Below are 72089 nucleotides of genomic sequence, written 5' to 3'. Positions count from 1 at the left end.
GCCGGCTTGTAGAATTGTCATTGATGACAAGGAAGTTTTAACAGGCAAGTCAATGTCAGCCTGCCTGTTTTTAAATGACAAGAGAGGATAGGAATGTTTTCTCTGTGGCGAGTGATCGACTTAACAACAGTCACCTTTTGTGAAAGAAGATACAAGTGTCACAAGTGTTGAGCTTTGCGATGAAATGTAAAAACATTTCTTGTGTCCACAGCTGCTGTACTGTGTAGATGTATTTACTCTGCAGAATGTACCACCTACTGGGAATCACACAGTCACACCATATGCCGAAAAGAACTTGTTCAACTGTTGCAGCTATCAAGCAGCAAATAGGAAACATGTTGATTGGGAGACTGAGAGTGAGGCTGTGTTCACACTGCAGGCCTCCGTGCTGGGCTGCTGCCCCTCATATTATGACTGTTAACATACAGTATATTTTCAGATGACCTATATCTTAAACTGACACTGATGTTGAAGAGAAATGTTAAGTCATATGTCATAACACCCATATTAGCACACTTCTAACATTTGTTTTAGTAATGTTCGGCTTTAGGAGTGTTCTCAACAATTTCCAGCTCTGTGATGCTGTTTTATTTTGTTTTCTATTCAAGCCAATGAAAAGAGCTCTAATACACTGCATGGACATAATGGCTTAAATAAAGCTTTATTTTATTTTATTTTTTTTTACAACTAATAGGCCACTTGCTAATTAGCTAACAGCAGCTACAGTTAGCGGTTAGCAACAAGTAAAACTATCTGTCCATCAGGAAACTCTGTAAGTCACTGAGAGTTGAAGAAGAGCAGCCGGAGGACATCAGCTGTCCTCTTGTGATCGGATCACCCAGGACGCCTGTTGATACCAGATCTGTGCAAGGCCTAACAATTGTTTTCATTATCAATTATTGTGACTATTATTGTCGTGAATAATCAGTTGATTGTTTGGCCAATATTGTGTAATGTGCATTTATTCGCTTTAGTTAGTATAATCAGTGTATTGAAGTAAACCCAGAAGCAGTCAGTCGGCCCTGCCACCACAAGCTACATTACAAAAGTAACATGAATCTTTTCACTCGAAAAGTTTTGACTTTTACTACAATTATTGCCACCTTTCTGCTTTAAAATGTTTGTTGATATGAAATATATCAAAGCTGCAGATGATCTGTTTGATACCATTTCAAAATACGAGAATATTCAAGAATATTGTATAATAATATATTGTGTTCTGTCAACACCATGAAAAAGTTTGTGAAATGAGACTGAAATGTCTTGTGTTGCTTACAGTCACCATTTGCTACCTGTATGGACTACTACCTCTTTAAATGTGGTTAAAAATAGGGTAGCTCATTCATAGCTTCAACTCTGGTAAATCTGTAAAACTTGGGGAAAAAAGACAAGACTTTCTTATTAACACCCCAAAATCAACATCGTTGCACTAAATACTGCTTTAAGTATTAAAAGAATGGTGTGATTGGCAAAGGACAAAAAAGCAGGAAACTATACAGAGCAGTGTGTGATGCTTGAGTGCTTCAGTGTGAACCAACAGTCGGCTGGTAATGGCATACTTAATTGGTCATTTAGTAGGCAGTATGCAGTACATACTGATTGAGTATTAGGCAGTACATTAGTATGCAATTTCAAACACAGCCATTTCATACATTTTCCAGAAATGCAAACGGGTTGGCTAATGCCAGTAAAAAAAAAAACTAAATTTGCCGCCAGCTAGAGTTAATTCTACTTGAAAGTAAAATTAAACAGTGGACAGAAATACAATTCGCCCACGACAAAAGAAAGTAATGAAGACACAAATAGACGAGATGCCCGTCGAAACCTGCTCACACTTTTTTTCCCTAACAGCACAACTGTATTGTTAGCTGGCGGCTAACAGCTGCTTGTACTTTGAAGTAAACGCACAGCACCGCAGATAAAAGCAAACATGCATGTGTGACATATGTCCCTTCAATGTTACATTAAATACATAATTTGAGCTTTAAAGGGTTACTATGCCGATTAGAAATATGCAGCTATAAAGCCCATCATCGGGGGAACAAGTCAGACTGGGCTTTATCCCCCAGGTGAGTGTTCAAAATCTGTAAATATTCATGTGTAACTGATCTGAGAGAGACAGTAACTATGTTGACATCCAAAGTGAGTATCTATGTGTGCTGATCTATCCGTATTAGTAGTATCTTTGTGTCATTTGTAATAGTCTTAATAATCTTTGATCCTGGTCAAGGAATCACTTAATGGTTATTGAGCTTGACTACAGAAATTGCTCGCTTGTAAGCTTCCTTCAATTATGATTTTTTTTTTTATACTGACTAGTTTTTAGACCAGGCTTGTATCCCCCAGATCCCAAGTGCTTATAAGCAATAAACAAATCATACATTTGACATCGGTGCTGTCTCTTTGTTGGAGTCAACCAACTAACTGTCAGCTGTTAGTCCACCACCATCATCAAACACAACACGGAGACTGTTGTCTGTTACCACTGTCAGCGGTATAACGAGGCTGTTATAAACGAGCTAATTAACCCCTGTTACACATGCTCACGTCGTCTTGTAAAATACACCAAACAATGCACACATAATTTCACTGCAATAAACACTACCCCTTTTTAGAGTGAAATCCAAATGATTATGTTATTTCTCCCCCGGAGTGACGTTACTGATTTGAACAGCCAAGAGAGCGCCAGTCGCCTTCATCCCTCTTATGTTAATGTTAAAGTTGCACTCAATATATAAACATTGGGTAAAACGACTACATAGAAAATGTAAAGATGTGTCCGTAGTGACAAACCCACAGAGACATATTACCAACTCAATAGTTTGCTTACGTTAGCCATAGTAGCTTAACAACAAAGTGTGTGATTTTCAGCTGTTGTGGTGCCCCCAAGTGGCCAATAATCTGATCAATGCAGCTTTAATGTTTCAAGGTGACTGAAGAGACTGATTCAATGTCATGACAATGCTGAAAAAGTCTGATTTAAAGCTTCGCATCCAAGATGCTTGTAAGTTGCACGTCTGGGGATCACCTTTCACATTACGGAGCTGAAGAAATGTGACGATGCAGCTTTTTGCTGTTTATGTTTAATATTTTCTGGTGTCCTGCAACATTTGTTCGTTTGGTTTGTTCTTTCATATCATCACCTCATATACATCTGTTCAGTATCTTTCATGCTGTTATCTATTCCCTTTATCTATTTTTAATCTGCCATTGTCAAACTGTGTGTTCCAGCAGAAGAGAGCCTGCCCTCATTGTGTCACGCTGTCAAAAAAAAGGTTTTGAAACTAAATGAACTGAAAGTCATCCTGAAGTTGCGTTTTGCTTAGCTATCATTTTAAAAGTGGTTAGATATTCCGGGGCTGGTCCCCAGGTGGCAGGAGGAAATGTGTTTTCTCTGTTTGTTGCACTCATCAGTTTATATTCCCCTGAGAGTCTTTAGTGCATCACACTTCACCTGATTACTACACACATCTGAAAGCAACTGGTACTAATTATGGGTATTATTTATCGCTTGACGTGTTGTGATTTTGTTAAATAATATTCAACAGTAACGTTTAATCATTTGAATCCAACTGTAGTAAGTCCCACCTTAAAAGCCTAATTTCCCAGCTGCCATGAATGCAAAACCGTTATATTTCAAAAGTCTCATTAAAAAAGTATTACTGAAGATGGACATGTGGACATACAGCCACGGACAGATCCAGATATTTGGTTTTGACCTGCCTCTCATGACTTCAGCAGTGTAGCAGCGGCACACGTCAGAGGACACAAACACAGTGCCAGATTTGTATCATGTTTGGTTCTAGCCTGAGGGTCCAAATGGTAATCAATGAGCAAAACAAACTAGTGTTTACACTGCCCACTCGTCTGGGTGATTCTTTCAATAGTACACTTCAGGAACACCAATCTATTTATTTAGATTAATTAACTGCCCAAGAACTCCTCAAAGTTACATTTCTATTTCTTTCTTTATTGAGAACTGCCTGTTATGACTGGTATCATTGTCAGACCAATTTATGATGGATCACATTGTATGATAAACATTCAAAAGTACAGTGTCAGTCCTAAATCTTTATTATCTACTTTCCAGTGTACACTATTGCATTTATAAACCCCTTCACAGACTTTTTTTTCATGTCATGCATTGCCCCAGTCTCCTGGCTGAAAGTCCAGTGTTTGACCCATCCATCCACCTTCTCCCTATGCAGACTTAGTTGCTCTTTAAACTACATCACCTGACGCAGATGGGTTTACACTGAAAGCCGCTAAAGGGTGTAGCAGGCCCCTTCAGGAAACTTAAAATGATTTAGTATTAGTACATTAACAAAGCACTACCATTATTATGACAAGTCCATTACCAATTGTATCTTTATTATTAGCTAGATTGTTTGAAAAAAACAAACAAACAAACAACCCCCCCCAACTTCTGAAACTAGACTGAATATGTTTTCCAACATCCAGATTAAACATAAGAAAAAAAACAACTGTAACAGCTTGACTAGTGAGTGAAATATACTGTAGTGGTCCCTGGGTGTGAATATCAGCAAGAGCTGCCTCACAACAATAAGATGTTCACCTTGACAGACATCGATATAGATATTGTTAAAAAGGAGCTGCTCAGAAATTTCCCATCAAATAATTCATCAGCAGGAAATGAGGGAAAACGGGCTTTGTGTTGTTCTGGACTGTCTGCTGTGGGTCTCTACAGACGTCCTTTGACTAAGGTGAATATTTCAGCGTAATGCCTGCACACTACCTGCATAATTCACATCACAGCTGAGCACCGTTGAGTTTGTGAACTCCCCTTTATACACCTCCTCTGAGGTGAAGGGAGAATCTCACAGTTGAAGAAGAACTTCCTTCTCTCTCAACCCTCTACACTCTCTCGCTACACCTGTCTGGCTGTACTCCAGCAGCCAGAGCTGGACTTCAGTATTTCCTGGTGAGGTTTGCCAGGATGTCAGACTGGATGAATGTGCAAGGTGCGGTATTGGTTGTGACAGTCAGCAGGGATTCCTATCGTGATTGTATGGGAGCGCACAAGTAGAGGACAAAATCATTATGTCACTAATTACTGCTGAATGTGCTGCGATAGAGTCTAGGGCTGATGATGTCAGTCAGTTGGTGCCGTTCTGTCTGTCTACAATATATATACAAGAGCAAGAAAGCTACTACTTACAGTACAGAGGATTTTGATAAGGATCTTCACGGTCCTCAAAGGACGATTCCTAATGATTTTGGTGACCTCTGACCTTTATTTCTACTGTGTGGTCAAATGTTCACATTAACCAACTTTCCTCTTTCAACATCATCAAGCCAAAATGTCGGTTTTGCATGCAAGATACCTCACAATCTAACTGGCAGCTTGCCATAATATGTCCTGGGCTCTAGCATCCTCAGGACAAAATTCACTTTTTCATTTAAGTACTACTACCCAATAAGCACTCATTTGACGCAGGTCAAAACATGTATGACATCTAGTATCACATCAGACCTGACAGCAAAACGTTTCAATAATCAAATCTGGATGAAACAAAGCTTTACAGGCACATACAGCGTAGCAGTGGAAATTCATTCCATGACTGCGTATAATTTGGCCAAGAGGTGAAATACAAAGAGAGAAAAGCAGAGGGCCAAGTACAGAGCCCTGAGGTGCTCCATATTTCACATCAGAACATTTTGATGTAGTATTATTATAGGATACACACTCTGTTCTTTCAGATAAGTAAGACTTTTACTACGCGAGAGCCCAGATGTCAAATTTGTTTTCCATTCAGTCTGGGAGTCTAGAGTATCAAGTATCAAAAGCTGCTCTGAGATTCAATAATAGAAGTACTGAGGATCTATCCATCCAGAATCCATAGTGAGCAGAAGATCCTTTACTACTTTAGTAAGTGCAGTTTCAGTAGAGTGTAGGGCCCTGAAAGCAGTTTACTGTGGAACTGCAGGGAATTCAACATGCTATTTATTGTCTAAAGGCCGTGATATATACTCCAAAATGGACACAGACAGCAGACACACATGCATTCTTTTTATACTACATTTATTGTCTGCACAGGTGGACATGTTTACACACGGTTGTGTGTTAGTTTGTATGTATGACGTGTACAGACTGTTGTGGACATTTATGTCACGAGGCCCTTGCGACTATGTGGACATGGAAAGTATAATTTGATCTTAATCAGCGACAGACTTGTTTTGCTCCACATGAGCCATTGTTTTTCTTGGGAGAGTGCAAAGACACTGAACCTTGCGGCTGCACTACGTGGTGATAATACACTGGTCGGATGCACCTTTCAGCTGTTTTTTAAGATCAATCAATTTCAACCTTGTTTGACAGTGACTGTTCAATTAGGTCATATCTCTTTCATATTGTATGGTGTAATGAACGCCTCAAGAGGCCATTGGGAGGACCATTAGTCTTGTTTTTTTGACAGCCTCAGTGTTTAGATTGAATCTAGCATGTGGTATACACAACTGAAGGAAACAGTAAACTGTTTTACCTCCTCAGTGTATGCATTGTAGTCAGTGATAGTCAAACTTTTGCTTTCTTTAATACAAAGTACTGCAGTCTGGAGCTAAAATGTGACGAGGCAATCTCATCTGCAGGCCTTGTTGTCCCCATTAACTGTCTCTAAGAAATATCTTCCTGATCAGATCTAGGCAACAGCGGTGGCATTACATGGTCATTTGAAACGATGCAGGGGGTGAAATATTCAATTGGCTGCCACATACAATACTGATGACAATGATGCTGCTGATTTCTGTAAACACAAATGGCAAGAGATTGAGTTGTTCCAATGAAAGATGGCGGAGAAGACCCCAGGAAGTAATTGTCGGGGGACAAATTAATAAGGGATTGTGGTGTGACCTTGACAAGTTGCTCTCATTTGGATGCCAGAATACTGGAGAACCTGCTGTGGCCATTCTTCACAGTACATGGGGCACACGAGTTGCCAAGAAAGTGAAATTGACAAAAGCGATTATTTCAAAAAAGATCTCATGTAGCTGCATATACTCTCTTATATATATCATCTATTTTATCTTAATAAGGGCCCAAAGCCAAGAATCCTTGAGCTGCTGAGCTCAATTTAATCTACAGCTCTTCTGTAGCACCCAAAGACATTATATTGTATAATATTTGGGATGTTCCCTGCACAATACTCTGCAGTCACTTTGTGAACCATGGGTCTTGTCGCATTTTTCACTTTGTGGACTCACTGCAAGCTAGCACACACTCTGTGGCACTAATGTACATTTAAATTCACTAAGTGATGGAGTCAGTATTTGAGAAGGCATGTCAATGACTTTAATCACACAGATATGGTCAAAGCGTGAAGTGTCTCTTACTGAAGAGACCTACATATGGGCAAGATAGAGAGGAATGCACTCGGCAAAATTAGTTTTTCTGTAGGCTTAAAGTGAAACACTTCAAAGTAGTTTGATCACATCATTCATCCAATCAAGTGTCTCCTTTAGCTACTTTATGCATGTTACTCTGTGTTACAGGGGCACTCAAGGTTGTCTGTGGTCTGACACAACAACTACTCAGCCAGCCATGATGATCAGCCATCTGGAGGACACCAAACTACCTTATACACAAACAAAAAAAAAAACTCTGCTGAATCTTGACGTGGTTCTCTTCTCTTGAACTAATAACCACGAAAAAAAGAAAACCTTGCGAGGAGGCTATCAGGCAGGAGTGAGAGGTGGTTAGAGAGGCAGAATTGAAACTGAAAGGTTGGGGATTCAAATCCTGTTTAGAAAAATCTGGGTGGGAAAGTGAATATGCCTCCAAGCAAACCCCCTGATCTGGAGTCTGTGGTAGTATTCTGTGCAGCTAAGCAGCAAATGTAAGGTAAAAACAAGAATAGTATACATTAATATTAAGTGATAGTTAAAGGTTTAGATGAATTACTTTTTGGTCTTTTATCAAAGTTTTTTTGTTTAAACCAGCTGCTCGTTGTTGCTGGAGTGGAAGTTGATGAGAGCGCTGAGACTGAACCCAAACAGTAAATGTAGAAACTGCATAAAGCTGCAGAGCTGGTGATAATTCTCTGTGGGTCTGTCACTATGAGCGACACCACTAAATATACAAATATTGATTAGTGGAGCTTTGATAAATGAGTGATTTTTAATGTTTAGTGTTGTGCTGACAGTGTGGATATGACACACAAATACTGTAGTCTGGGGCTACACCTTTCTCACCAACCAAAGCAAATTACCCTAAACCACAATCCCTCAAAATACCCTTAATGAATCCTAAATGTATCCATGAAAATCTTAATCTTAAAAAGGGTGTATGGTATTGTAGCCTGCGACCCCTGTATTTTTCAATTAATTTTAGAAGCTATAACCAAATGCTTTATTAGCCCTTTATTAGCAAATACGTAAATGATTAATTTAAGGTGTTATTAAGGTTGGCATTTTAAGGGGTCTGAAATCTTTCCTGGTGCAAAATAGTAATATTTTAAGGGATCAGTATTCAGGTATTTAAAAGGTTTACCCAGACCAGATTTGGGGTACATTTATGGATAAAATAATGAACTGTTACATATTAAGGGATTTATAATGGCTTTTCTGTTTATGGGGTTTGTTAAAATGCAATTGAAATTTACAAAATAACATTATATTCAGCTCTTAATTTGGACCTTGAAAGGGACTTTAATTTTACAATTAAGGTGCAAATACAGATTAGCAAATTTCAAATTTGGGGTTAATTAATTGATAAATGAATGGATTCAAATTTATCAAGAGGTTTTAATGGGTAATCCACGAATATTAAGGATTTTTAATGGGTAAAAACACACTACAATGTACCAGATAGCATCAAAACATTTTAAATTGAAAAGTCAAGGCCTTTTTAAGATGTGAATTAAGGCATGGTTCCTCCATCCCTTGCTGGCGATGGAGGAACCACTGTAATGATGTGAAACAGAGGCTGTCAGGGGAAAGTGTTCTTAAGGGGTTTCACCCACACCAGATGAAGTTGTAAATCTACTGCAGTGGGTGACTGACACATCAGAATGAAGGCAGCACCAATTACACCAGGGAGAGCTGGGATGGTTCTCTCAGGGCATGTCTCGTTATTTCCACTGTGGCAAAAAAGTCAAACAAATAAATAATGAATAAAGAAATTATATTGTCAAAGTAAGTCCTTGCTGGGTAAGCTGAAATTCTTTGCGGTTCTTCAGTTACTGTGGGACTGGAGAGAGACCTGGTTTTCATCCAGCAAGACATACAGAAGAAAACATGACCCTACTCATTATATACCCAGTTACATCATTTGGATTGTCTTTTGTTGTGACACTTAAATCATGTGACACTGCATAAGGTACTGCCTGCAGTCCATAAGTCCATAATCAGATGGAACAGGAAGTTGGACACTTCTTTCAACAATTCCTCAGTAGCAAAAAATCATCTCTACTATACGAGGCGGTTATGAGTTGTCATCGAGTTATCTATGATCGTATAAAATAACTGATAACATGTCAAATGTTATAAATTGTAATAACTAATCTCAAGCTCATACTTCAAAAAGAGAAAGCAAATATTTGTAATTTGAAAGCATTTCCCAAACTAAAATGCTTTTACAACATTTTGAGATAAAACCCCTTAATTTTCATCCTCATGTAGTGATGATGATTTTAGTTGCTGCACACTAAATGCACTAAACTAAATGCAATTCAGCAGCTTCCCTATGGGGGGCGCAATGTGAACAAGCAAGATTAGGAGCGAGTAAACAACAGAGCTGGGAGACAACAGTGCATGCAGGTCTAGCTCTACCTCAGCCCCGTGCTTTCAGACTCACGTCTCTGTTGATTCATACATACCTGCTATTCACTGTACACCTGCGTCAGTCTGTAGACCAGGATCAGGCCACATCCCATTACATGATTTGTCAAAGGAGGTAAAATGCAGGGCAATGGCAGCTGCTAACAATGATATTGTATTTCTTTGTATGCCCTCGTGTTCTGTATACACTATAAAGCCAAAAGTAAGCGGAGAGGGGTGTTGCCTACTGTTGGTCTGGGGCTGTTTTTCCTGGTGTGGACCCTTAGTTTTAATGACGATAACTCTTAATGCTACAGCATAAAACTATTCCAGACAAGTGCGCTTTCCAACTGTTTGGCAAAGGCATTTTCCTGTTTCAGGAAAGCCAGGTCCATAAAGAAACGGTTTTCCCGGTTTGCTGTGGAAGAACTTGACTGACCTGCACAGAGCCCCGACCTCAACATCCCATCCAACACCTTTGGAATTAACGGGAACGCCGACTGAGAGCCAGACCTTATCATCAGTGGCTGTTCTCACTAATGCTCTTGTGGGAGCTTGCAAAATGTTTTTGTACTTTGGTGCCCAGGTTCAATTTCTAATTGCTTACAAATAATGAATCACATAAATGATCAACCTGTCAATGTGATTGATCATCTATATTAATCATTTAGCTCATCAGTCAACTTTCAGCCCATTGCACCTGCTACTTCTCAAGGTTGTACCTCTATTACGTAATTATTATATTTGCCATGACATATCATTCTACACTATTTAATTGTGGCCTAATATTAAAACCATGTGTGTGTGTGTCTACCTTCATGTGTGTGTTTGTACAGGTGTACAAGTGTTTTTTGTATTATGTCAGTATATCACCGTAGATAAGCAGCCCATACAGTATCTGCGTGTGCTGTACGGGCACTGGTGTCTGTGTGTGTAGGTGTCTATAGTCATCTGCATATATATCAATTATATGCACGAGCACTTTCAGGTTTGTATGTCCAGTATCATGGTTTTGTATGTTTGCAGATATGTGTGCATTTGCATGTTTCACTGTGTGTGTGTGTGTGTGTGTGTGTGTGTGTGTGTGTGTGTTGAACAGTGTGAGTCACAGAGGGGAGAGCTCAGCCACTCGAGGTCGATTATAATATACATCTTTGTCCGACCTGGGCTCATAACCCTGTCACTTTAGAACACCACATTATGAATAAACAATCTCATTCCTGGAAAGCCACACTGACTGTGCGGCTGCTGAAGAATGGCCTCCTCCCAGATTAATGACTGCAATGGTCTAATCAGATGAAAAAAGGGCTGCCTGGGGCAGGGAAATGACTGTCCATTTTCACAGGTAATTTGCTTAATGCTCCCTTATTAAGATCACCGTTGTGATGCTACGGCGCAGCGTCCGACCGACAGGCACATTGGGTTTGCTCATGAAATACAGCTTCATCCTCTTCACTCTGGGGCACAATTTCGAGTTATTATATTTCACCGCAGATCACTTGTAATTATCACAGATTTAAGTGTGGTCTCCACAATTAGCCTGCCCCTGCATCAAATAAACCCCACCAGGCTCATGCATGTGGAGTAAACATCTCCCTTCAAAAGCGCAGGGGCTTTGTTTCCAAAATGTTGAGATCGCTGCTCACGCTTTGCTCATTCGGAGCACCACGCCAATCAAGCCCAACATCAAGGGGCTGTGATTTAGCAACTCAACAGGCTGGCAGCGCTGTACCTCTATAGGCACCGGCTGTCGCTTTGTCGCTGGTGGGAACATGCGTCCTCAGTGGGGAAATTCTCCTTCCTGCTGTTGAAATGTGACTTGGGGGGACAAGCTGCTAGCCAGGAGCATCTGGGGTAACAGTATGTCGCTGGTGCAGAGCGGCAAAGGCCATCAGGCTCCCCACATAATAGCTATCAGGAGTCTATGGGTGGTGACAAATACTAAAGAGAGGGATGAAGCAATAGAAATATGGCAGTGTTTGAGCCTGGGAGGGGGTCAAATGGGCTTTTATGACTCCCTAGGACAATTTATATTAGACATATTACATTAGACGTGGAACTCATTTTGTTTCGTTTACACTGATCAAGAAAGTACGCCCCTCGTTTATAATATTTTAATCAGTATTTAGCTTGAAATCAACGTCAAAGACTTTCAAAATTCATCTTTATCTATTGAACTAGACCAATTTACTGGAACTCACATTTAGTGTTAACAGCTAGATTATTGTAACACTTCAAAAAGTGGAATTATATTTACAGTGCACGTGTGAAAATTGTATTTGTATTCCTATCAAATGACTGCTGCAACGTTACTGTGCGATACTCACATGAAGTTGCAGGACTGTTTTCCTGATCCATGATCAGCATTGCTTGTTTTATTGTTGACATCTACCCGGTGCTTGTTGCTAAAAACTTCTGATGCGACATTATCAGGTAACGGCAAAGTTTCTTGTTTACATGTTTTACTCACAGGTGTGTGAATTGACCTGAATATGTAGCACCTGTAGCGCAAAATAATAGAAGACAGAAAAAAAATTCCCCTATATGCACACCGCTGCTAGGTGCATATAGGGGGAAAACAGCATGTACAAGCTAAAAACGAGAAGCCTGCTAACAACATTGATCCTGCCATTTATTTTATGGGGGGCCGCAAGGAGCATGTAGTGACAGAACATTTCATGTTTTCGGGGGCTCATTGCCACCCTGATACATACATAAATACATGCTCTTCCCAGGTACTGCTTCAATCATCACTCAGATAAAGGTGGAATGACTAAAGCAAAAACAGTACCCTTGTGGTTGCCTTTAGATAAAGGAGTAAAGTGTGGTACAAACTGAATGAACCAAAATTCAACACTTAGACATATATCTAACCGTGCTTTTGCTCTGTAGAAACAATCAGGGCAACAATCATTCCTCTTTCTTTGGACTGATCAGGTTTACATGGAAAAAGTTTCAGGAGGACTACCTTTTGTTGCACTGCCAGATTGTCAAGGCACAAATGTCACAATAACAGCAGACAGCCGTATGAATTTTTGTGGAGAGGTTACTTTATTGAATTTACAACTTCAGGCTCCCCAGATTAAGCAGATAGCGAGGCTTGCAGGCGGGCTAAACCGGGATGAAACAGATGAGGTGTAGCAATGTATTTGTATTCACAGGGCCCTGCTCAGGTGTTCAGAGAGCTACAGTAAAGCCTGTCAGATCAGCTTTGGCACTGGAGAAAGGACAAATGTTTTGTCAGGATATAGAATTTCATTGGACCTTCTTGGGCACAGAAAGCCATTTAAACCCCAATTTCAGCGCTCACAAACAAGGGCAGAAGGCATCTGGCACAGTGAATGAGATTTCAACTCAGCAATATTACAATATATAGGATGTCTGCTGTGTCTCTCAGTCTAAATCTCAGTGTAATGAGACATGAAATCTTATCATCTGCATCTACCGTAAAGTTGCGGCCAGCACAAACAAATAAAACTGGTCCGTAATAAAAGCCTTAATTAAAAAAACACTTAGTGGACTTTTCTTAACATTCCTTTGACCATAAGACCTCTGGGTCAAGAAGCAAGCTTGCAAGGACTCATGGAAAACACTAATGGAAAGTTTAGAGACAACTGGCCTGTTTGTGACCTCAGACCGACCTAAGGGCCAGTATTCCAGGCTCAGGAATGATCCTTGGACTTCATCAAGGACTGACACAGGGAATAAAGGAACAAAGAACTGACTTTGTAATGCAAAATTTAATATACACTAATTGATATGGGAATATAGGAAAAATGGGAAGTTGTGATTCAACATTCTGATTTTGATGCAGGAGCAATAGAACTTGAACTGACAGGAACGGTGCACACAAATCTGCAAAGGATATAGACGGGGCATCTGGAGATAATGATGTGAAACATGTGTACACGTCTAACCAGTAAACTGATCATCGCTGTATACTACCTGCCTGAGTACAGTGGGTCGAAAGCCAGACTTTATTCTCAGGAGTTGATGTAGAAGTAGAGTGAGTACTGGACTTAACATTTGTCGAGTCAGCAGAAACATGACTCCATCTGCTGAATGTGTAAAAAGGTAACTGTTCGCTCACACACGGGCCATATCAACATTACAAAGCCATAATATGTCAAATGTGAGTGACGTTTTCTGTAGGGTGAGATCTACCCAAGTGGCCAAAATATAAAAAGAAAAAAACAATGTTAGCGTAACGTTAGCTTGTCAGCTAATTTAGTCAGCTACGTAACGGTTCCACCTGGCAGTTACTGGGTTTAAAGATGTGGTAACAACTCGGCCTGACCAATACAAAAAACTCCAATATATTCTAAATAGCTTAATCTTTTGTATTTGTATTGTAAATGTAGTGACGGCCCACATTTCCCATCATGCCTAGTGTTTGTTAAGTTTGCTGTTTGCTGATGCTCCAAAATGCAAATGTTAAATGTTATGTTGATGAATGTTATTTTTGCACTGGTTTATAGTTTTAAGCATTAGCGAGGTGACTCCAGATGTATTTTTCATTAAGGTTAATGAATTCATGTTCCCGGAGCGCACCGCACCAGACAAACGATGGAGTAACACCATTTCTAAGTTACGTAAGGAAATTTGTGTCGTGTAACCCCTTTTAATTTAATGTTGCAGAAATCTCCCCTTGCGTCTCTCTGCAGTTCAGATAAATAAAGGCCACTATTTACTTATTTCACAGTGATTCTCGAAAGAGAACAAATTTCTGCTAATACCCTGTAATACCCTGAGCTCAGGTTAAGAAGCAGACACGTCGCACCTGAAAGTTTCACCAGTGCTGGACACTCCTACTGTAGCGGGCTGTCACGATCCCACCCGTCTCGTTTTTTGAAGATATCCTGGGAGGCCGGCCTCATTTCACTTTGATAGAAATTAAGTTGGGAAGCAGAGCCGCTCAATTACGCAGCTCAAGCCCAGCAGGAGAGAAGTGACACCACATCCGACACTCATGCAAGCCTGAAGAGACGGGGAGACTGAGAGGAAGAGGGGGAGGAGGAGTGACGGAGGAGACAGGAACAGAGAGCAGGAAGGGGTGAGAGGGAAAGCGACAGAGACAAAGAGCATCCACAACATACAGTGTATAATGAGTGCTTTGCAGAATGGTTGGCCGACAAGCCCCAGAGTGGAGATAATTATGGCATGGCAGCAGCAATGAATCTCTGCAGAATGAACAGATCTGCTATTCCCCTCTCTATTTGTCTTTGGCCCTGTGAAGCCCTCCGGTCTGTAGCCTGACCTAAAGATTACCTCTCAACATTTGCCTGAGCTACAATGCAGCAATCTCTCCGAAAAAGGCTGGTTTTTACAATTCACGTCTGTACCTTTTGAACCTATCGATTCAATGAAAGCAAGTTGAAAAGGCGAGGATTTCTGGCAACAGTGGTGTTTTTGGGATGTGTCGCTGTCTGGTTTTCTGGGAGGAGGGGTGACTGTGATGGGAAAAGGATGGGTAAGGCAAAAACACAAAGTAGTGTATGCACATCCCAGTATTATATTAGGAGCATAAGCAACAAGGCAACAGCTACATGAAGAAATAATATTGATTTAGGGGAAAGCTAATTTATAATATCTTAGACATAGATGCCTCATAGTGGCCTAAACAAGACCATTTATTTTACCAAAATAATGAATGCTTTTTAAGATTTGTATTTATTACTTTCAAATAAACATTTTGTAACATTCAAAAGCAAAATGATCAGGTGTACTTTTGTATATTTTTCCTGTGACTAGGGTTGGAGTTATATAGAAAAACCCCAAAATGAGATGAGCAGCAGAAGATATGAAATGATGGTTAAATATGTATCTGACACGCTGAACAGCTGTAGCCTACTAACTTACTTGGCACACCTTATTTCCACAATTTACTTCCTCTAAGGTCCTGATTCAGAACTATTAAATTGATCAGCTTAAAATATTGACATGATATTAAGTTTAACTACATGGGAGATTCGAACACTTAAAATGAGGTGAAGCAGCTAAATGATTTAAATAGACATCAACCAAAAAGGTTTAATTTTGGCTATTTTGCAGGTAATTCATGCCATTAAAGTTGTGTTAAAGTGATATATTCTGCTGACAGGGAAGTTTGCCATTTCATCCAGTGAAAGAAATGATTTGTAATCTGCTTACCTTGGATTAATTCAAAGTATAGCCATTGTCAGGAAAATCAAGTTATTATTTGCTGCACACTTTTATTTAACGTTTATATAGTGTATATGTAAGATTGGGCTTGGGGAGGATAACAAGTCATTCTAAGTCAAAAGGCTAAAGTTGTCGTTGTGTTGATTCTGGCAAGTCGAGTCTAAAGCCATCAGGTTCGCAACTCGACTCAAGTCCAAGTCATGTGACTCAAGTCCTAAACTTGCAATGTTTGTTCATTTTTGTCCTTTTGTTTTTAAATTGTTTTCCATTATTATTGTTATTCTGTCTGTGTGCACATGTCGAAATCTCACTCAATAAATCTTTTGTTGGGAGCATCTCATCGGTGTTCAGTTGCCTTTTTCTTGATATTGTTCAAGGGTTACACAAATACCCAAATACAAATGCAAAAAATAAACACACATACAAAACATACGAAAGTGCATATTGCACACAGACCGCTCCATGCACACACCCTTCCACTCATCCATGAACACACACACACACACCCACACACACACACACACACACATGCACACAGTGTTGGAAATGGCTCAGGCTTCCTAGGGGACTCGCTTGCTACCATTACGCCGCCAGAAATGAATCATCTGCTATTGATTTCCACACACTCTCCTCCACAAGTGTATTCATCACAGCTCGATTTCAGAATCTCTCTCTTTTCCAACCATTTCCATAAAAGCCTTTTGATTGATCCTTGAATTGCACCAGACGGTGGTGTTTTACTCCTGTTTGGTTTCCAGGCAGCAGCAGGATTTGTCCCTTGATTATTTACAGGGTGAACAAGCCTATGGCGCTGATTAATTTCCACCTAATTGTAACCTGTATGCGCTGTATTGATTTTCTAGACATGACTTCGCCTAGAGCTGCAAATTAATAATATCGCAAAGACAAATGTGTCTAAAACTTTAACCTAACCCTTAAATTGATGATTACAGAAAACAATAATTTCTTTGCAGGTAAATATTGCTTTTCTGACAAAACTGTCTCTCAGCCTCCAATTTGACAATAACAAACACATTTCAGGAAGCAGTGAACACCACATCACCTTATTTCAGAGTGCATAAACTGTGGATATTGATTTCCCTCTGGCTCGCCTGCTTAGGAGGTGAAGAAGCAACATTGCAAAGAGAAATACTATTTAACATGATTTGAGCTTATAAATTATTATGCTTTTTCAAGCACAGACATAAAATATGAACAGTGACTGCTGTTATGTGTAATGTCTAATATACACTTGCCATAGCTGGTAGTGTAATAGTCATGTGGAAGTATGTATTAATTTCACTCTGCATTCAATTTAAAAGTCAGAGGGTGAATATTCACAGCTGTTGGGTGATAATTATAACCTCTGTGTGTTCCAGTGGCCTGATTCACAAAACCCAAGAAGTGAAACATGAAGGTGTGTGAGACTAAATTAACCCAATGTGTGACACTCCATTGTCCATATTACAGCCAATGCTCTTCATGAAATTTAAAGGACCATCCAGCAATTTATTGATGCACTTTCATAACACTGGGGGAGACGCAGGAGACAAATTTAAAAAAAGAATGGTCCTAATCGAAGCAATCGGTGCCTATGGGGCTAGCTCAAAAAAACATCCTACAATTCCCATAAGGCAACTCAATAATGTTTTTCATGAGACCCTTCCTGTCTGGTGAAGACCCATTTCTTTCAAACCTGTTTTATAATGCAGGTTTTTTTTTTCAGACAATACCAAGGGGGTGTCACTTTTCAAAATCCAAAATCAGCTGGTTTGAGGAAATAGTAGTCTTTCCAAATAAAATAAATTTAGAAATATACGAGAAAATTATAAAATTTAAATTTGTAAATTAATTCAAATATATACATAAGAATAAAAACACTGTAAATTGTTATCATAAGCAGAATCATCTGCAAGGGCTTGGTGTCCTGTCTTTTCACTCAGGAGAACCTGAAGACACTACTCAGGGCTGAAAAAACCTCACCATCATGCTTTTCTTGGAAAAAAAACAACAACTATGCTCTGGTTTACAATGTGTAATTATAATATTCTCACTAAAAAAGTATTGAACATGAATAACAGATAAGACAGGCAGTAAAGGAAATTAACTGTTACTAAACTGTCATTTAGTATCTCTCAACAAAATGAATGGTGATTTTAAGTTGGATTGGTGTGTTAATAATACAGGATTTTGACATAGATTTTCATATTTCTTCTGTTTGATTACCAGTATGAGGGAAATCATGGTAACCAGTTTCATCATAATGTGTTCATGCTAGGTGAATATACATGTATATAAATGCAGGAAAATCAAACCTACACCCTCACTGAATGTACCCAATAATATTTCCAGGATAATGAATGTGGTAGATGTAATGCTGCGTCATGTAATGCACACTCTAACCTACAATGTTGACTTGCCACATAACTGCATCTCGGGAAGCCAAGCGTTGGGAAATCTTTCCAGGGAACTGTTCCATTACATTTTTCCTTCAATCAAGTGGGAGTTTCCTACAGTCCAACATGCCTGGAACGTAACATTTATTACTGCTGAGGGCCAGTGAGTGTACACTGACCCCAGTGGTAATTATACTGATAGGCAGGTATAGTACTGAGTAATAACCCCAAAAAAAGTAGGGCTAGGGAGCTGTCCTTGATACTTATCTTTTTTTGCAGTACATGGATTTACTGTCTTGCTCTACTAACAGAGACCTTTGCTTTCACATTTTGGAGGTGGTTCAACTGACTAATTGGGCCCATTTTTTCCCCCGTACACATGCGCGTTGCTGTTAATTCCCAGTACGAAGGTAACCAGACCATTGCTGTGCCTGTGGAGGTGACTTGAGGCAGCATCAGGAGCTGATCAGGGGGCCGGCTACAGGACCACTGTGGGTCCCATTATGAGGATTAATGGGAAACATGCTGTTTCTCACCTGGAATTAGCATCGCCGCAACCGCATAGCAGGGAATTGGCAACAACACGCCTTCATGTAGCAGAACATGAACTATCAGAGGTGTATGACAACCCACAAGAGATCACCTTAACACTGGAAACTTTTATGACATTACACTGCCTGAATGGAAACCCTGGAAATGTGTGGCAATCTTGTTTTCCATGTCAATCATCCTCCATGTCTATATCAGCATGAGGCCATTGTTTGCCACGTTGTGAGCCAGACAGCAGTCAGACTTCAACAAAGCGAGGATGAGATCAAATATAAACAGCAGGTAAAGAGATCAAAGCATCTGATTTCTGCTGGGCATCTTATGTACAGGACTTGACTTCACAGAAAGCTGCTCTTACCATGAAACCAACCGCATGCCGGCAGGTAAATGGACACCAGCTATTCAAATGCACTTTTCCAAAGAAGTGATGGATGAATTCTTTTTTATCATCTTCTCATCTTCCCAATGTGGGCCCATGTTCTTTGAGGGGTTTAGAGGAGCTTGTCTGGGGTTTTTTCCTTATAGAGTAGACCAATTGTAAGGTACCCTGTGAGATCCTTTACTGCTGAGAAACACAGTCTAGATCAATGACTCCCAACAAAGGTCTTTGTACCTTAAGGGGTTCCTCTGTAGTCGCCTGGGGGTATGTGGAAAGTTTGTAGAGTAGATAGATATAAATGTAAATTACGATTTAATTGTATGTTGAGTCGCGATTGAGTGTGTGTGAAAACAAGCAAGCAAGCAAGCAAGCAGAGAGGTCTAAACATTTAGGTAAAAGTAATGAATACACGGTTGAAATACATAGCTACAGACAAATAGTTAGCTAACAGTAATATATAAACAGTTGAAAGATAGCTAAGAGTAATGGCTAAATGGTTGAAACATCCAGCCTAACCACTGACAGTTTAAAATCAATTCAAATGAACACTTTTGGAACATGACTGGTGGTGTCCATGAAGGGGGTACCTGTGTATGAAGGGGTATGTAACAGGTCTGTGTGGGTGGCTTTGAAAAAAAAAAGTCTAGAACAGCTGTGCTGACGGATGACCTTTCTTTGAACTCTCGCTGTTTGTCTCTCAGCTGATTAGAGAGACTTGCATATCTGAAAGACTATTTATTCCCCTTCTCGTTTCATCTTCATCTGAAGTTTCCTGACATGCCGAAGGGGATGTGAATCAATGTGAGATCTGGGGAAGAGTATTACTGTGATAAGTTTATTCCAAAGACATGAAAGGGAATGCCATAATAAGCCGTCTGCCCCAAAGTATTTTAGACTGCGAGAGCTTGTGAGAATTTTAATCTCACAGCTGTCTTCTCTTGTAGACTCGGCTCCCACCAACAGATGACATCTTTTGCGTGACAAATGAGAACTTCATGGCGTATCTAGGTTTCATTTGGAGTCAGACATGCATTTTGAAAGAGAGGAACAATGAATATTTAGCCACAACTCATCATGTCTCTCCGTGTAACAGATAAACGTCTAAGAATACAATTTCATCCAGAGCATGATGTCGACAGGCAGTAAGTGGGATGTTTTGCGTGCAGCTGTAGCTGGAGGAATTCATCGCGTTAGTGTGTGCGCTCTTGTCAAGTGTGACAACAGCTTCTCTCCAACAACTTGTCATAAGGCAAGTGTGAGGGCGACCCAGCAGGAGTTGTTTTCACTGGCATGTAACATGCTTTTCACATTTCTTCACACATGAAGCACGGAATACCAAAGTTGTATACAACCTATTCCATACATGTTAGAGAGCTGTGCCGTGTGTTTGCAGGGAATTGGGCCAATTGTTGTCAGTTCAGTTATCGCATTAAGGAGCCAGATACTGAAAGATTTAAATGTTATACTGGCAGTCAGTTCCTGCTCAGTATCCAGCATTCCAAGGACTTTTGAGTTGCATTGGACCATACGATTGGCAAATGGACTTGACTTTTTTCACGATTTTGTCTGACAAAGACACTGGTGCGATATTTACGAAAGAGACAAAAATGAAACTTTAGTAGTCCATCTAAAGTCATAGACACAACTACTAGAAGATGATCTGTTACTTTGACCTTAGTTTCAATGACAACAACCAAGGAAGCAAAACATTCAGCATGTTTACATGCACACAAGACGTCAGGTTACTCAGAGAAATCAGGGTACAGAGGTAATCAGACAGCACTTTCACATGCACTGTAGCAACCTGGTTAATGTTACTAAAGAGTTCCCCTCTACCCCCTGGTTTTTGTGTTGTTTTTTTGGAGCATTTGGACTGACAACACAGTGAGAGGTCAGGTTCCATATGAGAGCACAGTTTTACAATTAGTCAAAACTTATTTAGAGTTACAGAGTTTCAGTTTCGGTTGTAGTCAGTATGTTTAAGTATCTCTCTTTTCTTCCTGTGGCTCTGCTGTCACAGCAGGACTCTCCCTGTCTGAAGTCTTTGTCCTGCACATGTGTACATGTACAAAGCCAATAAGACAGCCATTTACACATATAAATGAAAAAGAAATGAACTTTCTCCAGGTTAAATCGAACAGGGGAAAGTAGGTTTCTGTAATTCCAAATCCTGATTGTGGAAAGCGTGACGTTTATAAAAGCAGATTACTGCACAAAAGCCTTCACTGACCCATTTAGATAGGTGCGGGTTAGTGACTTACTGACAGATATTTCCTGTTGTTTTACACTTGGGGAAAAAAGTGAGGGAAAAATGGATCCATTTTTTCGAGAAAGCTGTTTTTTGGCTACGGGTGAGTACCAATTAGGCCACCTTAATCAGGTCACAGTCCAATTGCAAAACACATTGGCATGTAGGCAATATGAATAAACATAACTCTTGGTTAATCTTCATGCAGAATCCCAGGGGAAACCTTCAACGGTGTTGCGACAATAAGAAGCATTGTTCCAGAAACCTGTGAAGCTATTTACAAAGTCTTGCCTGACCAGCACCTGAAGGTAGGTCAGGTCTGAGAGGACTAGACCTGCACCTCAGGCCTATCGTACCAAAGGGACGTTGCTTAGCAGTGAAACAACGTAGCCTGTAAACCTTTAAATAGTCAAACCACAAGGACATTGTTCCGTGTGTTATTATTGCGATTGTTGTTATTGATAGATATGTTGAATAAATAATATTTACAACAAATACATATGTTGATTCTTTGATAATTGTTAAATATTACATGTTAAGAGTGAGTAGGTTGCATTTAAATTACAACTGTAGAAGACAATAATTATATATTGCAAATACATACAGATGTATAAATATTTAAGGTGTGCTGTTTATACTATTATATTTAAAATGCATAACTATATTTATGGTTCTATAAGCAATACATTACTGTAAATATAGCAGATGGGCAGATTTTGAAATTTCATCATGTGGGGGGATAAAATCGGGGGAATTGAAACTCCAGTGGGGAAAAGGGGCAGGAAAATGAAAAGGGTTGGCCAGCATGGGACGCATATTTTATCATTTATCAGAATCAGATCATTTACATCATATATAATATATCATTTATATTGCTTCTGCCTGCTGCCTGAACCTGCTGTCAAATGGCTAACTGGCCAATCGTTTAGGCCTTTGGCTTTAATTGAAAAAGCTTCAAAAATCTGTCCAGGTCTGCACAGCTCTGATAAGATAGCTCTTCTCATCACTTGTTGAAGAGTAGTCGCCCCCTCTCCCCAGTCCTATTTTTTTTTCAAGCGTGCTTTCAGGGTTCCACTGGACATTTTAATGTTATGATATGTTGAAAGCATATCGATAATTACATCATATGCATGTCCTTTGTTAAAATACTCCCTTATGATTTCAATCTCCTCTTCCATTCTTTCAAACTCAGTTTAAAATTCGTGCAAGGACACTTTGGAGAGTAGTACACAATAGAAACATGAAATGACATTGAACTGTTCCAGGGACTTGGGTTCTGTCCAATTACAAACAAGAAGTGTCGTCCCGCCTTTTCCGTGATCTGAAATGTTGTTGTGTTTTCTGAAATATTGTTGTGTTTTCTGAAATGTCGTTGTGTTTTGACCCTCAGGGCCACGGTAACATGTCCTCAGTACTAGAATTACCACATAGGAAATACTTATCCTTTGACTTAACATTCATCCATACTATTGGCTTGGCTGAAAGTGGCCTCTGCAGTGGCTTCTGTATTGCTTTGACCCAGAGTCCATGACAGACACAATGCTTTTTTGACTGACAGACCGCTTCTGAGGACGCTGATAAAGATAAATAACTTCCATTCAGGAAAATTTCCAGCATCATTAAACATGGCAAATGTATTAGTTTAGAGAGGTTAGGAGGAGAATCCCACAAGAGATCAGCTAAATCAGATCCACTGCAGCAATCATAAAAAGACGAAGAGTGCCTTTCCAGCCCAGCGGCATCAAAGGGGATATAGGGAACTTAACATGGCTCTTTGTGCATGAATAAACAGGATGATGATTCACTCGCCTTACAGATAAAAGCAGCTCTCAAGTGCTGCCCTTTATTTTGACTTTCATTTTCGTCGTCACGAGTCGATTCACTTAATTCCCATAACTTTGCCGCTTTGAACATTGTCTGATTCCACGTTACCTTTACCCATTAAAATACTATAAACCCTCTAATACAATACATTGACAATGCAGGATTCAAAAGTGGCAATCATAGGTAGTTTTGTCTGCTCCTGTGATGGCTAATTGGTGCCTTTTGTGACTCAGGAGGCAGATAACGTGACCCCTGAGCTAAAATCATCGTTCATTCTTATAAGAGATTAACATTTGGCAGGGAAGGGAAAGAAAATTTGCTCCAGGCTATTTCCTTTTCTTTTAACAAACCCTATCTATACACATGTGTATTATCATGAAGTAATCCCTTTAGTACAGGGTGAGGAACCACAATGAGAACCAAAACCATGTGAGAACACCTGATCCTGGACCTTTTGGCACTGCATGCTTTTTATCTTTAAAGTGGACATTTGGTAGTGGTAATGTGAAACTTTGGGTCCGGAGACTGCCTGTGTGTATGTTGAGCGAGGGCTTTGGTTCAAATAAGAGCGCCTGCAGAGCTGGGCGTGCAGCAGCATACCTTTTGTTGTGAGTATATATTGACATTTCACACTCCAGTAAATGAGCAGGTCCTGGCCCCTGGCCCTCAATGTGGGTGCTGTGCCACAGAGCAAATTAAAGGCAGCTCAGGGGAAAAGACAGGAAATAGACATAGCCTCTCTGTTAGGCAGTTTGTTTTTCTCAGGGCCAATAGAGTCAGCAGGGCAACAACACAGTTTGTATGCTACATAAATATAGAGTAATTTCTTATCTATTTCTGATATGCTATGCACTTTATTATATCACTTACAACAGTATCTGCCTGTTCACCGTACACCGTCAAAAACAACCAAACACTCACACACACATGGGCGCACACCACAGCCATATCTTCCATCAGTGTGGTGGACTGACAGCTTTTCATTTGGACCGTCCTTGTGGTAAGCAGGGACTTTTGCAGAAAGCATTTGAACAAGTTTATTGATCGTCCATCTGCTCACAACTTATTTGATTGACAGAAGTGGTGTACCTTAAATCAACATACCTTCACCAGCACAGTATAAATGTATGTGTGTGTATGTGTGTGTGTACATGGAAGAAAGGGCAAATACGTTAGAGATGCTCTCAGTTTGCTTCACTACCTACAACTTTAATCATGATATGAATCAGAATGGGCCAAAAACGTTTGTAAAACCTCATTTACAAAATGATTGTCAATGGTGGATTTAACTCGAGATAAACACCAGCCTATTTAAAAAAAAAATACTGGATGGAGCAAAGAAGGACAGATTCTCTTAATAAAACATTCACACGCAAATGGACCAGGAAACAGAGGAAAAGTGGATACCTCAATGACACACCAAGAAATCATGGAGGCCAAGTGTTTCGATGGCACTGTTAGATCCTAGATATATGAACTAAGTTGGCCAAAGCATGGCTTCCAATTGTGGTAGATAGATACTGCGGGCCGATGAACTGATGAGAGGCAGGTGAGCAGACAGGTGTGTCGGGAGAGCAGAGCTGCGAGAAAACTGAAACATATACAAAGAGAGACTGATAGGGGAACACTGGGAACACAGGGAAGGGGCTGGGGCGGTGCAGCTATGGCTGTAACAGGCACCAAAACTGCTTTAACATCTGGTGCCACGTGAAAACTTGTTTTCGACTTTTCAGAGTGTTTTCATGGACCACAGATGTGCCATACTTCACACCCCAAATGGCCTTCTGGTGCAGCTGGTCTTTGAGAATGATCAAACTCGAAAAATGTCAAAATAAGTGGAATCTGTGATATCTGTCTGCCTGAAATATTGTACACACATTCACCATGATTTTGACATTTGTGGTTCAGAAGTGTCTTGTTCCATCCATTTGTTGGATGGATTACCATTTGGTGCAGAAATTGAAGGTCTTTTCATCTAGTGTCATCATCAGTTCAAACTTTTCATTTGTCCGTTACTTTGGTTTATGTAACAGTTTGGTTTTCTTGTGAAAACTCGTGACTGTAGACTCTTTGTCTTGTTTTTGTTTTGTTTTGTAGCTAACAGTTGTTAGCTGGGTATGTGTAGTCATCCATGATCTCTCTTGTTGCGCACTGGCTCAGGGGGTTGAAGAACAAGATGTTAAGGTGACTCTGCAAACCTCTGCAAATGGTAGACGCTGAAGTGCTATTTTCTGCATAGTGAACTCGAGGGAATAGAGCTGTTGCTAATGGCCAGATTGCTAAAAATATATTGTAGCCATGCAGCCTTTTTTGACTGCCAAACTGAATGCCATTGTCATTTTTAATTGTTTTAATTAGTATTTAAATCAGGGTTCCTTCTTTGTGAGAGTTAGTTTGCCAGCCATTGAGGTTGAATCCCTAAGATATTTCTTTTCTCCAGAGTCAGAAAGTTCTGCCTTCAAGAAATGTTGTGCTGAACACACACACACAAACAGACTGTTGTGGGTTTTGGCGACTAGGATGATGTATGATATCTATGAACCAACACATCACAACAAACTGTTACTGACAAGGGCGTAGTACAGCCAAGATTTTTGAGGGGGCACAAATTGATACAAACGTCCACAATATAAATCACTAGAGAATACAGACAAATAAAACCATATACAGTATGAGAGGGACTTTCCACCACAGGCACCTAAAAACATAGATAGGGGAGATTTATTTCTACAGTTTGATCTTCAAAACACTCCTGTCCATCAGATATCACTTATCTATAAGACACAGTCCCATCACTTACAATGTCCGTGACTGAGACTAAAACATTTGGACACCAAAGCTCCCAGACGGCTGTGTTTTTGTCTGAGCATTGGAGGTAGCCTGAGGTGCTAATGGAGCTGTGTCTCATCCCTGACCGACTGTGATGACTGCTGATACGCTGTGGTTTTTCAAGACGACAAAAAGTTTGCAGATTTTGACAGAACTCTGGCCATCTTGACAGGCAGCACCTCTGTCCTTGTGAGGATGCCCTTTTCCTGCATTTTGGTGGGACGGCTCTGGCTGATGCACTGTCTGGCCAGGTCTTTATTGTCTCACTTTATTAAATTAGCTGTCAATAAGCTGACAAGCCTGTTTCCTGTGGCGGCACAATGCCTGGGAATGAACTTGAGAGCTGTTGAAAGAAAGGTTCTCAAAATACTGCTCTGTCTCTGAAATGCTGTTTTTCACATATTGCATTGAGTTTTAATGTTTCACTATTAGAAGCATCTATTTGCTCTCCGCGACTACAAAGTTAAAGGGTAATTCTGGCTAGTTATCACAAAAGTCTTACTTTCATGGCTTTACATCATACTCACCAGTATGTAATGGCTAAGATCTTGGAAAACACTGTCATTGCTAAGGGTAGTCAGACAGAGGAAGAAACAAGATGGGGGGGTGAGGGGGAATCCTGTGGAGCAAAGGACAAAGAACTGGGACAGAGCCACAGAGTCCACAGAGGGAGGAGTTTGGGGTGGATGGATAGGTCAACAAAGTTTCAGACTTTGACCATGGATGTTTTATAACCCTGTAAAGCCCAAATATAGAAAAAAACGAGCAAACATTTTTTCACCCTTCAGATGTTGTAGGAGGCCTCTGATGCAGAAATGAAAGCGCTTTCAATTTTTTTGAGGTTTTGGTAAGTTTTTAGTGAAATGATGTAATATAGCAACGCTGGCCCTCGTGGAGAGCAGAACTTCTGTATTTGTACTCATATTGTCTCACTAAAGATACAGAACAGGGGTTCATTTTCAGGGTTGATTGCTTATTTAGTCCATAACACTACATAATGAATAATCAGTCAACAGTCATATTTTTTATGAATAGTTATTTATTAATAAAAAACAAAATAAAGTTGTATTTACAAAACTGTGAGTTAGCAATTGTAAAAAACTGTAATATTGATTAACTTGATTAACCAAGAAGCGATTTTGACCCGAGCCATGATCGTTCCCTAATCAAGTCGTTTTCTGGCCTGAACCCAATCAAACCTTAACCATTTTATTTATTTATTATTGCTGCTGTGATTTGTGATAGTTTAGGAAGGCAATGACAAAGTATGCCGTCCTGCTGAGAGGAGCAACATATTAGTAAATGCTTATGTATCATTCTGGAGGACAATTACAAAGAATGTATTTTGTCATTTCATTTGGAGGGCCTGCATAGACGTTTGGGAAACAACTGACTTAGATGAAATAAATAAAAACAATAGACCAACACCAGCTGCTCCAAATGTCACAGATACAAAGTGAAAGACAAGAAAATGTGATGAGGCTGTTGGGTAAAACGTGTGTCCAGCTGGTAACTTCACTCTGGTGTTTGACCACCAGCGCTACCTGTGACCCTGCTACCACCACCCCCCCCCCACCTGACTGTGACAATTTGCAATCCCATCTTGTAAAGTTTTGTTTTTGTGCCGCTTTGCAACTTGCAGCTGTGATTAACTACCGCAAAGTGATCGTTTGTGAACAATCAATCAATCAATCAATCAATTGTTGTCACCTGCTGAGCTGAATCAGATACACTGCAATTCATTTAATCTTGTGATCAGTGTAGTTACTAATGACTGTGCAAACAATTGCCTAATTAGATTCATATAGACTTTGCTGTGTGGTAGATAGAGCACTTCTGCTCCCTGTATAAAATGTCTTCTGACATTAGCAGGTGGCGATCTTTCTTCAGGTGAGGTGTCGCTATAATACAGTGGGAAGCTCTGACAGTAAAATTGTTTAATGTTCATTGTGACTGTGGATGACTGTTTAAGCCATAAAAGATACTGAGAGACTGCAATTAAAATGTGGAACACACCTCAGAAAAGCCGTGCTGTGGTGTAACGTACGATGCCAACGCTGTGAATGTCGTTTTGACTTTGTATTTAATTTCCAAAAACTACTGCAAATTCACTTGGTTGGGTTTTAAAGAACATAGATATTTAATGGCCTTGTGTTTAAAATACAGGTGGTTGAACATGAATGTATACTGGGCATGCAATGTATTACAAAAAAGAAATCAAAATGCTTCTTTTCGAAAACTATAGGTCAGAACTTGATTTGTGCAAAGCAGAATTTTCTGCATCTGGCCCAGTAATCACAGAGTCATTGGAATTAAACTAAAATCTTATCAAACTTCTGCAGATATATTGCAGTCATTTTGTGTTACAGAGATATATAAATATCCCTTATTGCTCTTTTAAGTGTTGAAGTCATGATTGGAACAATTTTGAACAGAGTGACAGAGCAAATTGTCCCTTATATTGTTGGCTTAATACAGTGAGCCTTCACCTAGAGGAACTTATCATTCAAGCACTGTAAATGTTCCAAAATCGTTCTTTTTGTCACTGTGTGGTTATTTCATTTGCATAAAGCTGTGCTGGTTTTCTATCATGTTTTTCTCTGCAGGAATGAACATTTATAGGGAGGTGGCACAAGCTGCTGCCAGTGGTGGAAGACGTATTCAGATTCTTTACTTAAGTAAAAGTCGTCATACCACACAGGAAATACTCCAATACAAGTAAAGGTCCTGCATTCAAAACCTTACTTAATGAAAAGTATGTGGTGTAAGTATTATATTGTAAGTGTCAAAAGTAAAAGAAGACAAATGTTTCTGGATTAATATTAATGGTGTATTCATGTGTATGTTGCATTTTACTGCTGTAGTTGCTTAAGGTTCCACTGATCTTAAACACATTATATCCTGTTGGGTAACTTAATCTACAGCAATGCATCATATTCTATAACATCATCGTATTTGTAGCGTCAACGATGCATTTTCCAGCAGGTTTTTTATTTAATGGTTTATTTTGCTTATGAAGTAGGATACTTTTCTCAACCGGGTGCAGTGAAGTGGACTCAGACACAAATGGGTTTGTAAGCAAAAACACAGTCTTTATTAGAAGCAGGCGAGCTCAGTACAAAGGATATCAATCAAACCAGGCAGACAAAGCCGACAGGGAGCAGGCAGAGGCGTAGTCAGGAGAAGGTAAGTCACAAAAACAAAAACCATGAACACAGAACACAACAAGCCTGCAGTCCTCCTTCTGTCTCTTTTAGGGTCACATACCTTAACATAACATCTAGATTGGCTGCTGATTCACTCCTAGTTAAGTGATGGCCTTACGCGACTTCACTGGTAATGCCCCCTCTCCACCTGGTTATTTTCCATCAACACATATCCAATGTCTGAGTCCCTTCAAACCGAGCTGGACACGCAATTATTCTTCAAAATTGGAGACTTTCTTCATCCTGAGAGCTCCCGCGGTCACCATATCCTCCCAGAGAAGAAAGCTAATAACACGTGCTGGTCCAAGGGGAAAGAGGCAGCCAGTTATGGCCCTCCCCTTAGCTCAGACTTGCTACCTCACTTACCTACTGTACAAGCCAACCATGGCTCACCAATGACATTTTATAGCAATATCTGTTTGGGGATTTGATCCCTCATGTGTAATTGTAAAACATCCAGCAACAAGCCTGCTGCAATATTACTTTTTTTGTCATCAGGGTTGATATGATAAAAATGGGATCATGCTAAGGAGAGTAATGGACTCCCCTCCCTAGATTAATTTCCTGTAACTTGTTAATTAATATGGCTTTACTAATAAACTTTTTCTCTTTGGCTGCCTTCCCGAACAGGGTTGACCACAATCAGTCAGAGGAATGCATTACCACAACACAGATTGGCAGTCATTCATTAGTCACTAATCACTGTGAGTAATACTGCTGTGGAGGCCCTCCATTATGAGAATATAAATCTCCTATATTAATACAGCAGAGCAAAATGGCTTATTGGCTAACTGAAAGGTCAGCTCGGAGTCAAAGTCACGTCCACTAACCCCTGAGTGAACAATTAGATCTGAACATTAGCATAATACAAAATATATTGGAGGATGGCAGAAGGCTACAACTCCGACATCTCAGATTCTGCTCTGACAAGACCTCTTCCTCACGTGAACAGTAGCCTTCAACACACGACCTTCCACAGGAACTAATGCGACATTCAGAGTTAAAACTTCATAGCTACTTGTCATTTAGGGAGGATGAGAGTAATGATTATTTACTGGTTTTGTGCCATGTAGCATCTTGTTAATAGTTAAAGGAAAACTATGATTTATTATCATTAGTTTTATTTTCGTAAATCTAGGTTTTTCTAGGAGCAGGAATTAAGAAATTGATTCCTTTAACGCCCTGCTAAAGGGGGACATGATGGAAATTCTTAGAGGATGATCGTGGTTTATTCAACTTGGGTCCTGTTTACACACTCTTACCAGTTATGACAACACTGTGCTCACCAAAGTATTTGCTGGGATCTTGGAATGTGGCAACATCACTAAAAATAGGTCAGAGCAGTCAGACGAGCTTTTTCTCCGAAATCAGATCCGACACCTGGGGTTTTGTTTAAAACCCGTCTGATCGTCTGCTCATGTTTCTTGACCCATCTGACCTATTTTTTTTAGAGATGTCCCTGTGTTCCAAGATAGAGATAATATGTTATGGTGTGTTCAAACCAAAAGCGAATAACCTGACGCTAATAACGGCGTGTGAATCTGCATTAAACGCGAGATTCGCTTCATTCGCGTATTTGCGTGAGTTTCTTCATTGAGTTCATCAATGTCTTACCAGACACGGCCCAGTTCCCAGTTAACCAGTTTTTAGTTGTTCTTTTTTTGCAGTCTTTACATCATATTTTACTGTTAGATCAGCTTGTTTTGGACTGTAGCTTGGATTGTACCTCATTTGTCCGTCGTGTTTGGACATTTGGACGTTTTTGTCTGCCAAATGAATAAATGTAAAATTGTAAAAGTCTTTTACAGTTGAAAATATTATTTAACCATTAGACTTGAAACCTGACTCCCAGTAACCATACCAGTAGGGCAACATTTATCCTTCCTGAAATCTCTCTGTGTACCAATTTATAACAGTGCCAATAACCCAAGGCCCAGTATAAGAATACGGATATTTAATAGTATGTAGCATAAATACAAGTATTAATTAGTGGTATGGGTATTGCGACCGCCTCAGTTTAATGCAGAGCATAAAAAGCTGTTTCTGTCTCATTTTTTATTCATCACCTGTGCACAGTTTTTATGCATTTTGTAATGCATGCATTTGAATGTATTTGTATTCATGTCGATGGATCTGATGGTATATGTATCACATGATTGGGTTTGTGTGTGGCTGCGCATCTATTTTCTCTGTGCCAGATAAAGGAGAGATGACCTTGACTTTGACCTTGAGGGAGGGCTGCGATGTCTCATCAACACTGTGTCACTTCATGGCTCTGTGGCCACAGTGCCACATTCTACACATTGTACTCAGCTACACCGCTGTGACGCTGTCACTGCCAATGATAAAAAAAAGATTCAAAAATAATTATGAAAAATACGGCGGATAAAATATTTAACACTCCCAATTATCATTTTGTAGAAGGGAACAATGAGAAACGGCTCTGGCTTATTCAATTTTGTATTTATACTTGAAGTTATAATCCTTTTGAAACCCCATTTTTGAAACTATTCATTATTTTTCAGCTAGTTTGTATTCTGTAATTGCCTCTTTATCTAATGGTTTCATTGTTAGTGGTAGAGCCTTTCTTTCATGCATCAGGTTTGAAGTGCATACTCACTGTCCACTGGTCCATATATCACTATCACTTTCAACAGAACACAGGGACACGCATTACTAAAGTGGAACTGAAATTTGAATTTACCCCTCACATTTTGTGCGAAAACCCCCCCCACAAAATACAGAATTATTACAGCTACTGTGCATCTTTGGACATATATACCACGTCTAAGCCTTGATCTTTCCAATCAAGCTTTTGCAATGGGCTTCCATTACAAAAAAGTACCATTGGCATGGAAATTTGGTTACTACCACGATAGTACAATTCCATAGTAGTACCATGGTATATCATACCGTACTAAATGGTACCAATTACTCAGGTCTTAGTTTCCTTTAGAGGACTCAACCACCTTGCTTTATGCTGACTGTAATATTCTATCATGACAGGGGAAACGGTTGTCTAGTCTGCCATCTGGTGGACAAAACCAATTATGCGTATTTTGGGTTTCAGTTGAAATAAATGTGTGCATAGCGCTACAGTACCAGTTGATTCCACCAGCACAAATAGAGCTGTGAACTGTTTACACACATCATTCTTATCGTAAGGCCTAGTTTGAGTTTCAGACGAAGGTTCAGTGTAATCACAGTTTTTTTTCTCCGGAGCTAGCATCAATCTGAAAGCCGCCTACAGCTGCTGCAACAATTTAATCTCATGAATCAATGACTGAGCCAATAAACAAAATAATTCTGCACACCTGACATTTGACATACTTTTAGTAAGTTTTAGTTCAGCCTTCCTCAGGCTTCCTCGTTTTTGTGCCCCTAGACCACGCACAATAGAGTCCTTCTTCAGCCGGGTGAGCATGTGAGTTAAAGACTTTGTTCGGCTGAGTCAGCTGACTTCCCGCTGGCTTCCCGCACACATCAATGGCATGAAAAGACACAGGGAAGATTGTGGTGGAGAAAGAAACGAAATCTCAGCTACATCAGACAGAGTAGTCGCACAACAAAGGACAACCATAGGATCAGAGTTGCACTCGCTTTTCTAGAAAATAAAATAAATGAATGACTGAAAACAGTTCAGAGAAACTAGAAAATACATCAAAAATTATTATGAACACTATCTGATTATTTTGTACTCGCAAACGGGGCAGTGTTGTAACTGAGACGGCACTCTTCCTTCACTTGGTAATACATTTACAGCGTGCGTCTGGCTGCATTCATTAACTGGCTGGAATATTAACATCAGATATATCACCACCACCTCCACCTTAACCTGCTGCACACTGAGCTGCTGGACCTTCTGCTCTGTTCTGCTCCCTCTCTCTCTCTCTGCCAGCTGACGAGACCTGTATCTTATTACATCTCTTTATCATTTTCCATAAAATTCATATGACTCTTAATGCCTTAATATAATTAAACCTAAAGACTGTAATATTATCATTTATGAGTAATAGTTCTTTCTCAGGCGGAGTTGCAGTATGAATGAAGGTTTGAAATCAAGGTCGCTACGTTATCGTTCCTTTCTTTTCTGGATGAGACAGAATGCTTCTGTAGGTCAGTCCCAGGTTCAGTCCTGGAGCTGGCTGCATAATGAGCAGTAACGCAGGTGCTGCACTTCGCACATTGTGACGGCAAATTCACTGACAACCGTGGTGCACATGTACTCCATTTTCCTGGTTAATATTGCCCTCAGTGCTGTGTTCATCCCACATTAAAGAGTATCTAGCTGGAGTTAGCTGCCTCTGGCCCCATTTACACTTGCTGTTTCTAAGTGTCTCGTATACAGATAAAAACCCAGATAAGATTTAAGACACTCTCATTTACACTCAGGCACATATATGTGTCTCTGTTGCTCAGATCAATTCAATTTCATTTATATAGCGCCATGTTATCTCACGACACTTTACATATAGAGCAGGTCTAGACCGTACTCTATTATTTACAGAGACCCAACACAAAACTGCATTGCAATTCGTCTTTTCAGCTTTCTCGGCTACATGCAAATCAGGGTTGGCCCTCCTCCAGTAGTGAAGGAGGTGGTAATGCACCTGAAGCTGTTTGGTAACTGCCAGAAACACCGGAAGAAGAATAACTTCTGCACTTTAGCAGTTTAGTTACTACAATAACTAGCTAGTGTTGGCTAAGAACTATCTGTTAGCTAACTCGAACACATGAATGAATTGTATTTATAAACCAAGAGCGAGACAAGTGTTCGTCTTCACAGCTCCAAGTCACACCGCTCCCTCCCCCATACAGATCAATGCTCTCTCGCCCACGCAGATCATTCAGTGGTTGAACTTGAACTGATCAGGGAAACAGTTTAAAAAGGGAAATAGTTGAATTATTGTTTTGTTTATTCCTTTTTAATCCGTTTCTCCAACATTAGATAGTATGCAGAGGAGAGAGAGGGAGACAGGAATGATGGGAGAGAGAAGTGATGACATGTGACAGCGGTTGATGGAGGCAAACCCACAATGCTACAGTGACACTGTGTGCAGTGTTGCCTGCTGGGCCACCAGGACACCCTGACTAAATTAATCTTTAGTCAAATTAACCTCCTCTTTTTGTTGCTTAATCACTTCCACTATGAAGCCTATTCACAAACATCTGTGTGATTAATCAACAAAAGTCACCCCCCGCCATTTCATTTAGTTCCCCCTTGATTTTGGCCATTTTGCAACAAAAACAACAGTTTCTTGTATTTTGTATGTGACCGTAAGCGGATTACTAGTTCCTAAACTGAAGGTGGCCTCCCTGCTTTCTGCACAGGACAGTGGGAGATGATAGATATGACAGACAGAGATAAGGGGATTATTATTATGGTTTCTAGTAGATGAAACAATCATTAAATGTTTGCATCTGTAAATGTGTTTAGGACGTGGACAGAAGCAGATGGACAGATCAGTCAAAGCATGGGCAGCTGGATACTGCACACCCTGCTGGTTGCTTTACTTTGTCCCCTAGGGTGACAATACAGTGGCAGGCGGTGTCACCGGCTGAGCTGTTCAATAACACTGTGGCAATCAGCCAGAGGCCCGAATTTCCTGCTCACTTTTGTCAAAATAAAACCTTTTGTCTATTTGATCTGCAGTGTTATTAGTATGCACTGATGCAGCAGGAAATACTCATCTGAAATCTTGCAAGCAGAAATACCTCTCACAGCCAAGGTTTGAGTTGGTGAAGGTGCTTCAGGCCCGCTGCAGAAATCTTACTTTAGATGTGATTACATTGTTATTCAGCCTGGGACAGGAATCTTCAAAGGGAATGTTCAAAGCTCGGGGTTATCACGAAGTAGCCCGGAAGACTAAGCGGCCATTGGTCATGGGAATGTGTCCTCTAGTCCTTTACACTGTTTCATGTTTAGTTTTCCCTGGCTGTTAGAACTCTTAGTGTACACTACTGTCTAGTGTTGCAGCTTATTCTATATTTCATCACAAATCACAAGCAATTCGCTCATTTTAAAACCCAAGTAAAATTAAAATTCAGATTTGCTACGAAATCAATATATATCCTTAGTCTTTGTTTTGACTTGTGTGTGAAGAAATCTAAATGTGATTGATTTCTCTGTCCCTACGTCTGCCTTCTCCAGTGGGGATTAATGTTTGGTGCCAGCTATTTTAGTTTGATTTGTGCAATATCTCAATGGGCGGGCACTAAAAAGAGTCAGCTACATCACCTCAATTACAACAGCCTAAAAGGCATTTTTGAGAATACTACTGTATGGATTTGAATCGGGGGGTGGGCCGAGGTTGATAGTTGTTACTTATGCTGCATTCACAACGTACATGGCTGTGTGAGAGTTACAGACGCTGTGAGTTGACAATATAGCTCTATATTTATGAAGTTTAATTACCTTGAACGTTCATATTTGTTGGGTTCACAGGTACTTTTGTACTGTTAAGTGCCAAGTTGGACATGTCAGAGCTTTCACACAAAAGTCACAGGTGTAATTATGACTTGGATCTTGACGCTAATTATATTACACTCAATTACTCAGTTTGAGTTGAAAAGGTTCAACATCTTATGACTCTAATTAATCATTAACATAGCTGACAGTATACTCTATCTGTATATAGGCCTTAAAATAGATACTGGCCCAAATGAAATATATTTTGTAACAAACAGAGGCTTAGATAGTTAAACTTCCCAGTGAATCAGCCTTTAATAAATAAAGCACTTACTTATTAAGCGCCCCATTAGGATCTGAAAGCTTGCCAATTAATAGGTCCTTCCTTAAGTACAAAGATTTAGGCCTTTGGTGAAACACTCAGCAGTCAGCATGGTGAAGCTGAAAAACACGACCCTCCACAGAGTCCAGCAATAGTTCTCTGTGGATTTGTCTCTGTAAGTCACATGACATACAGTTATCTGACCCGATGGTAACTAGAAATAATAAATACATAATAATAACTAAAATGTATAGATAAAATAAATCAGAACAGCTTTAAGTAAAAATGCAATTTCTACATATTTGTTTCTATTTTTTCATATATTATTGTCAATTTTCTATTTTCCAGTTATTCTTTTTGACTTGCAGAACTTGCTTTATCTCTCTTTATATTTTCTAGTTGCTGTGTTTATTGCTATGCACCAATATACAAGGCAAATTCCTTGTATGTGACAACCTACTTGGCAATAAACCTGATTGTGATTCTGAATTGGAGTCAGAAAGTCATTCAGTGCAAATATGTCACTTACATTAAAAGATTTTCACTATATGCAAAGTCGTCTTTGACTCCACTTGCCTTTTTGCATTGACCTTATAAGCAATTCATTGCAACGACTCTAAAATTTTCTTCCAATAATATGACATTTATCAGTACACTATTTACAATGATTGTCCGTACTTAATCAAAATATGTTGACTCTCTACTATCCCATAGAGAAAAATGACCATTGTATAATATAAAAATGACTGGTGGACAGATAGGTAGGGGAAAAGATAAGACGAGAGCCAGAGAAAATTATAATTTGAAAACCTCATGCTAACTGCAACATTGTAGTCGCACAGTCAGTGTTAGAGAGCTCAAGGAAACAAATCAAACACAAAGCCCCAGCTCTCAGGGCCACAGACACCACTGATTCACACTTATCTAATATTATTTTGTCCAGCTGCAGTTTACAAGACCTGAGCACATGAAACAGAGGCATTCCTCTTCTGTGAACACCTCTGCTCAAAGTCAGTGTCACTGAATTCAGTGAAACTTTATTTGTAGCTGAGCACCTCAGTCTTGACAATCTCCCTTGTATCTCATGCACTGCACCTTGCCACGGTTGCAATGTATCTGCTGTGGAATGACAAATAGCCGGGTTGCTCTCAGCTTCTCTTCTGGGGGGGGTGAGCCGGCTCTCCACAGGGCCAACAGGGCCTTTTTATGTTTTAAATTATGATGATACAAAATACGGGCATAGAAAACAAATTCCACAGAGTAATCAGATGTACACGCTGCTACCAGACGTACTCCCTGTTTTTTTGGTTAACAATTACAAAAAAAACAGCACCGCAGCAACTTGTAATGTCATAGCAGCAGAGTGAAGCAGAAAATAAAAGATGCATACCTCTGTCTAGTGGGCTGGCTGCAACAAAAGTTCCCCTGGACCAAATTTCCCCTGGTAGGATAATAAAGTTTGACTTGACTTGAACAAGCAAAGGCAGCACTCATCTGGGGATATAAGAAAGTAAATTATTGAATACATGTTTGCACAATGTGACTGAGCAAACAAGCATCAGATAATCATTGCTGCTCTGAGGACGCCAGAGTCAACATGACTCATGTCAATTATTGCTGGCATGAGGTTCCGCAGAACAGAACTGAAATGACAGTTTGGCCAATTGTCTGGGGTAAATTATGCCGCCTCATAATTGGTAGTGGTAAGAGCTTTAATGTTTTTTAACTGGGCTGTTTTTTTTAATCATTAAACCACAAATAAATCATGAGGATCATAATTGAATCTCTCATACTTTACGTCATTATTGGTGATGTGTAATAATCATCCTGCAGCCTAGAAGGGAAAATTGGAAAATGTGTGACTCGCAGTGAAGTGCTTATTTTCAGTCATCAGTGCGTTGAGAAATTTCAGGATGGGGTGGATTATCTCTGCATCACACTGGGTCATCATAGAGTGGGGCGTAATGGAGCTAACGTCCCAGGGCCACAATATGAGGAGGGCCTCCTTCATGTTGGAAGCAATTTTTTTCAATAGGGTCGGACAAAGATAGTTTGTTTTCAGACACAATAATTGTACTGATGTTGATGATTGGAACTTTCCAAAAAGCAAAAAGTGAACTTACCCCAACGTGTCAACTGGATGTGGCTCCATTGTTCTCTGGCTCCATAGCTGCTGGTGATGATCTGCAGCCATTCTAGCCAATGTGCCAATGTCCACACAATGTTTCTGTCTTTTTCAAAGTCTGTGAAGCAGAATAGGGAATGCTTTAGTTTTCTGTCTACTAATATGTTCTATACAGAAAATACAGATAGAAATGAATATTAGACATCATGCTATTGTGCAGTAATTCCAAGGTTGCTGAAGAACAGACTACCTTAACACAGCCTCGTCCAAACTGGGGCCTGGCTGCTGAAAGAGAACAGAAAGCAAGCTGGCTGAGGTAAAACATGGGTCTCTGGCTGATCCTCTGTGTGTCGCGCTGCCCTGCTGTGGGGGACTTGGTGTTGGGCTGCTGTGCTGTGGAGGTTGCTATAATACTAGTTTAGTCTTAGTCTTAACCTCAGTCCAGATAAATCTATAAGCCTCCTGCATCTTCTCCAAGACATTTCTTGTGGTAGAAGTGGAGTGCCGATGGGTAACAATGACTGCCACCCACTTATTTGAAGCCCTTCTATCTTTTTTGCCAATAACTAAAATGGGCCTGTAGCCTTGAGCCTCAACTGAAATGAACAAAAGTAGTTGGCACACAAGTTAAACCCACTGCATTATTAGACACATTAGTAGTGTAGAAAGCACTTTTATTTTATTATTCTTATTTTTCAGTTAATGGAGCACAATGTAAGAAAATGAGCTGCAACCTGTTTCATTTAGATTATTATCTTAGAAGTAACATTACTGTATCTTGTACTGGTCATTTTCATGTAAGACCAAAGGTGCAGTTACTGCTGCTGCTGTCATTTGACAGAGAACACAACTTATTGTTTCTCTTTAGCATAATTTATAGGTAGAGATGGATTCTTCCATGTACGAAACAAAAATCAAATTTAGAATAACTGAAGAATCCAGTAGGCGATTTGAGGGGGGATGAAGGGGGATGCCACCCCCCTTGTTAGCAGAATTACCAGAATGCATCCTTCTTGTTAACTTGCCACCCATCCTCTAGTAGCAGAGGGGTTGTTTAGTGGAATATGTTATATGAATTTGTGTCTAGTCTGCCTGACTGATTGATCCTTTATCAGACGTCAGAATCTGTATCTATGCATTGATAAATCCATGGTGCTGTCCATGGTGCTGAAGTAGCAGGCCAGTTTGTGATTACGTCTTTTCCTCTCTTTATGTCACATTAAACCATTTACATCTGAGTTGAATGAAGTTGTATAATGTTACAAGTGGTTGGTTGATCGATCAAACACAATCGAAGCACATTTTATATATTTATCAACATCAGCATTGTGACATCTGTAAGCCTATTATCTCCTGTAATTTTGCCTCACTGTAGCCTAGACCTTAGACAAACTCTATTTTTACATAGATAATCATCATCATAATCATAATGTATTGTATTTCATTCGCACATGTGTAACCTTCAGCCTAGAAAACACGATTTGTCTGAAAAGAGAAATAATGTTGGCTGATATTGTGTGAATAGAGTATTTTAACCTGTAATTGTGCCTCACTGTAGCCAAGGCCTAAGACAATGTTTAAAGCATAGCCTTTAATTTATATGCATCATATGCGTCAGCAGACAACGGGCTGCGGTCAGCTTAACTCATGCGTTAACTTTCAGTACAGCAGAGAACATTTGACTACGTCCCATGGTGTCTATGTCAGAGGTTGTGGGAGTTCTATAGAAGTCTATCAGACATTGAAAAATGGGGTACCCAGTGGGTTAAAAAGTGACGCCAAGGGGTCCTGAGTTGAGAGTGAGAATGTGTTGAATGAGCTTGACAGGAGAGGCAAATGATGAAGCAGATTAGACAAAGATAACTATTGGCCATCAGTCCCTGTCGGTAGGACTGGACAACACCCAGGACAAGAGTCAGCACCCTAGACAGCAGTGACATAAAGACCTGAAGAACCATGAAGGGAATACTATTCTACAGCGTTTTGTCTCTCAAAGCAAAGCCCAGAGTATCATATATGTACAGTATGTCGAGAAAAGAGGGCTGAAGTATCACAGAAAGACGTACAGTACACGTATAGTACACATTATCAGATTTTTCTTGAGTAATATTTGCTTAAATGTGCTATAAACAGTTGATTACACTAAGTTACTTGTACCTGAACGAGATTAAATGCATTAAGAAGGAAATAGGGCCCAGATTTTCATGCCACACTCCTACATCACACACACACACACACACACATATACTTTCTATAGTCTCAGCTGCTGCAATTGCGTCATCTAACATGATTAATAATATTCACACCATGAGAGCAGCATTAGTAGCAGGAAACGTCTGGAAAATCAGCCTATTTGTTTTTTTTCCATAAGTGGCCGCCAGCAGAGAAGCTAATGTTGACTTTATTCTGTCTGCTCAGTGATCACGATCATCATTGTACTTTAGATAAAAGCTCATTTAGTTCGAGATTTAAATTCTCTGTAATGCTCATGCTTACTCTTGGTGAATACAAAGACAACAAAAGCTCCCTTGAAATGGCGAGATTTGGCAGATGTTTGTAGAGAACATATTATAGCTGGAAAGGGATCAGTTTATCCTGAGACCATAAAACTTTGATGTTGCAGCCGTAAACCTCCAGTATTTGGTATCAGCCATTTCTGCTGAACCTTGACTTTTTCCCCCTGAGTATCTGCAAAGCTGCTTGGCGCATCTTGAAAGTGCATGAATAGATGCTAGAGCAATTAAAAACTGCAAGATGAAATCATCCCCGCTCAAATGTTCGGCTCTATTCCCTTGTCAAGGAAACACGGCCTCTCCACAGTAATCCAGCGTTAATAGGACGGGTTCAACCAGAGTGTCAAGAGCAGCCAAAAGCTGGGGATTTTCAGAGCTGTCTGACAACTAACCCACTTCCAAAAACCACTCCATAAGCATTGGGATAATGAAGCTTATACGCCAGCCAGAAAGTATGGCACTGTAGCAGAGTGAGCAAAACAAATAAATACACTTATTGCCATGTTATAATTAGTGCTCGGGGTTCATGGAAAGAGTTCTTTTTCATGTACACAAGTGTTTGGTGAGGGAATACACTGTAACACTCCGTGTACAACAAACTCTTTCTACCTCGGCCTTGGAGTTACACTGTGTGTGTGTGTGTGTGTGTGTGTGTGTGTGTGTGAGAAAGTGTGTGAGAGCCTGTTAACCCTGCAGTGGGAGAGTCCTTTCTGTTGTCTTTCTTCATGGGAACATTGAAGCACAGTTTCTGCTACATAAAGACTGATAACAACTGCAACATGGAGTTAAAACATGTCAAAATGATTACAATAATATGTTCCTCGAGATGCATATACTACTACAATGTAGTATGTCAGGCTGTAAAAACGTTTTGAAAATTAGCTTCAGTTAGAAATGTATACGTCCACTAAAGAAAGATTCACAAACGAAGCCAAATAATGACTAACAACTGGCAAGTGAAGAGCAAGGACATAAAAGAAATCATTGAAAGAGCGGATGATGACTGAGGTTGAGAAATAATTGCGGTTCCTCTTGACATGGGAAGAAATATCCAGAGACCGCTCCTGTAACATTATCAATATGCCAACTTCTGACCTCGATGAAGTTGGAAGCACTCCTTGAAGAAGGTGACAGAGCAGATTTAGTAGCCAAATACACTATACAGTATATCAGTTCCTGAGGGGCACGACCAGGTGTAATGGAATTAAATTATATGTTATTTCTTAACTTATAATAATGTAATTGTTATATCCAGTTATATGCAGTTGCATCAGTTCTGGTAATTGTTTTATTCGTGTTCTTAGTACATTTATTTAAAACATTCTTATTTAGTTGCATTAATTATAATAAATTATTTTCCCATTTCTGTCCTCTGTATGCACCCCCCCACTCCCCTCTCTTGGCACACTTTCCCAGTCTCAGAGAGATAGACATGGTGGAAGAGAGGCTGTCTGAGTATGCTGCACTCCCCTGCAACCCAGCCCAGCAGGTTGACAGACACTTTGAGGACTTTAGGGACAGTGCAGCTCACTTGGAGTTGTTTTCCCAGCCCTTCACTATCAGTGTAGACTCAGCCAGTGATGAACTTCAGATGGAACTGATTGAGTTTCAGTGTGAGCTCAATAAGAAATTCAACTCTCTCTCTGCCTGAAGGACTTCTACGAGTGTGTCCCAGCAGAGATAAGGAAACATGCCCGGATGATGCTCTCCCTTTTTTTGGCAGCACCTACGTCTATGAACAGACTTTGAATCTCATGAACTTGAAGAAGACCAGGCTCAGAAGCTCACTTACTGACACTCACTTGCAGGGTATCCTCACCCTGTCGGTGACTCAGCTGCAGCCTAACATGGACAGACTCCTGAAAGACAAGGCTCAGCTGCATGTATATGCACTGGATGAGTAAAGTTATATATGTGTACTCCTGGTTCTGATAGTGAAAACATGTAGTGTTAAGTTGTTATTTAACTGGTAAAAAGTGAAGAAGAATCTTAAATCAAGGGAACTTCGGATCTTAGTACCATTTTGCATCTTAACAATACAGTAGCGCACTATTAAGTTTCAGTTATGGCCCTCCACAGGAATAAGTTTGCTCTAGAGAACATACACACAGTGTTGACAACTTGGCAACTGTCTCGTTAGATTTAACAACTTTTCAGAACCACTTAGCAAATTTATTTCTAAAAAGCGACTAGCGACAAATTCAGCGAGTTATTCAGACCATCAGGGGAAAAAAACGAGAAATATATTCAAATATATTATATTGTAATTCGTTCCCATGCGTGCTGTTCAGAGTAATCGCAGTCCATGGCTCCTTTGCCAACAGTGCAGGGTATCTCCCTCCCCCCTCAGTCAATAGGTGTGGGGAGGCAGGAGGACGCTGCTCGCCGCAGGAGTAGGAGTTCGGTTGTAGAGTTTCTATGGTTACGGTGAAGCTCTCGCTCTGAAACTTTCTCTGGATTAGAACATTTCCTAAGTGCAAGAAAAAGTGGTGCACTATAGTCTAAGCGCCATAGCTCTCATGCCATTCATAGTTTGTTGAGGATTGTTGGATTTTTATGGCTTTATGCAAATGTGCTATGACATCACCGATATGCAAATAAGCGTATGGCGTCATCTGCCAATTTTTAGCAACTTTTGGAGCTAGTGCCAGCTACTTCAATTGGAAAAGACTTGGCTACACTGCATACAAGTTCTCAATGGATACTCGACCGCTGGCCGAGTATCGGGGGTGTGAGAGGTGCAGTCGCACCCAGGCAGCGTTTAGCAGCTTGTGAAAAGTACAACAATGCAATATAATAAAGAATGACGTCATTGTAGGTTAAAATTAGCATTATTGTACCTCTGCAAAGATTAAAAAAAAAGATTGCATCTACCTTGATTTAATTAATCACTGGTTTAATGCATGCACATGGTGGACCCTCCAGTGGTGACCTCTGTGTTCACTGAGGAACCTTTACCTTCAGTGAGGTGTGTGATGCCTTGATGCTGTTTCTGACAACAATCAGTGTCACGGTTGTGTCTGCAGAGCCTCATTCTGTCACAGTTGTGCCTCTCAGTCCTTTCCTGCAGCCACACTTTCTCATCCCCTGCCCTCTGCTTTACTCTCTCTATCTGTTCCTGTCTCCTGTCCCTGCTCACATTCTCCCAGGCCATGTACTTCCTTCCAACTACTCAGACCTGCCATCCTCCAGCCGTCCACCAGATGCCCTCTCACTTTTCTGCCAGACTTCTTCATTCACCTGCTCACTTGTTCTCACTTCCCTCATCAGCCACTCACCACACATACCAGCCCAGATCCTTTGTGCCTTTGTCAGTTCATTCTAGCTGCCATGTGCCTTGTTGCCGTTTTGCTCTATGTTTTCCTTTTGCACTTTCGGACACTCGAACATGGACCTGTCTGCCTACCTGTCTGCCTGCCTGTCTGCCTGCCTGTAAAATGCACTTTTGCACAATAAATCATTGAACTGCAGCAGCTTGCCTCTTATGTCTGCATTTGGGTCCGACCCCACATTCCCCTGCATAACCCACTATGACACATTCAGCTCAAAATGTTAAAAAACTTTGCGGAGTACAGTGGGACAGAGAGGCTGAGTGGACTTGTTTCACACCTAGATTGAATGAGCTGGGAACCTCGAGCGGCTTGTGGAGGACTTTGTGGTGCATAAAGCTCACAGAACGACGTTCAGCCAGGTGAGTACAGCAACACACTCACTGATGGATGTACCGGTAACGCGCTCTTCAGAGGAAAACGGTGACGTTGCTAGGCAACATTGTGTGCTTGTGTGTACACTACACATGCAAAAACTGTGCAGCTCTTTTCGTGCTTTTAATTTGTGTTTGTGGCTGGAGCTGCTGTGGAGTTTTAATGTTTATATGTGTCCCTGTTGTCTGCCTTGGTGATTTATTCTGCTTTTCATTCTATAAGAAGTGTCAGGTTATTTCATTTCTGTAGCCTAATAAAGTTTGTTGCATGTTTTTATTTATTTTGTTTTGTGGTTAATCCCAGTTAGGCTACACTGGGGAAGGCAGTTGTGTAATTGATGATCAGTTGTAAACACAGGCTACAAATGCTCATCTATAGAACAGGAATATATTGTTGGTTTGGACTTAAGGGCAGTTTATTTTGTAGCCTAAATATGATCTTTTAATAGGTTTATACAATATACAATTGTTTCTTTACCCCCCCCCCCCCCCCCTTTAAGAATTTTAGCTGACCTATTTTTTACTTTAATCTAAGTATATTTTTACAATAGTAATTTACTTAAAATAACAGAGTATTTATATTGTAGTACTCATTTCAACTTTCTCCAGACTTGGAAATGATGTGGACGTTTTAAATGCTACTGTGAGTGCTACTGTAGGTGGGGAGAACTCAGGGTCAGCCTTTCAAATAGGTTGATTGAAGATTTACTGTGTTTCTGTCCAGGAAATTATGATGTGGTAATGGCTCATGAACTCATAAAAAGATGCATCTCTTTCTGCTGTTTTTACAGGGCCTAATTTTCACTGCTCAACGACCTAAGTGGCCACTGTTCAACCTTGAGCTAATGGAAGGTAATGCACACTGTTTTTAATCTCTCACAGTAGCATCCCTTTTAACGTCCCTGCCTCAACTGGCGGAGCCAAGCATCCACAATGACGATACATTCGTACTCTGGATGACTCGTGGAATCCCGCTAAGCCTGACGACCTCTGATACCATTTGGAAAAGTAATCCTCTTTCACAATATCTTCATGAAAACTGCCATTGTGCAGATCAGTTTCCAATTAAGAGGGTAAAAATAGAAGCAGACACATCTATGTGATTGGTAGCATATTACTCATTCACATTTAAATCCTATTCCCCCCCGTCAGCTTCTTAGACAGAGCATTGCTTTGCCAAATAAATGACGTCACAAATCAAGAAATGCAACTGGTTTTGATTAATGGAGAAGAATGACTCAGGTAAGACTTGCAGCTTGTGTTTGACATCCTGGAAAAAATTCTACAGCACTTTTTCAGTGAACAGTTTTCATACATTGCACATAATTCCCTTTTTCCCTCCTACAAGGCCCTCGCCTTGTTTAACCACAGTTTAGAGAGCCTTGACGGCAGAGATACCCATAAGAGATGGCATGTCAGGGTGAGGAATAGGCTAACTAATGAGGACTCTCATAATCCTTTAGCTCAAGCCTAATGGGAGACAATGCATCTTCTAGCACATAACCTCACTCTTTCTTACACTCTCATTTGTAGGAAATCATGTTACACGGGAAGCACAATTAGCTAAAGCAGTGATAAAGAGCCACAGAGCTTTTTACTAAAATAATATCACACTTCAGAGCATGCATTAATCAGTAAGGCTACTACATCCTAATACTCACGGGCATAATTCATCCATTTGAATCAATTATTACCATTCTGTATGATGATGGAATATGCTACATCTCAGGTGCGTACAGTCCACACTTTTCTTAAGATAATTTCTTTGTGGGTTGTATTCATTGTCAGGTTTTGTTAACGTGACTCACAAGGAAATCATTTGTTGTCTTCACCGCAACAGGCTCAGATCCGCAGTGTGATGTGATTAATAGTAAGCTGCCATTGCAATCGTTAATAATCATAGCCCCATCCATCTTGCTTTTTGTGCTTGGTGCTAAGGTCCTGCTTCCTGGCTACTGGCCCGGAGTGAAACGATCCGCTTTCACCCTGAGGAGATGTTGAAGTCACAAGGCTGGGATCTCCCAACTTCCCGGCTAACGCCCACCTGCTGTCCTCTGTCTTATAGTATTATAATACTATGACCTCATCCCTGGTAGATCCATGTGCCTGTCCCCTGTGCGTTCAAGTCAATGAATATGTATGCCAGTGAATAATAACAGGAAAATCTTTGTCAAATCGCTGCTGGCTGTCTCAGCTGTGGCGCCTGTAGAAAAACCCAAGCTGCAGCCTTGCTTTTTTTTGTCCTGCATATTATTCTTCTAGTTAAAGGCTAATCCTTCTTGCAGTAAAGTCATGAACAATCCCCTGGATCACATATTTGTAGACCAAGGTGACCAGGCTTTTGCAGCACGGGTGCCATTTAATTGATTTGACATATCACGCTGGCCTACCATGGGAAAATTCATCTGTAATATTTGTTTGAGTCCTTAAAACACAACTTGAAATGGCACCTGGGCTTTTAGTGGTTACATTATTTTATATAAGTCCCATACCAAGCTGTTAATACCAGGAATACATTTGCAAAGCCTGCTGTATTTAAGCTTTATAGAAGTCGAATGATGTGTGTCATGACAAAGGCATGTCACATAAGCACTAAAGTGTGACCAACATAACAGGTTATATATATTCCTCCTACCTCTAGCTATCTTATAATGACACCAATGGTATTTCACTTTAACTAAAGGTCAAAGTAGTTTAATTTAGACATTTCTTTCTAACGTGAGTTAGTTGGAGAAAAATGAATCCAACAGATACTGTCTGTGTTTCCGCCCACATGAAGCTGGATGTTCACCTGAGTGGGCAGGTGAGCAACATTTTGGCAAGCTTTTGCTCCAAATAACTGCTTGTTAACACAGGAAGCGCAACAGAGGGAGGGGAGGAGCTCAGTGCGCAAACTTGACATCTGAACGTCTGAACCCAGTGAGGGCTGTCTGTCCAGCGCACTGGCCTCAAAAGGGAGTGTGTTGCACTTCATCTGTATGTTGCGCTACCAGAAATCAGTATGACCTTCATTTAAATAACAGTTCTAGTTAATCACAACTTTGTTTTTGATTTTTTATCTGTGAACACGGCGTTAAAAGATCAGACAGGTTGTACATAAACCAACAGTTTATCCAGATTATATAAACCACTTCACTTGTAGGACAAACCAAAAATGAGTCATCATAATTCTATTAGCTCCACCACATAAAAACACATTAACCTGCTACCACGCTCATTACCCTGCTGGGGCTCTGAGGAGCTCTGCAGACTGGGCCGGTACATCTACTAATGGAAGCTAGTCAATACCTGTGTATGTGCAACAGGATCATACCAGAGTCCTCGAAAAGCTGAGCACCTGGCCACATTGGCCAGAAGGTCCATTCATACTCACTATCTCTCTCAGGTCTGTAAATTCAAGAATATGTTTTAATTCAACCTGAAATAACCTAAAAACATCTTAGGTTCCAGTTTTAACTGTTTGGCCATCATTTCTATTAGTTTTGATAACATTCTTCACCAAAATAAAGCTGAATGAAGCAGTATACTTGACACAGGGGGTCTCTTTGATTTATAGTTCATAGTTGGATTTTACCTTGATATGTAATTAGGCCTTGTGTTTATTTTTACTGAAAAGCGGACGATTACTGAGCCTTTCTTCAACTTATTGTCGTCTTCACCATCAAAAATCTCCACATGCATCAGGAACATGAGCAGCCCAAGCTGACCAATCACAGTTCGTACAGTCTCCATGTTGTATCTCTGTGGCTGGAGTAGTTCCACCCTGTGGTTGTATTTTGGAGGAGGCGCACGCCAGCTATAGCACAGCCTAAGGTGAAACTTCGAGCCTATGCGTTTGACATTTTGTGTAATACACTTATCCGCTTACTTAGAGTTAGATAAGAAGATTGATGCCAATACCACTCTTATAATCTGTACATTAAATTTCAAGCTGGAGCTAGATTTTTTTTTAGCTTTGGACAAAGCCAGCTGATTTCCCCCCTGCATCCAGTCTTCATGCTAAGCTAAGTTGAAACAAGTTGTAAAAAAAAGAAAAAGAATAATCCTTTGACTGCCTCATCACACCTTGGAAAACCCCCTCTCTCTAAACATGAATCACAGCACATGAAGCCATCCTAAAATCAGTTGTTTTTCCTCTTTCGATTTGTGAAAAGTGGCAGTTGTGAGACACCCAGGGATAACCTCCGCTGTCTGTGTCACAGTACCATGGTGATTAAAAAAAAACAAAAAAAACAACAACTCTTGATACTTGCTCTCAGCTTCTTGTGGCGCCTCTGGAGAGGGTGATTAAGGCAGCCTTCAAACTGGCTGTGTTTCGAACGACAGGAACATCACCCAACAGGCTTGATGAGAGAAGGGGCCAGCAGGTCCATGGCTTCGTGGATATTGTGTCTTCATTATAATCCACACAGGGCTCGGGGGGCAGCATTGTTTAGGGAGGCAGCAACTGTCTCTTAAGGATAATCCACAGTAGCACCAGCAGGAGCCGACAGTCTGGGCAGCAGATCCTTCTTCGGGGGGATCGAGATGAGGAGACACTGATAATAAAACAAACAAACAAAAAAAACAATATCCACCTCTTGGGATTGCAAATGTTCATACATTTCATACAGTTAGTGACCTGGAGAACAGAAGTTGGGATACTGCTTAACACACCACAGCACAGTGTTTCTAAGCTCTCTGCAAGCCGGCTACTAATTAAAGTCTTAATATCAGGAGTCACTCAACATCTTGGTGAAAGGTGCATTTTGTTTGTATTTGCAAGAGTACACTGTTTGGTAACAGTGCTTGTTAAAAATGTATGATGATCTAATGGATGCAGTATTCTGCTATCCTTCCCATGCAGTGATGACGGTGCATATTTCCTCTGAAATAAACTTTCAAAGTTGATTAGGGCATGAAAAAAGCTGTGCCTTTTGCAGGAGTATGTAGTGCTTTAGCAGTGTCTCGATAAGACTGGAACAGAGAGCAAAAAGCCCCAGGCCTGAGTATGTTTTCAATGATGCAATTAACTATCTCTTAATTCATGTGTATCTTACGACTCGAAAAGCCATTCAGGTCAATTATAGCCATTGGCCAGCAAAAATGAGTTTAAGTGAGGTTTCTCATTTTGGTTGCTTAGCTGATGTGCTGCAGTATAATTATGATGAATCAAATGGAAAGGCGAACACAACTATATATTTGTCACCTGTTCAAAAGTCATTCAAATTTATCAAATTTGTCATTTTTTAGTGCGAAGAGTAAAAAAAATAACAGGCTAAGATCAATCAGAATAACTAACAACTCTATTGGAGCTGCTCATAGTCAGAGGTTTCATGATATCACACAGCCGGGTTAAGAGGGGGGGGGGGTGATGAGAGAGAGAGTAATGTGCGAATTTCTCTCCCTCAACAATTTACACTGACTTTCCCTCTCAGTCACAGAAAGCAGCGCACCATCTATATAAGCAGTAATAACCTTGAACATATCTCCTGCTTTATTAATACAGCTCAGTCAGGACTGAGATTATTTGAGGCAGAGCCAGCGACTGATTACCTTGTCAGGGAACCTCGGCTCAGCAGCCGCTGCATGTGGGAACATACAGTGTGTACGCTCAAACAGGACATAATGTCCCCTGTATGTTTGACCAAATATCAAGCAATCATCATCATTAATGGAGCATGTTTAAGTTTGTTGATATTGGCCAGTTGTTAAATGGTTGGTTTGTGCAACATTTTGATCAAGAGAAAGATATCTCCACCACTACTGGCCAGAGTGTTGTGAACTTTGGTTTGGAATGGAAAGTTCCCCAGAGGATTAGTCCTGAGGATTTTGGTGACCACCTGACCTTTAGTGCTGTCATGGGCTCCCCTTGATCAACATTTTTGTCCACAGCAGGATATAACATCAACTACAGGTAATATTGCCATGAAATGTGCTGTGAATATTCATGGTCCTCAAAGTTTTTCGTGACCTCCTTTCCTCTTGCACCACCATCGGGTCTAATTTTCTACAACAGAAATATCAAAATATAATAATTTATGAGAAAATTGCCATGATATTTACTGGGCACATGTTCCCCAGAGATGTTCAGTATATGAACAAACAAATATTTAATACTGATTTCTCAAGCTGAACTGAGTGTGCTGAATCATTAGTGTCACTGACAAAATCAGTAGCTTTTAGCATTGATGCTCTCCTCGTCAGCTGTCATGTTACTTTCTGGTTCAAAGCCACATAAACAATTGTGATGTGATAACTCTGTTGCAAATTGGTAGTTATTGATCTAGTGCCCTTATAGATAGTGTTTATATAGGCCTTTTAGTATCAGTTTGAACCAGCAACAGACTGAGCTGAAGACTGCCAGATGCAGCACTTATAACATTACATTCGGACGTTCTTCACTTCACTTGAATGGCTCCGCGACCAGAGACCTGAAATTTGTTTTCAGTTCAGCATGGAAAACAATGCTCTGTACACAGCGTGTCAGCAGCACAAAATATAGGCAGACATAACATATTACACAATAAATAATAATCACAGTATTTCTAGACAATGAAGTACCACAAGGTACAAGGATGAAAAGAGCAATATGGAAAGCTGTTCACCTTAACTCACTGTCTCCTTTCTGACACGAAGCACCCGGTCTAGTTGCATAATCAGCATATAACTACTTGGTTGGGATTAGAGAATGTCTGTTGTCATGGTTAAAAGAAACCAACGGTTTCAGTGATTGGTTGGTTATATTTAGGCATTTGAACGCCTGATTCTTTGTTTTCACTTAGATTGTGTACATGTTAGCCGTTTCCCTGTTTTGGCTGGAGGTTATTTTGCCCTAACAAGTCAATGATGACTGTATTTTCCATCCTGTTAATGTCTTTTTCAGTTGAATCAAAAGTGGTTAGCAACTAGCAGTTGCTAGGAGGAGTTACCTTAATGATTGTTGTGTCAATCAAAAGAAATTTAAGTGATAAGATTTCAGTTATGTCTGTAAATCAAGTTTGTGTTACCGTGCTTAAATGCGGGAAACAATATTCTTGCACAATACAGCATGTAGTTAAGCAATGCCATCTTTCTAGATATGACCATATTTTCCTTTCCAGTGGGCCTGTGACGGTTTGGAGGACGTAACCTTGCAGCTCGAACAGCTCCGGCCCTCTGAGGAGCAGAGGGGCTGATCAAGGGTGTCACAGCAGAGTGTGAGTGGCCGCCGCTGCTGCCCTTTATTAGTAATAACTTGAAATAGAGCAATACTGAAATCATGTCAGTGCTGACCTTCACCTTGACCAAAAACACATACAACTCCTTGAGGAGGAGAGACCGTGCTCTGTGGATGTGTTGTGGCACAGAACTAATCACAGGTGAAATATTTCCCTGAGTGAAAGTGCAATACTACTGAGTATATGAGGATGTTCTGCTTTTTGCGATGATGAAGGTGATAAAAAAATGAGTACGGTGGGAGAGGAAGTGGGGCCATGAGCTGTAAATAAAAGAAGAACATGAGGCTGCATAATATAGATGAGGTTGTAAACAGTTGTTGGGTCTGCCCTTAATGAAAGTTTGTCATTATTTCAGTGGGTACAGCTGAAATCACACGCAGCTAAAACGACAAGAAATTGGTCTGACTGAATGGCGGTCGCCCAGAGCCGAGGGCTGAGGATGAGGATCTTAAACTGTATCAAAGAGCGAGGGAGCTCCTGGAAAATCTCTCGCTGAGCCAGAAAAAATTAACCTGCTAGAGTCCAGTCCCATTACTGCATCACTGGCAGAGGGTCACCATCTGGCAGAGATCTATTGCACAATTACCTGAGGCGCGACAGTGACAGTCTGCAAAATAAAGGCCCTCAGACGGAATCATAGAGGAGCAGCTAAATTCTATAACCAGGAGCCGGTCTGAAAATACAGATGTACTCCGGCCTTTTGAAAGCACCAATTTCACTTCAAACTTGCAGCATCAAATTGTTGCTTCATTGTTGTTGTTTGAAATTGAATTATTTGTGATACATTTTCTGTTTACTTCTTGACAATTTCGGGTCTGGCTGCAATGGTGTTTGTTCATTTTTACTTGGAAACAAACGAGAGATACAAACTAGAGAAGCACTTCCTGAAGAAAAGGTGTGTGATTGCTGTGTGCGTTGATGTTGATTGGTGTGATATTTGGATGACTTAATCACCACATGAAAACTCATTGACTATGATGTGTTGTTTGTACATGTCAACATAATGGGTTTATCTACAGGTCAACAGCGTGCGATACTGAGCATTTTACATTTTTAATGTAGTTTGTATATAGATGCCAAGTTATAAACTCAATGGGAGTGAATGGGCCTCAAGAGGCTTTAATGCGTGATATAATTAATAATAACTCATAAACTGTATATGTCATCATAATGACCTCATGAATAGGTGATTAGTGTGCAATATTGAGCATTCTGAAATATCCGTGGAGTTTGTAGAGTATACAGTGGCTGGGATGTAAATACAATGGATGTCTATGTGATTGTTTATAATGGTCCTGAATCTCAATCGGCTTCCTACTGTTTGCAAGGTGGTCTGACTTGAACACACATATTCTGCCCAAGTTGGAACAGTTTAGGTTATTTAACATAGGAGATTTCTGTCTGCGCTGTTTTATCTGTGCTCTTCATAAAATCATTATATTGACATGTGCACAGCAATCACAAATATTTATATTTCTTCAGGAAATACCTCTGTTAAATATGCAAATGTATGGAAATATTAGAAACACAGGAAATGGCAAAACAAAATAAGCACACAATAATATATGAAGAGTATATGTAGCATAAACTGAAAAAAGGCTTGGGAGAGAATAATGCTCTGAGCAACATTCACATTCATAAAATGTAATTGCCTCTGTAGTACTGCAAGATGAATACAAGGCAGAGACATAATACAAGTGCAAACTGACAACTGTTTAAGACTGCATAAGGAAAGACAAGGTTTTTACAATGGTACACAATCAGGGTCATAACTGAAGGGAAAGTGGAGCTTGAGATGCTGTCAAAAGGTCTGAAAGACAAAGTTTTCTCCAAAGTAAACCTTTCTGAGGGAACACGACAGTTCTTTATGCCTCACTGGTAAACCAGATTTGCCAAGTACGTCAGGCTGGAAATATGTGGTCTGAAACCTTATCCTCTGCAATCTGTGTCAGTCAAATCCATTTGACAAGTGGCATTTGAGACAGAGGGCTTATTTCTTCGTTTTGCACAATCACAAAACAGTTTTGTCTGAAAGGAAATGGTTTCTGATGAGCAAGGTGGGAAAACAATATGGCTGTACTGACAAGTCTTTATCTGGTGTCTGTCAAAATGTTTTGCAGCTATAATACAACCAAATACAACATTGAATAATGTTCTAGGTGACACGTTGTTGATTGGAAATATCAAGCAGAGGATTGGATTTGAACAAATGATCATTTACTTTCCAACAATTTTGAATCAAACATGGAGTTTTAATGTATAAAGGAGATTAATGAAATAAGATAACATAAGACTATTTATCCCGAGAGGGAAATTCACATGTTACAGCAGCACAGAGAGAGTCTGCGAGTTAAGAAAACAGATGTAGAGGTATTTTTATTAAATAGATTAAAAAAAAGAAGAGAGATTAAAGAACAAAATACGAGACTAAAGATATATATATATATATGTTACCGTTTAATATGTGTGATAAATGTCTCAGCCCCTTGTGCAGCAGTTCTGAGAATTGCCACCCTCAGGCAAGGATGGCTTACTAAATGGGCAAAGTAGTGATGAGAAGACCAGTTCTTTTCAGTAACCCGGTTCGTTTCACTCACCCGCCACCAGCGAACCGACTGATGAACGACTCCTTTGGATCATTGAAAAATGATCATTTCCCCTAATTGTGAATCATACTGCAATCTCTCAATATCTGTCAAAATAATTGCAATATGATTTTTTTCCCCCATATCGTGCAGCCCTACTACGTGCAGCACCTTGTAGCCTCATTAAGAAGGGCTCTAAATAAGTAAAACTGGGCAAGGGGTGGTGGTGGGAACATGGGGACCACAGAGGCCCTAACAGCTGCCACAAATCATGAATACAAATCAAGGAAAAGCCTAAGACTGAAAAATCAAGTCGCCCGTCTTCTCTTGGTGCTGACACTGGAGGAACAGTGGAAACACATTGAGGGGTCGCAGTAATGATTAACACATCCCTTCCTTCTTAAAGGCTTGAAGCCAAGACTGTGGAACCCCCACTGTAGCATATAGAAAATAAACCTCATTGAAGCTAAGCTTTAAATGTACTCTTCAGCCACCTCAAAGTTGATTAATGCAAATTGATGGGTTTAATACCGTACTTGGAACTTAAGACCACTGCTAAATCGCTATGCATGGCATTTATGATTCGCAATGCGTATAGTCTCTATATTCAATGCCTTTCATTCCATATGAGCTTTATATTCACGTTTGGTAAAACCAAAGGTGATTATTTCAAAGTGGAACCTGCTTCACACGTCTTGAAAGAACCATTAAAAACATGATATTCCATTAGGAGTTTAAATTGAATGGCAGCATTTCATTTCATGCGAACACGTGACACATTTGTGGACACAGTGGATGTTTCATTTTGAAGCAAAGCTCTCATGACTATTCTTCTAAATATTTTTTCTTCTATATGACAGAGCTCCAAGCTGCTATGAAAATTTAACTGATATTCAAATGTTTACTTTAACTTATTTCTGTTATTGTTTTATTTAAACGTGACGAATAAGCTCTAGCGTTCATCATGCTCCCCGGTGGCCCACAGCTCACAGCTTTGATCAGAGACAGAGGAAGTCCTGCTCGCCTCATATTTACTAGTAAGAAGCCACAATTTCTGCTGTCAATTTAAACTTCAAACGAGGAAAAACTCAGATATTGCACTTTACATGACATAATTGTAGTTGGACTGGTGACATGTATTATTTCTGAGGATACAACGCTGTCACTCTGGTAACCATATGGAGGCCCTCAGCTCTGGCAAAGGCAGCAGAGAACAGAACATCTGTGTTTCTGGATGAATGTTTGCATTCAGACAATCACGCTCATGTTGGGTTATTTATCAGTTTACAGAATTGTTATTATTGTTATTATTCTCATTGGCTGTAACTAATTATTACTTTGTTACTACTGGCACACATACACATACATCTGCAACTCATACTTACAAACAAGCGCACACCACACTCCAATGTCCATCATTATTACTATTTATTTATTTATTTATTTATTTATTCATGGCTGCTGGTGCCCTTTTGACAGGCCTTTTTTTCCATCTGGTCTCTAGCCCTAGTCCACCCTCAGAAAAAGGAATATAAAAAACAAAGAGTGCCACGCCTCAGTGGACACACTCCCTCCCAAAAGATCTGGGATTGGTTCAAGATGGGATGAGGCAAAAGACCTGCAATGGGCCAGCACCCTTCCCTGGGCCTGGGGGGTTGGACTTTGCTGACAACCACCCTGCCTGTTTCCCACTGGAGCTCCCTGTTGTGTTGCTGGATATATTGAATTTATTAAATGAATGTGACGGAAATGCACATTATTCTTCGTTGGCATGCACATTATATGACGGGCACCAGGAGTTTATCCACCCTGGTTTTTTTCCCCAAGGCCTTCATGACAACCACGCCCCCGGCCATTATTTGGGACCCTGCCTTTATTTGACCACAGATTTTTATTTGATAAAATACGGTAAATTAAAATCTCATTACTTTTGGACCAGTCAAGCTCTATACTATTTCATCCTAAATCATTCGAATACAAAATAATAATTCCTGCAAAATCCAGTTTCCCTGTGAATTTAAAGTGGATACTTGAACACACGTTATCATTGTAACAGAGCAGTTGCAGGTGTATTTGCATTTGATTCCCCCTTTTGTTGTTTGTTTGTGCATCTGTGTCTTTCTCCTGCAGACAACTGGATGATCTGGCATGACCTTGAGTGCAGCTACAGTGGAGTTTGATGCCACTCAAACATAAATAAGAAATGTCATGTTTTGGTATTTAACTTCTGATGGCAGACACAGTGACTTCTTCTGTCTCCAGTCTGACTTTTTCTCAGCTGGAAAAACATAGTTCGCTGTTTCTCGCCACCTACACAGATGCAGCACAGACAAGCCTCTACTCTGGGGACCGTCAAAAGCCAACCTGGGGAAATGCAGGAAATCGCTACTTGAGGTAGAAGTAGATTAGGCAGCTTGAGGGAACATGGTGCCACCAAAAAAAGTAAATTACAACACTACACCACTCCTGGGACAGACTGAACATCACAAATTGATGATATCTAACAGTGTGAGAGTATCCGCAGGTGGTTTTTTCCTTTCACCTCAGAGTCAGTAATGCGTGGCATTTACCTGGATGTAACATTTTTTTTAACAAGTGGAGACAAACCACATTCTACAGAGACCACATTTCATTTTCAAGCGTTTGTAGATAATTTCCGCAAGAGCTCCTAGTTACGCCTCGCTGTGGCAGTGATGGCTCCATTAACACCACCAGGCCCATTTAACCTAGTTACCGATCAAACAGCAAATTAATGTTTCACTTCAGTGTTCATGAGGGCCTCGCGTCACATTTCAGGGCTTGGTGAGATTAATGGCATCAGTCATAATGTGGTAATATACCTCTGTCTCAAAAAGGGCCTAATCTACAGCCATCCAATATGTGACCAACATTTCATGGTTCTCCAGCTGTTTTCTTTCAAGGACATGTTATAGTAGAGTGAAGCACCGCAGCCGCACGAAGCTAATGGACCTTGAATGTGGAATGTTACAAAAGAGTGGGCTCCTCACTCCGGAGTGTGGCAGGCCCAGATTACAGAGGTGACAGTCTGGACATCCAGAGGAATTACTGTGATTGTTCTGCTGGAGTCAAAGGAAAGGGGAGGGCTTGCGGGATAAATCACTCTTTATCTAGTCTATCAGATGATTCCATAGTGCGTATAGCAATAACAATTTCTCCTTGAGGACCTTGAATAGCGTTGTGTATGCTGCACTAACACCACTCTGAGTACATCTTTTCAGTACAAGATGCAGCTAAGAGCCCATAAGAAAGAAAAATGTTACATCAGAGCTCCACCACCCACTCAGGCTTTCTTTTGGATCTGAATTAGCATTGATTCTCTCTATTACTGTGCATAGTTCGCAACATGTTTCTCTAGAAAAGGCTTTTGAATTATCCACTGATAAAGAAAGTGAATGTTTACAGTTGCAAAAAAAGGTCATTTTGAATCATTTCGAAGCCTTGCCAATACACACTTGCACTTCTTAACGGCAAGCAGGTTCTTCATTCCTATTTTATGCCTGCTCTGCAGATCAATCATTTCCTTCCAGTCCTCTCAGACATTACAACAGAGAAAAAAAACATCAATTCAATATCAGCAAATGTTAGCACAACAAAACAATACACCCAGCTCCGGTATATCTTCAAATATTTGGACACGGAAGGTGTGGTTACTGAGGTATGTGACAGAAAAATCGAAGGAAGCATCACTAAAATCATATAGTAGCCAGGTAAAATGTATTTATGTTGAAGGAAAATTTGAGTTTGCAAGAATTCGAGTTGAGTTTTGAAAGTTTTTTTGAAAACTTTTTTGAAAGCATGTTAATCAGTAACCAAGGAATTACTTCCATATTGAATGATTCTGCAGATTGCTAATGTTCAGTGCCAATGCAGGAAGTGTTTAGAGGATTTTAGCCTTTTCATTAACTATAACCACGATCTTTTCCTAACCTTAACCAAGTTGTTTAGCTGCTTAACCATACCATAGTTTGCCAAATCTACAATCCCTATAACCTTTACAATATCTGCACATGGTATGATAGAGAGCAATGTCTACGCAACCTGTGTAATGAAAGCAGCATGTTAGCAGAGCAGCTTCAGTCCTCTGGCTGTGTGAAATGTGACTAGAAATGTAAAAAATATGCCTTGTTACGCTAGCCGTTACTATGCTTGTGTGGACAGCTGTATTGAATAAATGGAGAGTATCTGCTCCGTAGGATGCGCGTGAGAAAGACGACTGCACAATTTACCGCTAGTGCCATTATTCCATGTCAGTGCAGGAAGCAGTGTGCCCTTTTATATAGGGAGGCAGCAAGTCAGGATATGATGCTCGGGAGGCTGGATGAGCGTGTAGTGCAGTCAACTTTCATGCAAGAGTCGCAATCCAACAGTTAATTCTTGCTTTTTTTTAACTGTGAAAGCAATTTTTCCATGAACCTTAGCGTATTCTCAACCACACCAACCCTGTCTGTCCCAAGCCAAAAGCTGCATATTTGCACTACTTCCATTCATCAGCCTCTCTCATTAGCTTTAAATATGGACGTGTTGTACATTTTCTTTTTCAGAATAACAGGACTAGAGTGTGAATAGTTCACTAAAGCTTTAAAGCTGATAAATAACAAAGGCGACTATTCAGTGAGCTCTTTACAGCCTCTTCCGTCATTTAGTAGAACAACTAAATTTTGATGCTCACGTCGATTGGCTTGACATACAACACATATGATGATAGCTAATTTTGCTTATAAGGACCAGGACAATGGATATGTTGACTGACGGCAAGATAGACCAATTGTCACACTTGTGGGTGGGATTAAGCTGGGACTGATACATTGTTTATTCGCCATAACCATTGTAAAAAACGTTGGCATTGGACATTAAACACACCGTCATTGAACATGACATTTGCAGAATCATCCAATCTTAAGGTTGAGGCAACAGGTTGCTGTGCTGCCTGATGTCAGCATTTAAAGGTACTTAGTGAGTACAGTGTTATTATAAACTATAATAATGATGGAATGGCTCGTAGAAACCAGTTCTTTTTAAGTTGGTAGCTGTGTCAGTATCCAGGTGCAGGGTTTCCTCAGTGGGTATGTAAGAGTGCAGCTGAAATGAGCTCTTTGCTGTATTGTGCCTTGAAGTCTTGAAGGACATGCTGTAAGCCCTCTGCCTTGTGACGCAGGTCATGCGTGCTCCCTGATATACTTTTTCATCCCGTTGGTGATACAAATGTCTCTTTTTGTTTGTGACTAGCAGAATGTCATTCTTTTGTTCCCATCCCTCGACCTCAAACACAGCGCATCCCAGTTTGACAGCACCTCTCTACCTTATTATTTTACCAGTTGCCTTTCATTTACCTGGCCACTTCAAAAAGCAATGCATAATCAACTCCCTTCCTCAGATGAGGTCAAACACATACAGAGCATTGCCCACCACTCTTTTTATTACCATAAATGTCAGTAGTTCTCTTCATCCTTCGCACACTTTTATTCTACTGGTGGAAATGTCAAATGTAGTTGCAACATCCATAACACTGTGATGGGCCTGAGGCTCAGGAAAGTGCATTATCACAAAGAATATTGCTTTTTTTTTTACTGACTGCTGTTTGTTGCACTGCAGAAAGTCTAAATAAATGTAGCTTTGATATTCATACAATAGGCCTGAATGAAAACTAAGCATAGAGCCATTACCCCATCTGTATTTCTAATATTTCTTCTCCTAATGGGCTGCAGATCCCCTTTCTTTACTTTGATCATCCATTGAAGTCCCACTCGGAGGTCATCAAATATGTATACCTCCCCAACTCTGTCATCCCAGCAGTGCCTTGCAATGACATGTTAACATATAGGAATATGGCCCAGAGGGATATAGTTGTCACTTCGCTGCTCTTCTCCCTGCTTGGATCGGTCTCAGTGCTGCATAAGCTCTTAGCGGGCCAAGGCGGCATCTCTCTTCATGCATAATGATAACTCCAGAACGCATAAATTGAATTTGTTTCCTGACACTTTTCTGCAGTTTTGCATGCTGTCAACACTGTGATGGCTGCTCACATCTCTGGCAGGGCCAGCAGAGGCTTATTAAGGGTGACATGGTGGTGGGAGGGCACTGCTGACAGGACTTGTTCAGAAGTCATTGGCATTCTTTGTTGCATGGCTCTGTGGTATATCATGTCGTCATTGAGAGAGGTCATTAAAACTGGGAGGTGCTCTGCATAAGTATAAAATCCACCTGCATCAGAAGTAATGACTTTATTTGCCCTATGCTCTAATATATAGTGGACATTTATATGTGTCCAGAGTGGATGCCCATTATGTGTTTGAACATACAATAAAACATAAAGAGAAGGACATTGAATACAAGTACCACAAACCTTAAAGAGTTGGTTCAACCAAATCATAAAAGAATGTCATCGCATCTCATTTAGAACTATTCCTATCACAGAAATAGTCCAACTGTAAACCACTGATAGTGAAACACATTGGAAACACGCATATTTTTCTTATTGTTAACAACTTCCATGAAAAGACCAAAGCAAACAATGTGTTAGTCTGTCTTTCAACACTTTCTGACCTTCCTACCCTCTATGAAACTCAGCCTCAAGGCCATTGGTTCCTACTGAAGATGTACATCTTCAAAAAGATGATAAAAGACAGATATATAATTTACTTTTTAAAAAAAGGTCATTAATTATCTAAAACAGCTGGTAACGCTAGTTTTTATCAAGTGTTACTGAAACAGGAGGAAATGTGCGTTTGTCGGGGATTATTTTCAGCTACGGATTAATCCACATTCAGGTGTATGTGGGATTGAGCTAGAACTACTTCACAATAGCCAGACGCAGTGTCTTACCGGAGTCTTGTCTTCACAGTGAGGGTTCCAGGTTTGGTACTTGTGAAAGAAGAAGACAAATCTGACTCGTCCTTCCATAATCACCAGCAGCTGGCCAAGTTGACAGAGGTAACGCAGACAATTGCAATAAGTGGCACTTAAGAACTGAAAGAAGCAATTTATTGCGTAAAGGACAGACTTGCTCATGTTTTACTCAGCATAAAATGTGTATTGGTTTGCGTGAACACTTGGAGCTGATCTCCTTTCCACTGGAAACACTTGGCTTGCTACAGTGAATGATCCTCGTGACATATTTATTTCATTTTATTTCAAGAAAAATAATCTAAAAATAATTCAAAGAAAGATTAATGACAAGACTATGAGTCTACAGCCATTCTAGCGGCTCTGTGAGGCTGGACTTGGGCACAATGGTGCTTTGAGCTAACATCAGCATGCTAATACTCACAATGACAATGCCAACATGCTGATTTTTTCATACTGTATAGCATCCTAGTATGCTAACAGTTGCCAATTAGCAGCTGAGGCTAATGGGGATGTCATTACCTTTGCAGATATTTGGTCATAAAACAAAGTTTTGGACAAAATAAAATGTTGACCTGATGATGGCAGTTGAGGAAAGGTCAGGGGGTCAAAGTTTTTACAATTCATCCTCTGGAGACCATGAATGTCAAATGTCATCCAAATGTAACCTGTGCTACCTGAAAAGTCAAGGGATCGCCAAAGTTATCAGAATACATTTGTCTGTACCAAATGCAGTGCCAACCTATCAACCATCCAGTAGGTGTTGAAATATTTCAGTCTGGACCAAAATGGTGAAACAGACCGACATTGCTATTCCTAGAGCTGGCTTTAAAAGGACAATCATCTGTCACCAAACAAGTCCTCATACCTAAACAACAAAATCGAGGGAGAGACCGTCGTGGTCATGACAGGATGCAAAGCGGTATCTCTGGTGTCAAGGGGTGCTTTCACACCTAACCTGTTTCGTGCTGTTCAAATGAACTCTGGTGTGTTTGCTGGTTTCGCTCCAGTTCGTATAGGCTTATGTAAAAACTGTCACTAAACAACTGGACTGAGACGGCTTGAAAAAGGGGGTCTCAATCTGCTACCAAGTAGACTCTGTAGTGTGGAAAGAAAACAAATCAACCACAGAACTGTGTGAGAGCAGATATGTCATTTTAGCATGACTTCAAAACCTTAACTACTATCATGGTTTATTTTGAACTGTCAAGGAAGTCATCTGTATGAATTATCTATACAATTATCCATTTGGCAACCATGGTAACAGGCACATCACAATGTGAGTATGGGTATTGATACATCAGAAAGCAAAATGTAGAAACCACACAGTAACTGTCGCCCCCTGTTATTCCTTCAGGAGCTCTTTGTGACACCAGTGAATATAAATAAATACATCAGTTTCAGTAAAGTGCAGCGTGACCTGCTGTCATGTGGCTCCACGTAGCACTGATGATGCAGGATGACATCACCGAAACTGTCCAACGAAAGAGTTACACCTTGGTTCATTTGTAAGAAGCCAGCGTGAACACCAAACAAACTACAACTAAAGCAACACTGGATCAGTTGCTTCCTTTGTGCGGACCAACTGAACCAATGGAACTTTGTCCCAGACAACGCAGGTTTAAATCTTTCTTAAACTTTATGCTAAGCTAATGACAGCCAGCCAAAGCCAATGATTTAAGGAACTATTTTCTCCTTCAAGGTGTGCTTGTTTAAAGATCTTGTTTCAGCAGTGAGATACTGTAAGTATTTTATGTACTGTAGATAATAGTGGCAGGATAATCTATGGAGTTTTCATATTAGTTCATGCCCACATGGAAATAATGTTAATTAGGCTGGCATCATCTTTGGTATCATTAGAAAGTCTCAGTGGACGTCTCCATCAGAGCTGTCAGTTGATGCAGGTCCAACCCCCCCCCCCACCCCCCACCCCTCTCTCCCCACTCACCCCCTGAGTAACCCGTCCTCCTGCCAGGTCTCTGTCAGTCCCCAGATATTGCAAGTGTTTTATCAGAGTGGTCAGCTCAGTGTCTCTAATCCCCGCAGTGAGTGGGAGAAGCTAACGGAGCTAACTCTGTGATCCAGGATTACTGTAGGCTATAGGCATTGCAGCCTCCCTCTAAGCCCTGATCCCCTCCTCTCCTCAGCACAGAGCCTGGCCCTGTCACTCTGAGACTGCTGCTGGTCAGCCTGCACAGGTAATCACCCGTGGACAGCAAAGTGATGCTGCTAAGCTCTCTGATCGTGCAACCAGGTGAAAGTACAGAGAAAGGATTCACAATACGGCTGCATTGACATCTTTACTGGATTTATTAATGTAATTGTAACGAACGTCAAATAGATTTCAGAGCCATTTTCTAGTAGGGATGTAACTGCACCACTTCTTAGAGTTATAACTCAGTCAAATCAAACACACAGACTCAACAGTATTTCCAATGTCAACCAAGTATATATGTCCATGAATCATATCACATCTTGTCTCTTAATCATCAGATTCAAATGTTTTTCTTGTCTGTACATTCATGGTTACATGCTATTTGTAATTTACCATAGACAGAAGTGACACATTCAAATGTATCGTCCAACAGTCCAAAAAGATATTCAGTTTGCTATCATATAAGACAAAGCAGCGTATCCTCACACTGGAGAAGCTGAAACCAGCAAATTACCCCATTTACCTCATGATCAGTCACTGAAACCTGGTACTTTGACAATGATTTTTAAATTTTTATCAGTAGCTTTCCCGTATCAAAAACACTTAAAACCAACATTATTTCCATTTCACATGGAAATTACATTATATTTAAAGAAGATTCAATTATTATTTAACATCTATAATATCATAAACATATTATATTTAATCAATATGTTTCAAATAATATGGTATTGGAAGTTAATAAAATTATATCTAAGTTATTGTGGCTAACGCGTAATACTAACAATTTAGATTAAAACTGTAATATTTTTACATGAACAATGGATGGAGTGTCAACGCGAAGTGATTAACCCAGAGAATTAACTGTGCAGTTCCCATTGGCTGTGGAGGGTTTTACCTTCTTTCGGCTCATTGTTTTGGTTTCATGGCACGCAACGAACCTGCAAGGCAGCTGTTCTCAGTGATAAACCCACCGTACTCTACCTGCTCAGCACCAAACAGCAGACAGACAAAGTTGGAGACTAGCTGGGCAACATTTAGGAGCATTCAGCAGCTAAAGGGCCACATATTCCTCTTGGAGTTGGTGGAGACCAAAAACAGAGTTAAAAGAGTTATGATTATATTGGACTCAAATTCATCAGGTGGATCCAAATATGACATCAAATGAATGCTAGTGTTCTGAATGCTGCTGTGTCTGCAGGATTTGTAAAAAGACAAGAGTTTACTATAACATGTTCAACATAAAAACTAATAAGAAAATAAAGAAATAAAGTGATGCAGCTATAAGAACATTTATCAGATAGCTGACTGACTTACTTGGAGGATTTGTACATTGTAATATTGCTATTTTCACTTAAAGGAGAACTCCACAAATGTACACATCAAAGTGTATTTCCAGGTGTTAGGGAGTACTATATGTGAAAAAAATTCTATTAAGCCGTTTGTGGCTCGAGATCTAGCTGTGTGAAATCTAATAAATCGCCTCAAGTGATGTCACTTGAGTCATCGTCGCCTGAAAACTACAAGTTTGAGGTTAGAAGTTAGAAAGAAGCTAGCTTACCAGGCCTCTGTAGAGACCTCCGTTCCTCGTCTTTGCTTGAGGCTAGCAGCTGCAGCATAACACACCAGAATATTCTTCCAAACTGTTGGCAGTTGAGTTGCATTGTGGGTAATGTAGGCGCCAGGTTTTGACAAGGAAGAAGAATGTGTGGAATAAAAATATCTCAATATCTCTGATTCTGCTGTGTCGATTTTAACGCTGCTTTTTAAACTGTCCTTTGTGAGTCTGACAATGTTCCAGGAGTGCAATGCTGAATCAGTGGAGTACTCTTTTCAGTAAAGGATCTGAATACTTATTCCACCACTCTCCTGAGATGTTAATGCTGACCATCAGCAAGTAAAAAATAATAATAACGTGCACTTGCAACAAATGTCTTGGGTCATTTCGGACCTTTAGGATGCCAATTCCACGGCCGCCCTGGAAGCTCACCTGGTAGAGCGGGCGTCCCATGCACAAAGGCATGCTTTTCTGCATGTCATCCCCTCTCTATCTCCCACCTTTCCTGTCTCTCTTATCTGTAACTATCCGTTAAAGGCAAATGCCCAAGAAATAATCTTTAAAAAAGGATGCCAATTCCATTGTAGCCTTTAAGCTGTGATCAAACAGAGCTTGGTGGAAGTTGGTAACACCACCGCCATTGTCCCCTCTGTCATTGTAACCTCTATCTTTGATTGGATGCACTGGTTGTCTATCACTGTGTCAAAACAGATAAATCTTGTTGCGAGAGGATAATGTCGCCCTACATAACACGTTTGATTTTGATTTGCCAGCCTCTTTTGTTGGAGGGGAAAAGATCAACAAGGTCTCAACACACACCCTGTAGAGATTAATGGAGAGTATGAGGCAGCTACAATGAAAATCAAAAGGGTACACAAATGTAAATGTAAAGTAGAGGAACTTGTTTGCAATAGGAGCCATTAAAGCTGTGCAAACTGTGCAGTGCACATATCGTTGCTGCAGTCAGTTGCTGTAATGTGATTATACAGGACTGTGACTAAGCATTAGTTGTCTAATACAATTTGATTAGATGTACAGAGAGAAAGAAAGTAATTCTGACACCAAAGAAGTCATTAAATTAATACCCTTATCAGAATTAGCTTTCATAGCAAATTAAAAATAAATAAATAAATAAACTAGAACTGCACCATGACATAGAGACAGTATCAACCATCGGTACAACCACTCAAAAGTCATGTGTCTCTACAGCTGAGACCATTGATTATTGGTGAATATTATCATATCTAAGACACCACACATCCATCCATCCATTCACTCTATGTTTGCTCTGCAGATTACGGGGACCCAAAGTGTTCAATATTAAATATTTTAAGACATTATGAAATAAATAATCACATGAAGAAATACAAACAAATCACATAAGCAACTCACAATCACATAGCTGGTTTTGCCCTATTTGTCTTGATTGACAGGCAAATACTTTTGTGTGACTGTGGCATTGTATTTGAAATGAAATGATCATTGGACAAAATGGTGTTGTGACATTAAACTATTTATACTTTCTCAGACTTATTATTTGACCCTCCAGAGACACAGAAGACATTATACGAGTTGTACTAACCATGATGAGTGTGTAAAATAAATATAAATTAAAAAATAAATAAAAATAAATAAATGTGTTTGCAGCATTTGACCAATCGCAAACATGGACACGTGTACTGGCAGCAGAGCTGCTTATTTTACAAACAAAGAGCAAACTATAATATTAGACAAATATGAAGTTAAACACATCATCCAGGCTAAAAGCAACACAGCTCAGCTGCCTAATGCAGGAAGGACAGGGGACGGGGCCCTAGTCGATCTGACTATAATTATATTCGTGTATTCCATTAAAGGTGCTGCTTAGATGTATTCTTATGGTGTGCATGACAATTTTAGCCTTGTTCCTTGTTTCAGACAGACTTGGTTTAGTGCTTCAATCAGTCTCTGTTGTAGGATGAGGATTAAATGAAGATTGGGTAAAGTCAAAGGGCTTTACCGCTCTCTGAACACTCTTGCCCTCCTAAGAGGCCCTCTCATGATCCGAGCACCGAGCGGTTGTAGAAGTTGATTACATCAAAAAGCATTTAATAATTGCAAAAGTGTCAGTGGTTTTTAATAATATCTTCTAATGCTGTGCATCTAACCAAGTACGATTTGAGTTGTTCTGTAGTTTTCGTGTGTAGAACCGCTGCAGTGAACAGACTGTGCTGTCAGGTGCACAGAGCGCACTGGAGACACCGCGGTGTCACCTCACCCGGCTCATCTTCACCACCTGCACATCGACTGCCATGATTCACCGTCACGTACCATTGATCAGCAGGCTCATTTATGTGCATCAATATTCATGTGGTGCTTTGCAATGACCAGTTATGGTTGAATGTGGGCGTGTAGAGGGCGAGATATGAGGCTGATCCACGCATCCACACATTTCCAGGTGGACTGTAGTTTATAAAGGGAACACTGCCTGCAGGTGAGCATACACACGCTTTCTGATTTCAAGTCTGATTACTTTTTCAGCTTTTGTGTACACTTTTAGTATGGATCCTACGCACCGTTTTATAAATTAGAACCCTAATTTGAAAGTCTAAAAACTGCTGACATTTTTCTCCTTTATTTTTTTGTTTCAAATATGCACTAATACTCTCACCTGCAATTAATTATTATGGCACTCCTGTCATAGTAAAACAGTATACCACCAAAATATGTCATCATATTTTAATTTTATTAGAATTACTGTGTAACATGTATGTTTATGTGCTGAGGAAATTGTAGAACTCTTGTATAATGTACAAAACTGGTCCAGAACCCATTGGAACAAACAAAAGAGTGTGGTCGTAGGGCCAAATGTAGAGCTGCTTTTTTTTTTATTCCCTGAAAAGTTCAAACAGTATTAGGAGATACATCATTTGTGATGTGAGCACAATAATGCAATGCTCTCTGGTGCACAAACCTGTGGTAAATTTTGGCTCAGGGGTGGAGACCACTATTATTGTACATTAGGGGAACAAAATGTTCACAGTGGAACAATTATATTTTTGCTTACAAGCACAAACATTAAACATTATCAAACAGAGTGCAAAATTAAGCTCATGGCTAATTAGCTCACCAGTCTTGGTTTCCTGTTGTATTTAACGTATTTTCACAACACCTCCATATATTCGGTTTGCATTATTGTGTCTAGATAAAACAATAAAGTATTGCTGGAATAACATTACTATAGAATGCATTGCACATTAATTAAGACTAGACCCCATGGCCACAAATACATTAATTTCAGGAATTAGATTGTGCCTTTAATAGTCCATTTGTAGATGAAGCACATGTTAGCTGTTAGTTTGTTAGATTTGGTGTCTCTGGGGTATCTAGGCAATAAAGGAAGAAATGGCCTTGCTGTGTGAGTCCTCCTGCCGGGAGTGTGTTATGTATGTAGAATATATTTTTGGAAACCCATAGTTAAGAATGAGACCATTTGGGAAATTACTGCAACAAAAACTTGCAGGATCAAGCCGACTGTGCTGTGAAATGACTGCAACTCTAACAATAGCATATAAAGCAGATCAGGTCCACTTTTCCCATAAAGTGCACAGGACGCTGAAATAAATCTAAGTCTATGTTGTGGGGATAAAAGAAGTGGGTGTAGGACGCACACTGCGCACTGTAGCTCTTCCTCTCTGGACCGGGGGCCGCTGCACTCTTTACCGCCTCACAATGTGATAGGAAAATAATTGTCTGCAGCTGGTGAGTCCTTTCATTCATGTGTGTGTATTTTTGAAACATGCACTCACTTATATATATATTATGTATAACGTTAATACATTTGCCCTGCTTGATACAGAATGTGAACAGAAGGCTGTTAACAGTAACAGACGAGTTAATCAAATGGAAACTGCAGCATGGGCACCTGAGATACTTTATTCCCAGGGGCCAAATGGGGCATTTTCCCCAGACTGGAAATGGAAACATCCCCTCAGACTCTTGGGAAGCACATCTGAAATTCATCCATCAGTTCTCTCTGGTGTATATAAATACCCTTGTGGAGCAGTCACACACACGTTTGTCCTATAATATGGGGCTCAGATGGGAATGGATGGGCATGATTCTAGTAGGTGGCAAAGTGCTGCGAGCAAAAAGCGCACTGCTCTGTTTTCAGGCCTGTTTCCCCAAATAAAAGCAATCAGGGAAATATTAAGCTCGCTGATCCACATTTAGGGAGCGAGGAGCTGTCTCCCAAAATGGCCTTCTTGTAAAGAGTTCTACTGTAGAGGGATGAATCACACAGGCAGACATGCTGGCCTGCTTTAGATGCATCAGGAAGCAGGTATTCTCTAAAGGCTGTCTCTGTGAAAGTGATACTTTGACATTTAGATTTACTTTCATTCACCCGGCTTTTGTAACAAGATGAGGAAAACATTAGCCTGCCTCCCTGAATGAGGAAGACACAATGTTAACAATGCTCTTTTAGCATAGCTCAGAGGCAAATACACAACTTTTTTTTAAAATTACAAGCGCTAAGAAAGAAATAGTAAATATCAAAATGTCAAGGTCTCCACTTATTTTTTGCATTTTAAGTTATTTAACCTTTTACTGCTGTGAATTTATCAAAAAAAGAACCTTTGAAACAAATGTGCTGTTTTGATGGTATTGTGAAAATTTCATTTTTTGATAATAAAAAAAAGTATGGAATATGGAAAAGTGTGGAATCCCCCCCCCCCCGGGGATCAATAAAGTATTTCTGATTCTGATTCTGAACTAGTAGCTTTAAGTAATACCTGATTTGTATCTATCTCTATTACAACATTTACGTTCCAGGCATCGACAGGTGGAAACACATGGATGTAGTGTTTCTGAAGTAATGCTTTGTAGCCTGCAGTTTGTTTACTACACTGCCATCTTTGTCACTTACTAAAATCAGGAAATGTCAATTAAGTCAAAAGGAGGTAGCCTGGGTGGTAGCTGCAATTATGGTGACAGATGAGGCACCTGTCAATGAAGCAAATACACCCCAAAACAAAACTTAGCTCTTAATATCTTGTTGAAGCTATTCTGTATAGCTGTGTCAAACAATTCTAAATTTTCAGACTTTGGCATCTCTCAGTGGAAGCATAAAAAATAAACTGACAGCTACCCCAAACCTGTTCTCCACTTGCAGATCTGACCTGGGGCCCCTGACAATCACAGGAAATTCCAGACATATAGAAGGGCTTTAACAGAACAGTATGCAAAATTAGCTACTGAGGGCCTTACTTTGTAGACCTATTGAATATTATCCTCAGAAGCAGTAGATTTGAGACAGCAGGACACTGCATAGCTGTTTATAGTTTATATAGGAAGTTTTACAACTCTGAAAAGTTAATATTGCAGGAATCATTTTACCTGGCATCTCGACGATCGTGAGATAAACAATGGAATCATGTTACTAAGTAATCAACCAGGACCGTGCACTCACAATTTGTCACAATTGTGCTAGCAGGGTAACAAGGAACACAAGGAATAGGACCCAAATACTGACGACTGAGGCAGAGAAGATGCAATTCAGTGATTCTAATAACAAAAATAAGGTACAAAGGTTTACGGGTAGGTGAGGGTCAAAACCAGATCCCTTAAGGAGCAGGAAATTGTACAAAAAAACAGAAAAAAAAGTCAAAACACAGGTAAGGTAGGCAGAAACAGGGAACCAAAACATGAAGCACACAACTAACTGGCAGTGAACAGGGTTATGCAGGAAGGGGTGATTAGGGAATGAGGTGCATGTGGGCAGATGAGTGGAATAACTCAGACGACTGCAGGGCTGATGGGAAATGGGAACAGCTGATGAGAAAAAAAAAAACATCTGATGGACAGCTAGATGAAGAACATGACCTGGGAGAAGTGGCTGGAGACAGGGGCCGAGGGGAACTGAGGAGCAGATTATGACACATAAGTCATACCAGTATTAAGTATGTGTACATGGTGTCATCAAAAGATGTGTTAGAAGGTGAAATTGCATTAAAGTAATACACTTATTTGTTATCTTTGTGAAATGTTCAGGTGGATATCAGTCTCATGTCTGTGGGTTAAGTTAAGAGTCAGGATGTAGTTAGCCTAGCTTAGCATAAAGACAGGTAGCAGGGGGAAACAGCTAGCGTGGCTCTGTCCAAAGCTATAGAGTAGGTTGCCAGATATGGTCGGTGAGCATAGGTTTTTGGTGTTGGTCTCCTGACAACCTCATTGTGATAACAACACTCTATGAGGCTGTGCACAGGCTAGCTGTTTCCCCCTGCTTCCAGTCTTTATGCTAAGCTAGGCTATCCACATCCTGACTTTGGCTGTGTACTTCAAGTGGCATTGATATGATTGAAGAAGTGATTACGCGTATTTACCAAAATGTTGAACCATTCCTCTAAAGGAGAAACTTGAATCATTGAATGCGTGCAGTAATTATCTACCATGAATAGTTTGAAGCTCTGAGGTCAGCTGTTCACCCTGAGGTTTGTATTTCATCAGAGGAGTGTTGAGGCAGAGATTCTAATCTTCGGCCATTCTTTCAAAACACGATGATGTTCCGAGGTCTCGAACTGTGTCATGGTTCTTGTCAAAAGCTCTGTTAGCTGAAAGCTAATAACAGCAGACAGTTTCACGTTCCTCTTATCTACTGTTACTAAGAAGTAGAATTAGTGCAGAGGCATGAATGCCAAGAGATGGTTAATTGTTCCATGCAAGATTTAGTGTTCTTGAGGTTCTTCAAGTAGTGTACGCTGTTGGCAATTATGTCAGCATGAATCAACCCTTTCATTGCCTGGGAGAAAAAGGCCCTTGGATTTATCATGCCACACCATCATACACGCTAGCTGGGGAAATGATTCACTGTGCATGGCATGAACATGGATCACATGAAATGATTATATAACTCAATCATACAAAACAACATGTTACAGAGAACTACTGACATATGTTTTTTTTTTATCTTTTATCAGCTGCAAACACATTTTGTCAAAAATAGTGTATACTGTAAAATAAATCAATAAATGTGTACCTGTAATTGACCTCAGTATTCTATGTAATACTATAATAATACTAATAGTAATAGTCTACTAATAGTGATAATTATAATTTGTATTGTTCTTTTAATGTTCTTTTTTGTTTTTTTCTTTTACTTTTCTTTCTTTGCTCCATTACATTTATTTTCTATTTCTACTTGCGTCATGTTAAATTACTGTGTGTTTTTACTCTTGTTTCCTCTGTGAGACTCTCGCATAGTGGGAAAACTTATTTCCATCGGGAAATAATGAATATTAATCCATCATTTC

The sequence above is a fragment of the Enoplosus armatus genome, chromosome 19 (genome assembly GCF_043641665.1).
Source record: "Enoplosus armatus isolate fEnoArm2 chromosome 19, fEnoArm2.hap1, whole genome shotgun sequence".
NCBI lineage: Eukaryota > Metazoa > Chordata > Actinopteri > Centrarchiformes > Enoplosidae > Enoplosus > Enoplosus armatus.
This window is presented reverse-complemented; position numbering follows the sequence as displayed.